The sequence below is a fragment of the Heloderma suspectum genome, chromosome 3 (genome assembly GCF_057233095.1).
Source record: "Heloderma suspectum isolate Gila_16-S chromosome 3, 16-S_ref, whole genome shotgun sequence".
NCBI lineage: Eukaryota > Metazoa > Chordata > Lepidosauria > Squamata > Helodermatidae > Heloderma > Heloderma suspectum.
The window spans coordinates 285965844-286037932 of NC_139460.1; the positions used below are offsets into that span (position 1 = coordinate 285965844).

The following is a 72089-nucleotide window of genomic DNA, read 5'->3' on the forward strand; positions in this document are numbered from 1 at the left end:
TTAATAGATAACATATTTATTGTTCAACGTGTCAACAATTGCTGGCAAGCTCTTTAACAACAACTGTCATTGCCCCTTCAAGGTGTTTGAAGTAAAAGTTCTACCTGCACCTACCCTCAGGGAATCTGATAAAGAAGTTAAGTGTGAGGTAAACCCTTTGTTGGGGGTTATTGTTTTAGTGCAGAGGACAAGCGAGCTTGGATTTTCAGATGGAGTAAGAACAGGATAAAATGGTACAGAGTGAGCCTTTCTTACCCAGTGTCCATCCCATGGACATGGATGAAAAGAAAAGTGGTCTGTAACAGAAGGTTTGTGCCTGCCCATTTACCTTCGTAAATGTCTGTTAGAAAAAAGGATAGGAGGCTGCGTTTACTCCATCTATTGTTTTTCTTTGCTCAGATGCTGTAAGTAGAAAGCCACTTCTCAATATTTAAATTTTGTTGTTGCTATTCTTACGTACTGAGTGGAAGTTTGACCTTTTCAATATTCCAATTAGCTTATTTCTTTGTTATTTAGCTGCCACCCAGTAATCACCATCTTGAGTCACACTTATGAGTGGGGGAAAAAACTATTTTGGTATATGGATTTGTCAAGCCCAGCTAAACTCTCAGAAACTTGATCTTCAACCAGGGTATTTGGGGGGAGAAGGCAGGGCTGGCCCTATCAGGGAGTGAGATGAAGCAGACAACTTCAGGCAGCAGAATTTAGGTGAGAGCAGGAATTGATGTTTGAATGGTACAGCAAGATTTTTGAAGTGGTTGTGCTATTTGGTGCTCCACCTAGCATGATGGTGGAGTGTGCTATTTGGTGCTCCATTTCAAGATGTAGAATATCTTGGGAGAAGGCACAGGCACATCTAAGGGACTAGTATGGACTTAAAGTAATTCTAAGTGGGAAAGTTAGTCTTCTAGAGGGTCTTACTCAACAGATCCCATCTGACCTGTAGTGGTGGTAGCAGGTAGAACAGCTTACAGTGTCATCTGTACATGTCTACTCAGAAGTAAGCTCTGCTGAGTTCAATTGGACTTACTCTCAGGTAAGTGCATTTAGGATTGCAGCCTTAGTATACTTTTTTTTCCAAGGGAAAAGGCAGGATTCTCCTCACTGACATCTAGTGACTTGGGACCTCAACCTGTCTGGAATGGGATGAATAGAAATCCCTCTCCGTCACATCCCCAGTGACAACTGTTGATCCCCTCTGCTTTGGCAATGGCATGAAAGTGCTACCTTGTAATGGCTGGATAATGGAGGGAACAATCCTATGGCCGCTAGACAGCAGCTAGATGGTCATAGGATATCGTGTGATCCAGGAACTGACCTCGGACCCCGCACTCTGAGATCAGTTCCCAGAGAACTAACCTCCCCCCACTTCCACGGACGCAGTGCAGAACAGCCCCATCCTCCGCCCTTGCAAGAGAAGTGTGGAGCGGCCAAAAAGGGGTGTGGCTGGGGACATTCTGGGGCAGGGAGGGCGGAAATGCCTGTACAACACATCCTATGTGTCATACAGCAGCCTCTTCCCCCGCTCAGCCCCCGCTCAGCCACAATCAGTTGTCTAGCTGAAAATGCAGGGCAGAAGAAGCGTGGAGGGAACGATCCCCTCCATTCTTCTCCTGCCCTGCTTTGGCTAGGTGGTCACCTCCAAGTTTGGAGGAGACCACCTATCTGGATAGGACTGCGCCCTAAACGACTGTTGCCATTAGAGCATTGCCAATTCCCCCCACCCCCCACCCCCCAAAGGGGTTGCTGTCTTAGTCCATTGCAACAAAAACAACAAAGAGTCTTGCAGTATCTTCAAGATTAACAAATGTATGATGGCAATAAGGTGCTTCTGTGGACCACAGTCCACTTCATCAGGTGCATGTAGTGTTATCCTGACTTCCAAGTGTATTTTAGGGCAAGTCAGACAAATCACATTCTGCCATTATAACGAGAAATTGGCGGCGGGGGGGGGGGGGAGAGGAGTAAATTCTATGGTTTATACTCAGAAAATGGCTGAGAGAATTGATGTCTGAAACCTATGCAGGAGAGGTCAGTTTGGGGATGATCTGTGTTGGCTGTGAGGTAGAAAGGGTAAGAAATTGTTTCTTTATAGGAATTAAAAATTTAACAAGTTACCTCCAGCGGTTTGACAGGTATTGTCAGGTATTTTTCCCCATAGATTTTGCTGGGATTAACTTTCAGCTGATTCTTCTGTTTGTACTGCATCTTTTGAGAAATTATTTGTTGTGTTAGGTCAGGGGGAAAGTCTTGTATGTGTTTTGCTGTATTAGTAGCATAGTTTGTAGTTTTTCTTAGAAATGCGATTTTCCAGGCCATTTTCCTTCCATATGTGCCTGGCCTTAAGATCATCCGTAGTGGCCCTTCTCCTTGAGCCCCTGCCAAAGGAAGTGAGGTGGGTGGCTACTAGGAGGAGGGCTTTTTCTGCTGCGGCACCCTGGCTGTGGAATGAGCTCCCTGGTAAGGTTCACCTGGCACCTACATTGTATTCCTTTTGGTGCCAGGTGAAGACCTTTTTTATTTTCCCAGGCATTTTAGCATTCTAGACTTTTAGCTTTGCTGTTTTAAATCTGTATTTTAAATTTCTGCACTGCTGCTAGGTTTTATTGTGGTTGTATTGTTATATTGTGGTTTTAATGTTCTATATATTTTATATTGTTTTATTGTGTGCTGTTTGGTTTTAATTTTTGTGAACCGCCCAGAGAGCTTCGGCTATTGGGCGGTATAGAAATGAAATACATAAATAAATACAATTTTATCCTATGGGAGCTCATAAGGTCTATTTTTGCGTGTGACCAGAGCGGCTCGTAATTTTCACAGGCAGAATAACAGTTCAGAACTCAGGGCTCCTGACTTTTTAAATTTTAAGTTGGCAACCCTAGTTGTCCATGTAGATTTTGAGCTTGCAGACGTAAATATCCTGTGTAGTTGTGTATGAAGTAACTCAAGGGCAGCCAGTACGTTTCTTTACGAATAATTATTCAGGTTACATTTCACAATATCCTGAACTTGAAAGCACAGATGACTGTGTGCGTGTGTAAGCATATTTCTTTCGGGGTGACTATTGCGACATTTTATACCTTATATGGTCAAGGCAAGGGAGAAATCCCCCAACGTGTGAAAGAGAGCACCGTCGGTCTCCCGTCGCTCTGGCCTACTTTTGACCCCAAGAGGCCACGCACTCCGGGTGGGCAGCCGCGAGCCGCACCGCCATCCTCAGCTAGAGGCAAGGGGGCAGCCTGCGTCGGCTTCCCCGGAGAGACCCACGATTGGAAGAAGAAGCGGGAGGAGGCGGGCGTTGGGTTCGCTCGCCTGTCGCCTGTCCCCCTCCCCCTCCCATACAAGACGCGAGTATTCGGGCGCCGCTACGGCAAGCGGGCGCCTTTTGCCGGCCGGCCTTTCCTGCCGCCTCCTCGCTCGCCCAGCAGGTGGCAGTGCGAGGGTCGGAATAGGCGGCCGGGCTCCGAGCCGACGCGAGCAGCGATTGGCTCCTGAGCGCGCTGACGTAGGAGTCGGTGTGGCGAGAGGCGGCGCGAGCGGCGCGGCTCAGTGCGTGTGACTGGCCCAGCCCCTCTTTCCTCGCCGCTGCTCTCCCGCCGGGCGCCCGAGGGATAGTTACTTAGCGGTTCCGAGGATCCGCTGCTGTTTCGGCAGGGGACCGCCGCCGCCCGGGAGTCAGCAGCAGCCCCCTCCTGCCCTCCGCTGCCTCTCGCTCTGTTGGCTATGGCCAAGGAGGAGAAGAAGCCCTTCCGCCAGTCTATGGCCGAGTGGCGGCAATTCATCTACAATCCGAACAGCGGCGAGTTCTTGGGGCGGACCGCCAAGAGCTGGGGTAAGGGCGAGCGGAGGGAGCTGGCGGCGCGGGGGGGGAGGGGGGGAGGGAGGGAAGGGGAGGGCGGCGCGGGCCGCCTTGCCCAGCCCGGGCTTGTGTCCCCGCCGCAGCCCCGGACGGACGGGGGCCACGAGGCGGGCGGCGGGCCGGGAGCTCTCACACGCGCCGCGTTCAGGTCTAAAAATAGACCGAGCGTGACAGCGGGAGGCGGGAGGCGACGAGGGCGGGAGGGAGGCGGCGGCGGCGGCATCTTCGACGCATCTCGGAGGTGGCTTTGCCGCGCCTCTCCTCCCTCGTCGCTCGTTCTCGGGGAGGGGGGAGGGGCGGCTGGCTGGGCAGAGTCCCGTGCGGGGACGGGCCCACTGTGAGAAGGGAAGGGGGGCTGTGTGTCCCCAGCTGACTCGCCGCCTCCCCCCCGCCTTCCATCGGGGGTTGCGGAGGGACCACCTACTGCCGCCAGCAGGCCCCTCCTTCCTGGCAAGCTACGTCACTGTGGACGAGGCAGGGTCCTGCTAGGGAGTCCCCCGCCCTCCCCGCCGTGCCGGGGCGCGGAGAGGGGAGGGTTCCCCCGCGGCTCCTCTGCGCCTGGGGCTCTTCCGTGCAGCGCTCTCGCGGGCAGGGAGCTCTTGCCAGGCGCTGCCCGGGCTGCGCGGCGCCTTTCCCTGGGCTGCCGGAAGGCTGCGCGGGTGGAGGAAAAGCCTTCAGAGGCCGAGGGGTGTCCGTTTTCTCTTCTCGTCGCCTTTGTCTTTTTCGCTAGTAGGTAACTCCGTCCACCGTAGATTAACTTCCGTGGGGGTTTGAGAGGCCGCCAAGCATGTGCCTTCATCCGTACTTTTCGAGCACGCACTCTTCTCCTTCCGTTAATTTTTGTTCCGTGGGTGATAATTTGAATCTTCCGGTCCATACAGATCTATGGCAGGGCTTGATGAATACCTTGAATACTTTCATCCAGATTAGTTGGGTTGCAAGTGGGCTTTTTTCTTCTTCTTACCAAATTTGCCCTTAAACCTTAAGGAAGTGTAAATTGGGGAAGTTTTCAGAAAACTGCCTTTAGAATCACGGCAGTGAATATACACTTGAGACGTATCATACCATAGTTGGTGAGTGTTTGGCTGTTGGCTGAAATGACCGTACTCTTGCTTATTTTGGGCACATGTTCTGACAAGGCAGAACCCAAAACGGAGTACACATGTGTATTCTTGCCATGACCATCCATCAGAGGGCTTGCTGTGATGTAAGTTTTTCTTCATTCACATGGAAATAAGATCCTCCTTGTTACTTTGCAAGTTGAAGACTAGAGAGGAAATTTCCACTCTTCCCTAGTGACCTATATCTTCAAGCAAGCACTCCAATCATTAGGGGTGCTTCCAGATGAGGCTTTTAATTGTGCAATCACAGTTCCTAATTCAATTTTATGGTAGTGGTGGGGTGTCCAGATGACTTCATTTTCAATTTGTAGACCTCCCATGTTTTTTCCCTTCCATCTTTTTTATTACTTAGAAAAAAATGTTAAGGAAGAAAAGTTGCACAATATAGGTCTTTTGATTGATAGTTGATAGTGATAGGAGCCCTCTGCCTGGAAGCACCGTAAGTTTCTTTAAAGTATGTGGGTTGAACAAATGGGAAGTGGTTAAATAGGAATACAGAGGAATATGTACATGCTGATACAGCGAACTGTGAAAAGTACTTTAAGAGCCTTCTAAATTCTTGAGAGAGAGATCACTTATAGTAAGTGTCTCTGGAAGTAATGTGGGTGATTTTTCCTGAGACTACAGAATGAAATGTTAATACCACAACAAATGTTTTAATGTTTTAATAATTTATTGTTACTTGGTTTTATAAAAGGATGTTATTTATTTTCAGGAATGAATTATATAAAAGTTATCGAAAGTACTGGCTAGTTCTTTAGTGGATGTTCTGGTGATAATAGGTGTATGATAGGTTGGCTGTACCTTGGCATTGACATCAGGAATAATTCCACGAGGCACTTTGAGGTGTGTGTGGGAGGGTGACATTCTTCATGCTTAATGTATATTTTGTGTGTAAGCAGGCAACATTTGAATGATTGGATCAATTTGAATAGTTTGATATACTACATACTGTACATGTTATATTTCTTGCATTTTTCTAAATGAGACTAAAGTACATTTTTGCCATATATGACTTGCCTTTGAATGGATGGATAAAATCCAATTGTGAATTGAAACCTTTTCTACTCTGGCAGTTAAATGGAATTATCTAAAGAGACCACTTTTTACAGGGAGCGGGGAGAGAAACAGAAGGGCCGGGAACAAAGCAAATATAAATAGTAGAAAAACAGTTTTGCCAGTATGAACTGAGACAGGTCTCTGCTCTCTGTCATTGCTGCCAGAGAAGAGAAAACTTCCATTAGCTCTGAGCTTATCTAGATGTACAAAGTCAACCCTTAATACATGATTTATTTATCTGAAACATTTTTACTTTTCCTGTTGATGTGTAAAAAGTTTACAAGCAGGATACAGTGCAGTTCTATACAACTCAGAAGTAAGCCTCATTGAGCTCAATAGGACTTACCTGGCAGTAAGTGTGTATGACTGTAGACTTCGAATTATAAGCAGTATACCATCACTTGCAAACTTGTAGTGCTGTACAGATGAGAAAATAGTCCTGAGATTCTGAACATGCAGGTTGTGGGTACTCTCAAGCTATATGAAAGCTCCTGTAGCCCATCTCCTCACCACAAAGCATTTGAAGGTACCACACAGCCTTCCTGTCCTCCCCCCTCCCCCCAAAGCCCCTCAGTTGCTATAGTTTTTCCTTGCCAGTTCTCTTGGCTATCCCGTTGTGGGTATTTTCATTATTGTGGGAGAGCAGGTAGCAGAGCGGAAATTGAATCAAAGTTTTGTATACCTCTTGTGATATGACGTGAAGAATCCAAATTAATCAGCTTCGTTCATTCCTCATCCATTTCCCATTCACTGCTGCTGATTTGGGCTCTGGGCAGAAGGAAAAGCACCAAAGATTCAACAACAAGAAAAAAGGGAAAGTTTTAAAGTGGTGCTCAAACAGTATGAATAATGTTGACCCTGAGGAAGGATGTAAGTTGAAATGCAGTGGGCGCCATAATTTCCTGTTCCCAAGCACCAATTTAAGCCCTCCGCTTTTTTTTACACTGAGTAGTCTCCTTTTACAGGATGCCCAAGCCAAATTCCAATTCTGCTCCTTCCTCTGTCCTTTCAACTGTAGCTTGCTTTGCTCTGACCATGCTGTAGCGTAGGGTGTGTCATCTGTTTGCTGAGCACGCTCTTAAAGCCATCCCCCTTGCGTGTGTGTAGCAGTGCTGAAGAAGGAATGCACAGTTAAGCCCCCCCCCCCCAATTAAACAAGAGATGTAGGTAATGCAGCAGGGAACAGATAGGTTGGTTATGGTTCACTTTCAAAACATTTAAAGGCTGTGGGCTGGGTTTGGATGTAATGTTAAGCCATAGTTCAGTGTGAGGAGAACAAGCCACAGTAAGTCTTGGGCTTTCATGCTCCCCACTCTCCTTCTGGTATGATCCTGAGGAGGAGTTCGGATCTTTCATTTCAGTTTTAGATTAACCATGGTTTGCCATTAACTGTGGTTAGACAAAATAAGCCATTTTAAAGTCTAGTTTACAAACCTAGCTTGTTTCAACTAACCATAGTTAAGGTTAATCACAGTTTAGGGTGTGGAAAAATAAGCTAACGTGCAATTAATTTCAAAGGGAAGTGCAATCCTTCAGTGTTGTAGCCATGTAAAGGGAGGGGAGAGCACACAAGCCGAAGGCTTCCTACTGCTCATTTTCATAATGCTAAACGATGATTTCATGCAGACTTCCCCAATCTGATGGCCTCCAGGTGTTTTGGGTTTCAACTCCCATGAGCTCTAGCTAGCATGGCCAATGGTCAAGAATGCTGGGAGGTGTGGTCCAAAACATCTGGAGGGCACCAAGTTGGGGAAAACTGGTTAGTGTTATGTCTGAACTGGGCCAGAGTAACTGCTACTCCTGAACTAGAGCTCAGTTGCTATAATTTTTTTAAAAAATACATTATTGTAGGTGTAGGGGGTGGAGGGATGTTACAACTTGTTGGTTAATGCCTACTCTGACATCACCACTATGTGTTCCTATGCAATCACATTCCAGATGTTTCCAAAGAGAAGTGGAAAGGGAGCCCTGCATTTCCCCCAGACAGCAAAATTCAGGGTAGATCAATTTTAAAAGTTAAACAATTCCAGTAACTTCAGTTAGTGTCCTAGAAGAGCCTACGTTGAAATATTACCTGAATTTGATGCAAATTAAAGCAAAATCCATACTTTGACCAAATCCATAGGAACATATTCTTTATGTAAAGATAACAGAGAAAATATTTTCCCTTTTTGGGTGAAGCAGTAGAAATAGGATGTAATAGCTGCACAATATATATTATGTGCTTAATACTGGGAGCCAGAAACTTTGCAAGTCATCACTAGCATTGTGATCAATGTCCTGTCTCCTTGAAACACCCACCAGTATCTCACCAGGATTATCTATTGAGCCCTTGTGGTTGGCATTTGAATACCTTTTTCATGCCTGCTAACTAAGCTCTGCGGTGAGTCACTTTTAAAGTTATGAATAACTCTACCAATCAGTGTTCAGGTGTGGACTTCCCTGAGGCCCAAGTGGTGGTGGTGGTGGTGGTGGGGGGGAGAGTCTGCACTGATAATGTAGACTCTTCTTTTAGGAGGAAAATGCAAAGGGTTGGAGCAACACTTATCTCCTGTAGGTGGCTGAGTTCTGTGTAGCACGTAAGGATTGAATTCTCAACTACACTGGGCTGGAGGAAAGCAAGATGCCTGTCTGGGGCATAAAGTGTGGGTGCATTGGGGGAAAGGAAGGGATGTGAGTGTGGATAATGGATGCATGCTTTGTGGGTTGGTCTTCGGCTGGAAGCCAGCGACATAAATGTTGGCAAGTACATTACCTGGAAATAATTCAAAGGAGGCTTGCCACCACCCCCTTAATTATTCATGAAGTATTGCTCTTAAATGCTTATCTTCCATCTTGTGGAAAAATGGTGATCTGCCCAATAGGTTCCTACCATTTGCTTCTGGAAATTTCTTTGTATTTACCGACTCTGTGGAAGTATTCTTGCTTGATGCCCTTGTGTTTATCTAAGCAGATCAAGTACTGCACTGTGAAGGCATGTGTGCTGTATGAGCAAAATGTTTTTTATTACCTCATAGCTAATATAACAGCCCAATCCTATATATATCCACAATCCTATATACATACAGTGGGGCTTATGTCCAGTTAAGTGTGTGTAGGAGTCCAGCCTTAAACTTTGTGGGTTTCCTTGTGATTTAAATTGGTGCTTTTAAACTCCTCAATTTATATCCACCCTTGTGGGTAGATATTGGAGAAAATGTTGTTTCCCTACAGCTGATACACTGGGGAAACACATTTCGATCTTCTATAACTTGGTAAAGGTTGCACATTCTCTGCACAATAAAACTCATTTAGAAGTTTGCTACTTGATGTTGGGTTTTATGACTCTTGGATCAAGTATGCTTGATTATAAAGGATGGTGTAGAAAAGGTGGCTTTCAGCTTAGCTTCCTTGACTATTGAGAGATAAGAGAAAACTGAGAGGTTATTGGCACCTAATTCTCCACCTGTTCTGGAATATTGAGCAGAGCATTGAGTGCCAGTCTTTCAAGAATCTTGTATGAATTTGGGAAATGTGTGGTATGTGGTCATTCCCTCCCCTTTTGCATTTTTTGCCTAGGAGATTATGCAGCAAAACAAGATTGTCATACCTAAAGGCTTTTTTTTGTCATTGTGCGAGGGAAATAATTTTAAATGTTTCTTCATTCTTTCTCCATTGTCTGAGTTGTGAGAGGAAAGTGAATGTCTTGATGATTCTTAAGTGGTGTTCTCAGCAAAACGTAAAACCACATTCAAGCTAACTCACAAAAGGGATGGTAAGTAAATTACCACTTACATCACAACAATGAGTGTGCAAGCAGAAGTCTTGTGTTACTAGACTCTAGAAGCCCTGGTTGTGTGTGGGTGGAGCAGGTGGTAGCCTCTCCATACTTCTACATATAAAGGAACAAAAGTAGAAATTGCATATGATTTATAAACAATTCTTATGCAAAGTTTAAAATAATGAACACTTCTTTACAGGCAGCATTCAACATTAGTGGAAATCTGACTTGGAATTAGTTATTAATCTACTTTCTTGTGGCAAGTAAAAAACACTGCTCAGGTCGCTTCCATATCTTCTGGGATAGCCATAGTGTTGCCTTGTGTTTATACAGGATTGTGCTATTGTGGTTGCATGTGAAGCAGTAAACTCATTTTTCATACTACCCTTAAAGCTCTAGTGGATTTTTAAAAGGAGGGTGGGAGGGAGCCCCCTGCACAGCCATGTATTCTAATTCCATTGTGCTAGGTTTATTGCCACTATTGGGCCCATGGAGGCACCTGTGATAGTTTCTGGGGGGGCAGAAGTAATGGTGCCAGCAGCATGGCAGAAGAAGGAGCAACATGTGGAGAAGGGGTTGGGTAATCAACTCCTGAACTAAGGAGTGCCTTCTCACACACAAACCTCCCTGTGTATCAAGGCCTTCCTCAGAGGCCTTTATCTTGGCCCCACTGCCATCAGAAGTAAGGTGGGTGGGGGTGACAGGAGTTTTTCCAGGCCTTTTAGAGTACCTGATTTTATATCTGTCTTCTCTTCCTGCCTTTGGTGCAGTTGCATCCCAATTTATCTGTGGGCAGGAAGATGTGACATAAACCTCTGTGGTATTTATTCCAACATCTGGGACCTAGATTCTTGGTAAACAAATCCTAAATTGGAACAAATGGCATATTGAAATACTAGTGAATGGATCATCAAGACAGGAAGGGGTAGGATGGAGAGTTGTGTTCTTTTCTGACCTACTCACTACACTAATTCCACAACCAGAAAAGCTTTTCTACCCCCATCTTCTCGCTCCACCCATTGTAAGGGCAACAGGCTCAGTGATGTTTACGAGGGCAAGGAAGTGAGAGTGGAGAGTCCTCCTTCTCATGTCTCCCATCCTCCTGTCTGTTACTGAGAACATTGCAATGTGTAGAACAAAGAGGTTTATTCACACCTGGTCCTGTTCCCTGTTTGTATGTACACACACAAGGTACATTTGGAAGCTGCTTTCTTTACCTTTGCTCATACCCCGCTTGTGGGGTGTATTAAGAGGGAATATTTGGAAATACATTTAGGGATGTATGAAAGGGACTTACCTGGTCCCGCAGCTTGCTTCGTGGTGGGGGGGAGGCGCTTCGGTCCTCCCCCCGAAGTTCAGGCCGGGGGGGGGAGGCGCCCCACCTCGCCCGGCTGAAATTCAGGCCGGGGAGAAGCACCCCGTCTCCCCGGCCGCGAAATACAAAGTGAACAAAAAAAAAATCACCTGTGATAGGCTACGTAACGATTTACGCAGCCTATCACGGCTAGATTTCCAAAGTCAGCCGTGATAGGCTACGTAAATCGTTACGTAGCCTATCACGGGTGACTTTGAAAAAAAAAAAAAGCGTGTACGCAAATGGCGGCGCCCCATGGGCGCCGCCATTTGCATTCCTTATTTGGTCCCGGGTAGTCTACGTAAAGATTTACGTAGACTGCTGCGAAAATAAGGGCAACGCTATTTGCGTTGCCCTTATTTTCGCCGTAGTCTACGTAAATCTTTACGTAGACTACCGGGACCAAATAAGGTACGCAAATGGCGGTGCCCATGGGGCGCCGCCATTTGCGTACACGCTTTTTTTTTTCATTTGCATACGCGCTTTTTTTTTTCCCCGAAGTCACCCGTGATAGGCTACGTAATGATTAACGTAGCCTATCACGGCTGACTTTGGAAATCTAGCCGTGATAGGCTATGTTAATCGTTACGTAGCCTATCACGGGTTTTGTTTTTTTTTTTACTTTATTTTGTAATGGCGGCGGCAGCAGCCAGTCGGAAGACCGGCCGCCGCCCCCGCTGAAACACCACCGAAACGCCGCCAGGACCTGCCGCCGGGGGGGGACATTCGCAGGAGGTAAGTCCCATCCCGGGGAGGGTGGCGGAGAATTTCACCAACAATTTCGGGGGGCCGAATGCGTTGGCATTCGGCCTCCCGGAGATTCGGGGAGAAATTCTCCGCCATCCCTAAATACATTACCCATTCTCTACTATTCTAGGATGTACCTTCAGAAGGGACAAGGAGAGACATTACCCTCTTCCCATGCGTTGGGGTCTGTCTGTGGTGGCTGGGGATGATGAGCAGCAGTGTTGTTCCCAAGTATAAAGCCTTTCTCTCTGTAGAAATGAGTTGCATCAAATTACCATGGCATGACAGAAGTGTGCTTGGAAAAGTATGTAAGGCCAAATACTAGCTGGGAAGAAAATGAAAGCTCAGTTTTAACCCACCTGAACATGCGCTCTGGCTGGGATTGGGGCTTTGGAGTGCACACTCATTTTCAAAACGGAGCCCTTCTCTCTTGTTTTCCTGTCTCACCTGGGGTTGCTGATCTGCCCTCTTGTTCTGGGTTGTTCGTTCTATCTGGGATCATATTTCCCGCCGAAGGAGAAAGTTTGCAAGGAACTTTCCTTGTAGATATGCAGGTTCTGACTGTGTCCAGGAGTGTTTGTTAATTAGATACATCTGAGTTGCAGTGTACACCTTCTGGGGGCAAGAATCTTGCCGTTGTTCATACCTTGGTAACCTCTTGGGCTGATTATTGCAATAAGTTCTTACTGAGGCTTCCTCTGAAAATGGGAAGTATAACATGTCTTTGGTATGGAGTTGGTCATAGAGAGCATAGCGGTTGCCAATTTGCTTCCAGACATAATTCATAGTGATGGCTTTGACATATAAAGCCAATTCTTAACTATGAACTTATTTTAAACATACAGATATATTCAACTCCCATTTATTGATACAGTTCTAGACAAGTAGTAAATGATGAAGTAAAAGAGAGCTGCTGTGGTGGATGTTTTACATCCTTTGAACAAGGTTCATAATACATAGATGGCCCTAAATTGTTCTATTGTTTTAAATTGTTGTACACTGCCTTAATGGCTTTTTAGCAGATAAGGTGGTATATAATTGTTAATACATGAATAAATATGTCTAATACTGAACTTGGTGGTCCTATGTCTATTAATAGAACAGTCAAACAGGGCCACCCCAGAAAAGCTGGGGCTTTCTGCATACCTGGCATGGTGGTGGGAAATGGGACCAGGTATTCAGTTCAGAAAACTATTAGTTTGTAAATTTGAAGAAAAAGATATATAACAAACAAAAATAGCCTGATAAGGCTGAGCATGCTCATTTCTAGGAGTCCACAATTACAGTTGCTATGGTAGCTGTGAATTTAATTCTGATGATGAGAAGATCAAGATCAATCTCTAGCAAGAAGCTGAGGTATTTTACCCTTAAAAATAAAACCTGCTAGACTTGCCTTTGCTACAGTGTGCCTAATTCTGCAACACCTCTGCTGTCCTCTGACTAAGCAAAAGCAGGCTGCACCATTTTAAAACACCTTTTATATATGCCCTTTTCTGCTGCTCTCTTCTATTAGAAGCCTCCCTTCCCCAACCCTGTTCATTTCCCCAGACTTGCCCTGAACAGCTGAACGCTCTCACCTCTTTTCCTGGAAGAGCACATGCTTTGCATGCGCAGTGTTAGAGCACATGCTTTGTATACAGAAAGTTCAGTCCCTGGCATCTCCAGGTAGGGCCAGAAAGGAATCCTGCCTGAAACTCTGGAGAGCCACTGACTCCACCTAAACAGTACTGGGCTTGGGGGACCGATGGTCTGACTTGGTATAAGGCAGCTTCCCATGTATGTTCCGAAATGCCAAGTTGTTCTTTGAGTTGGAAAATTGTAAGTTGGGTGTGGGAGGAGGATGGGTCTATGAAGAGCTGCTGGACAGGAGATGGTGGGGGAGGGATGGATTTGCGGGGGGGAGGAGAATGGTATTCATTGTGCTCGGTATACTTTCAAGGAAGGTGGGGGCAGTCTTGTTGTTTTTTTAAGTGCAGGGGCACTGACACCTGTGGGGATCCATCTGTCCTGTAAGCCCTTCATTCTGGGATGCAGGCGGTAGGGACTAGGCTGCACTTCTTTAGTGGAAAGAGAGAGGCAGTCTGCATGTGCTCAGTGGCACTTGGTATACTCCAGCTGGCTTTTAAAAATTACGATTGGCTACTAAGCACAGCTGCAGTTTGTGGACCTCTACTCATTGCCATTCAGGAGACACAGAATGTTGAGGACAGTTGAGCATCAATTGGTTCAGGGAAAAACCAAGGAAAATGGGAGAGGGGGGAGATTGGCTTGCTTCAGCCTCAAACAGTGTATACTGCTGTGAGGTGTGTGTTCCCAAAATTTAGCCCCTCCCCTCAGTTCATGAATTGGAAGATCTTAGGCTGCGATTCTGTGCATGTTTAGACAGAAAAAAGTCCTATAACTCCCAGCATGCCCCAGCCAGCATGGATGGCTGGGGCATGCTGGGAGTTGTAGGACTTTTTTTTGTCTAAACATGCATAGGGTTACCCCCTTAACGGTTCTTGCTCCTTGGAAGCTAAGAGTTGGGTGGCGGGTTAATTAGGATTGAAGAAAATGTGCTTTTTCCAGCCCTAATTAATTGCCCCTCCAAGGGAACTTTAAGCTGTGGAGGATCCTGGAATGACAGGTAAAGTTAAGGTCTGCGGATGTGCACCAAGAGGTTTTATTCTGATGGTACTTTTACACTGTAGTTTTAAGCTTTTATGTTTTATATTGTATTTTATGCTGTGTTTTGTGGTTTTAATTTTTGTGAACAGCCCAGAGAGCTTTGGCTACTGGGGGTTATAGAAATGTAATTAATAAAATAAATAAATGTGCATCCCTTGACCCTAATTTTGCCCCCTCAAACTTTCATATACAGGATAGGGAGAGGTCTCAAACTACCTGTTCTGATCTCTCCTGTTCTTTTTCCCCCCTTCTCTACATTTTCTATCCCCTCCCAATTCCTAGTTACCATCTTCCCTGGCATTATCCCTCTTCTCCACCATATGATTTAAGATCCCTGTTCTCTGGTTCCTTCCATCTTGCATTGAAATATGTCACCATCCCCACGTCTAAAAACAGCACCTTAAATCTGAGCATTGCTGAGAGATTGAGTGGTTATACTTTGGGTATGTTTGTAATGAGCTGCAGGTTCATACTGCTGCTTTGCCATGAATGTGCTGCATGGCCTTGAGCCAGTTACTGTTGGCATAAACATTTCAGAAAGGTGGCATGACAGTAAAATAAGAACAAAAGTGCATTTTAACCAAGAAGTGCCATAAATTATAGGAGTAATAAAGAATATGTATCAGTTGGATAAACGGATCTGGACAGGATCAACTAGCATATATGTGGAAGTCGTTTCATTACCCAGTATTTTTTTTTCTTTTCATGGAAGTACTAAACATCTTTGATGTTTGAGACTGGGGGCCTGAATGGCACCTTTCCTAAAGAAATACAAAATACAAACTTGTGTAGAGATGAAGATACCAAAGTGGTGCAATTTAGGGAGAACTCAAAGCTTCAAGGAAAACAAGCCTTATTTTTAAAAACTGTTTAATATTAAATGCTCTCAAACCAAACTAGGGTGCTTTGAATTTCCCACTTGCTGCAACACTAACTAAATGTCTTATTCAGACATATTCTTATGTCAATATACTGCCATCTGAAGGTGGAAGATTGTAAGAGAGAATGGGTATATACATATGTGAATGAAAGAGCCTGCACTCTTGGTCTAACAAGATGACTGAGCGTATGATGGGGATAGGGGGTGTTCATGTCGCCTTTCATTTCACCTTTGTTTAACACACTACTACCAAATTACATTCATTTATACTCTTTTCCTTTGCAGATGATAAAACAATGTGCCCTCCCCTCAGGAATTTTTGAGTCTCTGAAAGCAGCGGTCAGGGCCAGAAATAGGTTGTATCCTTCACTAACCCTCAACACCTTATCTGTGTTGTTGCCTGAATGTGATAATAGTCCTTCAAGGCTTCAAGAGAGACAGCCACATGGCATCTTATTTTTTCTTCATTGTTCCTTGTAGAATCCCTGATAACCTAAATAATTTGTTTTTTGTTTTTCAAAGTTTTATATATCACTTTTCAGGGACCTTTACCTTGAATATAACATATGCAATTGAAGTATGGAAGTGCCTTTTTGCAACTGTGTGAATTTGAGGCAGAGGGCTTCTATTAAACATGTGGTGCTAAAATGTGTAATAAAGTTTGTATATATTCATAATCTAGTAAACATGCATTAACTTGCAAATTCCAAAGTGTTGCAGGAGGAACACTGCGTGATCTTAGCAATTAAATAAGTACCACATAAAAGAGGGTTGTTAGAGATTCAGAGTAAAGTATAGCACATTGGTTACTCAAAATTAGTATGCTGTTTTAGGGCCAAATGAGGTCTGTGATCAGTTCTCCTGATATCTTCAAAGCTTAACTAGCAGCCATAACTGAGGTCCTGTGATGCTAAGTCTTTCTTTCTTGCTGCTTCTCTATTGAAACTGTTCCTCCCCCCACCTTTTATTAGCCTACCTGTGGGGAAAAGGGCAGGTACCTATAATTGTACCTGTCTCTTCTCTCCCCACCCCCCAGGAAGCTGTTAGTCGCTTAGGTGGAGGGAAGAGAACGGTTTGAACCAGCAAGGCAGCACAAGTGGAAAGAGCAAAACAAACCCTCCCCTGTGCTATAGTCCCAGTCCTCACACCTCCTTTAAAGTTTTTGAAAAAACGTTATACTTGGTCACAGATCTCCTGATTCATTTTTAGTTTGGCCTTTATTCAAGACTCTCATTTGAAATGTGTTGTCATGATAAGCTAAGATGACAGAGCCTGCTGCTTTAAGAATCTCCCCATTTAGCCCATTATACTAGCATCTCATGTCATACCAAGCAGAACAAACCCTGCATGTCTTTTTAAAAACCAGTTAGCCAGCTATACCATTTCCCAATGACAGAATGGGAACGTAGGAATCATATTCACAATTCCGATTTGGTAGGAAAGGAAGAGCGAACTCTCCTCAGCTAACACCTTTTAAAGTCTGTTTCCCTGAAAGGACAAATGGCTTCTGCCTGTCAATCAGCAACTGCGTGACTGTACAGCATACAGAATAAAGGTGGGGTGGTTGTCTGTAGCTGAGCTGCTGTGGTGACACGTGCTGGTTTTATATGTAAGTTGTAAACCTAGATTATAGTTAGCTTAGGCCACGGTGGCTTAGTGGTTAAGACGCTGAACTGCAGACTGGAAGGTCGGCAGGTCAGCAGTTCGAGACCCAAGTGCTGCGTGACGGAGTGAGCTCCCGTCTTCAGTCCCAGCTTCTGCCAACCTAGCAGTTCGAAAGCAAGAAATTGCAAGTAGATAAATAGGTACCGCCTCGGCGAGAAAGGTAACAGCGTTCCGTGCACCTCGGTGTTCAGTCATGCCGGCCCCATGACCACGGACGCGTCTTCGGACAGCGCTGGCTCTTCGGCTTAGAAACGGGGATGAGCACCACACCCTAGATTCGGACACGACTGGTTGGGGACACCTTTACCTTTACCTTTTTTGTAAACCTAGATTATAGTTAGCCAACCAACCCCTAGTAGATTGCTTACCTTCAGAACCCAGGCATTGATCTCCCACTTGCCTAGATGCTTGAGTTATGCGAAAGGAGACAAAGGGGGGAATGGGTTGAATCCTAATAGCAATACCTAGAGGCTCAGCTGGCCGTTGCTCCCACCCACCCACAGTAAAAATCCCAGAGGCAATGAGTTTATCTGTACCTCACTGACCAGGATATAATAGCATAGTGGTGACAGAATCTAAGAAAGGAGGAGATTGTGTGGCAGATGGCCCCACCTCACAAGTGTGGGCTTCTCTACATGAACCTACAGAAGCGGGCTGTCTGTGCGCTGCTCCACATGTCCAGCCACCCAACAAATGGGTTTGGCAGTACTTATAAGCATGCAGGTGAGTAACTCAATCCAGGATCCCTTGCAGCCCCTCCTCAAAGCTGAAGGGAAGCCTGAGTTCAGTCATTCTCCCTCCCTTCACCAGTAACATCCATTCCAAATCACATGGTCTTTAAATGCACTCTCAGCTGTGAGTGCTGAGTGCATATCCTCATGTCAGAGATCTTCGAATTGGACATATGTCTTCTGATCAAGCATGTGTGGAGTCTTGTTTCTGCACCTGTGTTTTTACTGGATGACGTTTATTGGAGTTTATTTATTTATTTATTTATTTAATATTTATTTATTCCTTTCTTCCTTTTGGCAGAAAGGAAAGAAACAACCTTTCTGCCAAAAAGTGTGCACTTAGAGTTGTGCACTAAGATTTCTTGTACAGGGAATAATCAGGTATGACAGACGAAGTGATGTTTTAGAATCTGTAAATTGGAATCCATGTTTTGTTTCATTATATAGGTAAACAGGTTATTAAATATTACCCTTTTCATATGTTCAGAACATGTGTATGGTAGGGGCAACAGACTCTGCTCCCACTGCATGCGTGCTCATAGGTACAGTGTAGATGTGCTAATAACTGCATGTACAGCTGGAGCTGGAATCTGCCACTGTGATGCATACTTAAATGGGTGCCGTATGTGTGGTTCCCCTCACTGATCCAGCCTTGTTAAGAATAGTGAAATTTGATCTATCAGGTGTTCAGGAGGAGGAGTAATAGAGAACAGGATTTGGTCTCTTGCCCTGCCTTTCCTGTTACTTTAAAGGGCTCTGTGCATACAGCCGGTGTCTTGAAGGCATATGCAAGTTCTTAGGTCTGAGTTTTGGTGTCTGTGATGGACGGGGTGGTGGTGGTTGTGTGTCTTTGTCAAAATACTAAAATTAGTACTCCCTTCAGTGATAAATGACATGACTGACATTAGGTATAGCACTTTAAATTATATAAAATTCAGGCCTGCTTTGTAATAATTTTAAATACACATCTTAAAAATGGTGTTTAAGAAATATATTTCAGATGTTTACTAAAGCATGTTTTGTATATGATCAGTGACCTTCTAAATCATAGAATCATAGAATAGTAGGGTTGGAAGGGGCCTACAAAATCATTGAGTCCAACCCCCTGCTCAGTGCAGGAATCCAATTAATCTGGATTGTTTGAATAAACAGCAGTTAGGATTAACTGCAGTTTAGGTTTCAGATCACATCCTGTGTTTTGGCTAATTTAAATGGAAGCCAATGCACCCTGATCTTGTAGCTGCTTGCTGTGTCTCATCATAACGCTAAACCATGGTTTAGAATTATGTGCGAACCAGCTGTTAGAAGGACTTGATATCTGATCCAGGTGTTATGCAGACAAAAATAAAGCAAACTTTATTTATGTTAACTTTTTCTTTACTTTTGTTTCCCAGTATAAGACTACTTGGTTGGCAGAGAGAGGCTGTTACCATGAGGCTTGTTTGGAATGGTTATGAGTGCTTTTTAACAGGAGTTAGTAAAGCCTTTCCCAAAGCTTTCTGTTTTACCAGAAAAGAGATAACACTGGAATCATTACTCTCCTTTTTTCTAGTCACGGGGTTGGGGGAGCTATGTAACGACCCTGGCTTGGGGTGGGTTGAGGGTGACAGAGAGAAAGATAATTGGTGGGGGGCTGAGTTGGATGGTTGGCAGAGAAAGAATAGGGGTTGATTCGGATGGCAGAGAGGGGGTGATAGAATTGTGGGGAGGGGGGCAAGTTGGGTAGCAGAGAGAGTGGGGCTAATTGGTCTCTGTGAAATGGGTGTTCTGTTGGAGCAGAACACTGGATTCAAAGGAGTGATTTTGTGTCTAGGGCTCAGACCTCACCTCTTCTTTGTACCTTCTTGGGAAGGTTACATGTGTTTGAGCCTCACTAGCCTTCTGTGAAATGGGAGTTTTGTTGCAATAACAAAGTTTGTGAATGGCCATGCCTGTCCATTTGTGATGGTGCCATGACATTTTTCCAAGTTTACAAATGTGCCTCCCAAAGTTGAGGGCCCCTGTTCTGATTGAATATACTGAATATGAGAAAGGGACAAGAGAACCATGCATACCCCTGAGAGTTGTGCTATAGCATGCTAAAGTGGGTGGGCACATGGGCTAATATGGCTTCATTTAGGTAACCCTTCATCTTATCCCTATTTTAAAAAGCCTCTCATTTTACCCACCCCACTTCATCCCATCGAGCCATGTCTTTCTCATTTTTATTTACTTGGTTACAAGCACTTGCTGATTATTTATCTGATACACTTTAACATCAGTATCCTCCCTTCTGCTTCATGCAACTCTACTGGGTAGTTTATTGTGCCAGCAGTAGCCATGGGGGTGAGCTTGGTTGTGTGTGTCATGGGGCAATGTGTTGGGGCCTGCCCTATTGGCATTGCTGCTGGTGGTCCAGCAGCAAGGCCATTGGTAAGTTGTAGAACCTCAGCCCTAGTGGGCTGTTATAGTAGAGAATCCACTGCTGCCTACCCATAGTGCAGGCATTCGAGTAGAAATCCAGGGGCAATGCCTGTCAGCTAACCATCATGAGAACAGACTGGTTGCGGTTGTCACAGCTTGTATCAGTGTGGGAGTGAGTTCTGACAGTATCACAGATAAATATGGTTTCCAGCAGTGGGAACTAAGGTTCCTTGTGTCTAGAGTCCTGAGGCGTTGTCCTTCCTATGTTGCAGAAGCAACCAAGGCTATGAATAAGGCTATGAATGCTCTCCATGCAAAGTGCCCGTTATCAAAGTTCCCCATCAGCAGATTTCCATTTGTGCTCTTCTATATACTCTCAATTTTCTAGATGTAGGGGAAGAATGGTGTAGCCCTGTGCTCTTGAGTCTGGATATGTGAATTGTGTTTCCTTTTGGGAGCTTGTGTACTCCTTGTGCTGTGTTTTGATGAACTCGGTTGCCAATCAGAATCCTATCCTCCTACATGGATAGGGGTGGGGTGGGGGGAGAGGGAAGGGATGGCACGTAGAGCAGTAGGAGTGTGTTTACTTACGTGAGTGTGTTAAAATTCTGGCATAATAATATGCTACCTATTTTTAGGTTTACTGTTAGATTAGTGCAGGCCATGGAAGCAACTCCTGAGGAACCCTAGGATCCAAACTACATTCCATTCCTCCTTTCCCTCCAAATCTGTTCATGTTTTCCCTTTGCTGTAGCATTGTACCATTGACATAAGGGCTCCACTAGTCCAGCATACTGCCAGAGCAACTATAATGCTATGCCAGAGTAACTGTAAAGGAATGTAAAGGGATTTAATTGTAATCCATCTGTGCCCAGCAGGCATACACCTTGGCTATAGGATCTCTTGGTAGTAAGGTTTGTACAATATTTAAAGGGCCTTGCTGTAGCAGGGCAAAAGTATTTCTCCTGTACATACTACAAAATGAGCATCTCTTGGCTTCTCTTCTAAATAATACAACTTCAACAGTTGAAATATCAAGGATGAGATTTGGAGAAACAATATTTTGTATCTGTTGTTGATTTCAGTGTAGTGGGTGTCAGACTTTTTGGCTTCCAAATAAAAACAGTTAAACTAGTAATCTCTTGTGGGTTTGTCAGAAAACATTTTGCTAACTTGAGCTTTTAATTTTTTTCCAGGCTTAATTTTGCTGTTTTATCTCGTATTCTATGGCTTCTTAGCTGCGCTCTTTACATTCACAATGTGGGTCATGCTTCAAACACTGAGTAGTGATATACCCAAGTATCGTGACCAGATTTCTAGCCCAGGTAAGTGTGTGTTCTTTTCATATAAAATGTGTTCTAGACTCAAACATCAATAGGAAGTTTTGCTATAAAAGGCTGTATTCTTACCTTAAATTGGCGTTATTTACTATTGTCGTCATTACACTCAGCTTCTAAATACCTTTGTGCTGGTTATTGCCACTTGTTTTAAAACTTCTGTATCTGACAAAATTGGGTGAGCTAAACTCAAAATTTAGGCTTCCCACAACTCTCAAAATAGCTAAAGAAATACAGCAAATTAATGAACAGGCATTTTCTTATAGCAGTGGATTGGTTCACAAATGTTTCTGATCCTCCAAACTGTGGTTAGAAATTGTAGGAATGAGCATTGTACTTGACGCTCCTTCCTTCCCTTCTGTGCTCAGAGTCAATTAGCTGTTTCCTGGTTTCCAGGTATATGTGAACCATAGATTGTGGAACATGATGTAATACTCAGGATTCTACAATTCTTGGCTGACATAGCCAGCCAAACCAAAAGCAGTGGTTGCAGATTCTCCTCCCAGCTCGTGTGATGGAGCTAAGCACCTTCATCCAACAGCTGAGAGCCTCCTCCACCGCTGCCCTACAACATTTCCGGTGGGAAAGACAGGTAGGGAGCATACAGGCTTCAGATGATACGGAGAAACTGTGAGCTCCTCTGCCAGTCAACAGCTGAAGAAGCCTCCCTCCATCTCTCTCCTGTGGGAATGAGAGGCAAGAAGCATGCCGGCTTCAACTGCTGCTAGGTGGCAGGACTTGGGAGCACTGCTGCCGAGAAGCCTTGGCCATCCATTTGTGCTCCAGAGTTTTGCCCTGCATGGTCAAGGCACTTCAGGTGCTTTGGTCACCTGGCTGTCAAACCACCCCTCCCTTCCTGCTTGTAGCTGGGGTCTCTGCAGGTAGCTACACAGCTGCCGAGACAGTCCGTGTCCATATCTGCAGCTTCAAAGTTGTGGGGAAGGCATGTTGCTTGTCACAGTCACCAGAGGGCAATGCCACACTCACTGTGGTGAGTGTAACTGTTGAAGCCTGGGCAAACTGGTTTGTGCTTACCCTTCAAATTGGGACTGGAAACTAACTTCAAGCTATGATTTCCCAAACATGTGCTGAAAGGAAAACAGAGTATAGTTACCATAGTACTGGAATGCTCATTTTACAAGTGATTTTTGCCGTTCTTCTCTGGTCTCTAAGCTCTACACAAGGTAAAGTACAGGAGCAAGCTTGGGCTTATGCCCCCATTCCAGCACATATTAAATATTTAATGTGGACTGAGATCTTCCTGTATACTGCTGTACAAGTATACAACACCCATGCAATCCTACTACTCACCCCCTCTTTTTGTAGTGGATGAATTGTGTGAGCATAGATTGCTTATGAAAATACAAAGTAGGCCTCTAATGCTGAATGCTTTACAGTCGAGCAGCCCTCTATATAGGTCATTTGGGTTTGGCTGCAGAGTGGTAGGCAGCAGTATTGCAACCGAAACTCTCCCCACAACCTGAGTTCGATCCCAGCGGAAGCTGGGTCTCGGGTAGCTGGCTCAGGTCGACTCAGCCTTCCATCCTTCCGAGGTTGGTAAAATGAGTACCCAGCTTGCTGGGGGAAAGGTAGTCACGACTGGGGAAGGCAATGGCAAACCACCCCGCTATAGTCTGCCATGAAAACGTCAGTGAAAGCAGCGTCCCTGTAGGGGTCAGTAATGACCCGGTGCTTGCACAGGAGGAACCTTTCCTTCCCTTTCCTTTCCTTTCCTTTCCTTTCCTTTCCTTTCCTTTCCTTACTTTGCCAGTGTAAAATTCTCAGGTGGCCAGTGTACAGCCCATCAGGCTTTCACCCCTTATGGAAGGACATGTAGCTTTATAAAAGAGGGATGTCAGGTGGTTCAGATAAATTTCATTTTAATTGAAGGGCCTTCTTTGCAGAGTATGATGTATTAGAGACATTTTGACAGACTTGCATATCTTTCAAGTTTCCAAAGATTCAAAAGTAACAACATCTGATCAACTGAATCACATTTGTCATAATTTTATAGCAGAACTAAAAACATTTACATTCCTAAGTTCCTATCAGAATTTCACTGACTTGAAGTGAAATCTTGATTATGAGAGTATAGGCCATGTCAGCAATAGATTAAGTCTTATTGTAACAAAATATGGCAAGATACTATTATATACAGATCCATATATGACAGAGCCAACATGCTAGAACAGGTATCAACCGCCATTAAAAACTGCACATCTGTTTCTAGGAGCAAACACCATTCTAATGTGTCTTGGTTTCCTAGGGTGATATAAAATGGCATCAGAGCACCAGGAGTGGTTAGGGAAAAATGCAGGACTTGTTACTTTTACACTATGTGGCATGGGGCAGCACAGAAGTAGGCTAGCTAATGGTAATATTGGGTTCTTCTTTGTGGTCTCTGTGCATCGCACATATGGGCTCTGCACTTGTGCAGAGACTCACTCAGGAAATATCCAAGCTGAGCAAAGTTTTGGCTGGAACCCCACCCCCACCGTCCATATTATATACCGTGCGTGTTCCTGCGTTCCCCTCAGTTCCTTTTCGACCACCTCAGGGTTACTTCTTAGGAAGCTTTTTGATGTTTAGTCAGTGCTGAGTTTTTTCAAAATCTTCTGTCTTTTCCTTCCTTTTTTCTATCTTGTCCTCGTCTACTTATACCGATTTTAAAAATAGGTGAAGGAGGAGGAGGATTATAATCGCTTCAGTGGCAACACGTCTTGTGGCTTATGGCCCCAAAGGCCCCATTTAGAAAATGTACTGCTTGTGGCAGTAAAGTGCCTTCTTTGGATGGTCACTCTCTATGCCTAATTTGTTTGGGTGAATCCCACAAAGTGGAATCTTGCCATCACTGCCAATCCTTATTAAAGCAGGCCCGCAAGAATTGGGTAGATCGACTACAAACGATCCTTTGGCAATGGGCCCTTCAAGCAGTAGACATGCTGAAGGCTCAAACACCTCGTGAGCAGCCTGCTGTTGCTCCTTCAACAAGTGCAAAGGGGATGGCCTCTATGGCTCAAACATCTCCCCCTCTGTCAACTACGGGGCCAGTTCGAGCAGACCCACCAACACCGGGTAGGACTCTAACCCTTTCTGTGGCCAGAAAGCTTTCTAAAAAGGCTAAATGCCCCAAACTGGCTGCAGATGCACCAGAAAAAAAAGAAGGTCTCTAAAGAGCAAGAGAAGGAGAGGGACATCCCACCTCTACCTCCTCTGCTTAACTCGCCTGTATGTAGGGATGGCAGAGAAATCCTCTGTGGACTCCAATGAGGCCAGATTCCAAAAAATCCGGCCTCCGCAATCCGCGGTGGAGTGGCTCCACTTACCTCTGGCTCCAGAGGATTTCAGGCGGAGCTCCCTTCTCCCTAGACCAGGCGATACGCTAATGGCAGCTGCCATTAGCCTATCGCTGGGAGAAATACAGACGTAAATAGCATATTGGACGCTACTTGCGGCCGTAAAGCCCTGACTTTTGACCTAATTTCAGCTGCTTAGGGCTGTATTTAAGTCAAACACAGTGCTTTACAGCCACAAGTGGCGTATAATATGCTATTTACATCTGGTAGGACATCGTCTTTATTTCTCGGCAGCATCGGGACTTGGAGTTTCAAATTATCAGGCCATGATGTCCAGATACCAATTGTTCCTTTGGGAAAAAATGGATTCGCTTAGCGCTTACCTCCCTGAGGACCAAAGGGAGTTAGCATGAATGTTCCACGCAGAGGCATCCAAGGTATCCACCAACAGATAACTGCGGCTTGTCACCAGGCCAGCTGCAGTGCGAAGGTGATGGTTGGTTCTGTTGCCTTAAGGCGACATACTTGGCTCCGTTCCATGTGTTTGATTCTGGATGCTTGGTCAAGAATAGAAGACCTACCCTTTGATGGGGAGGGATTATTTAATGTGAAAACTGACAAGCAGATGGATTCTGTACAGAAGCTGTTCATAAAATGGGGTATTGGCCAAGTGCAACAACAACAGCGGCACGCCTCATACTGCCCTTGTTGTGGGTACTGACAATACCAAACTTATGCCACTAAGCAATTTGGGGATCGAGCATCTAGATATTAACCTCACCAATAGCAAAGGAAAAACTACTGCTTTACTAAATATCAACAAACGTCATCTTTGACTCCAGACTTTTTCCTCTGCACATCTGTCCTTACAACCTACCTTTTGGGGATCTCCTGAAGAACTTTTATGCAGCTTGGACAAGGATAACATCAGACAAGTGGGAACTGACTATTGTTTGTCGAGGATACAGAATAGAATTCGACACCATTCTGCTGTTAGGTTAGGTTCGGTACGGACCACGGCATCTTTGAGAGCCCTACAAGAGGAAACAAAATCTCTTCTAATGAAAGGAGCTATTCAGCGCCTTCATCCAAGGCTCAGTGCGGAGGGCTTTTTTTCCAGGTATTTCACCATGTCCAAATGGCATTCTAGATCTTTGGGACCTGAACAAATTCTTCACTGCCAAGAGGTTCAGAATGACTACGCTAGCTACAATTTTACTGCTCCTTCGAAAGGGCTCCTGGTTCGCCCCAGATCTCAAGGACGTATACTTCCATGTAGCGATAGAAAAATAATACAGGAAATTCCTCCATTTCGCCATCGGCCCAGAAATCTTCCAGTTCAAGGTCCTTCCATTCTGTTTATCAACAGCCCCATGCGTGTTTATGAAGTGTACGGCCGTGGTTTGCGCTTACCTCCGTATCAAGGGCATAGAGATCTAACCATACCTTGATGATTGGCTTTTGGTGGATGTCTCCCAGGAAGCCCTATCTCGTGCTATTGTAGTCATTCTGAATCTCCTCCAGGCACTAGGACTCAGGATCAACAGGGAGAAATCTCACTTGACTCCCACACAAAGAGTACAGTTCATAGGAGCTATACTCAATTCCAGGACTGGCCAGGCATATCTTCCCTCAAGTCGCATGAAAGACTTGGTTGACTGTGCCACTTTGGTATTTCTCAAGTGCCACACCAGGGCACGCAACATTCAGTGTTCGCTGGGTCACATGGCAGTGACGGTGTCAGTTGTAGAATGGGCTCAACTGCAGATGAGGCCTTTACAAAATTGGTTCATTTGGACTTTGAATGCAACTGACAGTGCCTTTTTGGTCAGCCTTACAGTACCGGAGGATGTAGCTCTCACCCTGATGTGGTGGGTGAATCCCACACATCTGAGTCGGGGGATGCATTTTCTCCCCTGTCCTCTGTCCAGGGTTCTGATGACATATGGTTCCTTACTAGGTTGGGGAGCCCATTGCGGTCCTCTACAAACGGTCTATGGTCTCCCACAGAGATTACCTCCCACATAAATTTCCTGGAGTTAGTGGTGGTTTGGAAGGCCCTGTGTGCCTTTGAGCCATATCTTCTGCATCGACATATTCAAATTCAGAATACCATGGTTCTATGGTATCTAAACAAGCAAGGGGGAACACATTCCCCAAGTCTTCTTCATCTCACCATGAACATTTACAACTGGGTCGTTGCGAGAGACATTTGGCTGATGGCTCTCCATATCGCTGGAGCAGACAGTGTTCTAGAAGACTCTCTCAGTTGCCTTCATCAGTGCTACCACGAGTGGCAATTAGCCAGGACAATTCTGACAATGATCTTCAGGAAATGGGGTCGACCCAAGATAGGTCTTTTTGCAACTTCAGAGAACACAGTTTGCAAAAACTTTTGCTCCAGAGCGAGAGTGGGTCAGGGATCACTCGGCGATGCTTTCCTCCTAGAATGGAACTCTGTTCTACCTTTTTCCTCCTTTTCCCCTTCTCACAAGAGTAGTTTCGAAAATCAGGGAGGATACCATGGACTGCATCCTAATCATCCCATGGTGGCCGAGACAACCTTGGTTCAAAACACTGAGGGACTTGGCGAAGGGACATTATCTTCCGCTTCCACAAATAGAAAGCCTAATCTCTTGGGACTGAAGTTGGGTTTGTCATCCCAATCTCCACACTTTGAAGCTCACGACATGGAGGATTTGGTGTCCAACACCCACCCTTCATCGGTACCGACCAACGTACAGACAAAACTAGATGCGTCGAGAAAGCTGTCGACACGCCGTTCCTACTCCGCAAAATGGGCGGGTTTTACAAAGTTTGCGGCTGCAAACAACTTTGATCCTAACAACTGTTCACTTACAGATATTTTATGTTTTCTCTGACACTTATACAGCAGAGGCCTAAAATATTCTTCTATTAGAGTATGCACCTCAGCAATATCTGCACTGAGAGGTGACTTGCAGTGTTTTTTGATGTTCAGCCACCCTTTATACAAACAATTTTTACAGGGACTCAGGAACTTGGCTCCTCCTATGAGAGACTTCATTCCTCAGTGGGACATATCACTAATGCATAGTAGTCTAACATCAGTCCTGTTTGAACCTCTCGCTACTATAGATTTGAGACTCCTCTCTTGGAAGGTTGCCTTTCTGGTAGCGATTACAACCTTGAGAAGACCGAGTGAGCTCTCTGCTTTACATATAGACGCTCATTATAGCATTTTTCACAAGGAAAAGGTAACCCTCTGGCCGGACATAGCTTTTCCCCTGAAGGTGGGGTTGTACTCCCTCTAAAGGAACAAGTTCACAGCTTGGGAGTGCTCCTAGACCTAGATGTTCAGGCCTGATCAGACTGTGCTTTTGGTAGGGCTGTGCTGTCATCGATACTGCAGTGAGACACTGACCCACCTCTGGTAAGTCAGCTTGTTATTCACCCATATGGGTGATGCACAGAGCAGAAAGAAGAAAGGCAGGTTGCTTACTTGTAACTGTAGTTCTTCGAGTGGTCATCTGTGCATTCACACAACCCTCCCACCATCCCCACTTCAGTGTCAATGTTTTCTCTCAGTGTTTTCTCTTTAGGTGTCTCTTTCCTCAGACTTGAGACTTCCTTTTGTAGTCTTAAGGAACTGAGGGGAAGGCAGGAACCCGTACGGTATGTAATATGGATAGTGGGGATGGGGTTCCCACCAAAACTTTGCTCAGCTTGGAAGTTTCCCGAACGAGTCTCCACACAGGCGCAGAGCCCATATGTGTGAATGCACAGGTGACCACTTGGAGAGCAACCTGTCTATGTAGATTCAACCTGCATTAAAAGGTACATGTAAATATCTTTAGAATAACATAAGATAGTGGCTAATTCTTCACGCGGCCAGGGCTATAGTTTCAGCCTGGAAGGGTTTCTCCTGCCTGTCCATCCAATTTCTAACCTAGTGGTGGAGAATGTCCTCTCACTCCATCATGGATCAATGTCTTGGGCAGTGAAGGGGACCAAGATAGAATCAGAGGGCTCTTCCTTTGCATGAACGTTCCTCCCTCCTCCCCCCATTGCATGCTGCCTTATTTAACCCATTAACAATTCTTTAACCCATTTAAAAATTGGGAAGAAGAGGAGAGTACATATTCAAATGAGAGTGAGACAACTCTTTGTACTTGTATTGTCCTTCATCCATGTCATTCTGGCAATTAAAGAAACAAGGAGAGGAGTGTATAAGAGAAGCAAGATGAAGTGCAGACCCCTTATATTGTTTGCCTCCCCTCCACTGAGATGTACTAGAAGGGGAACCATTGGAAGACAATGAAGTCATAGAATATCATCAATGGGCTGTTGCTAAGCTATGATCTTACACGTCAGCAGTTTTAGACCACCTTTCCATTTGTATTTGGGCATTAACTCTTGCTGGGCTAAATGGAAATAGAATTACTGTTTCATAAAGGCTGCGTTTGGATGTCCCTTTAAGCCATAGTGGCTTAATAAATTACTCACAGTAGCTTATTTTTTAAATAATCCATAATGTCCTGCCACATGAGTGGGTTAATAAACTACTGTGAGTAGCTTATTTAGCTAGTGTGTGTAATCTGAGTCATCCCCCTGTCCTGCTGCAGTCCTCCCACCTGAGCAGTGGTGCTGTTTTGGTCATTGACAAAGGAGCAAAAATCCTGGATGACTCACAAAGGAGCAAAAATCCAAGATGCACCAAAAGGGCCTCCGGCCTCCCCTAGTCAGGGGGGACCCGATGCACCATCAAAACCTTGTGCAATTACTCATAAAGGAGTGAAACTCCCGTGTGCACTAAAAAGGGCGTGGTGGCTATAAAACTTTGGGGGTTTGCAGGATTGGGACCAAATTTCACACAGAGCCTCTCCTAGTCAGGCGGCACCTGATCCATCATCAAAACCCTGCACAATTACTCACAAAAGAGCGAAAATCCCAGGTGCACCAAAAAGGGGGTGGTGGCTATAAGACTTTTAGGGCTTGCAGGATCAGGACCAAACCTCATACAGAGCTGTAGCACTCTTTTGCTTATTCATTAAATGCTATAGCACTTTCTCCCTAAAGTGCTAAAGCAGAATTGTGCATTTCTTTCCATAGACATTACTGGCGTAGAGGCTTTAACGTGTCCCTACTACCGCGATTGCGAAAATGCACAAATCCGCAAAAGTGCAAAGGAATTAAAAAAAAAAAAAGGAACAGAGGCAACTGCGGAACAGGGAAAATGGGGGAATAGGGGGAAAGCATGCTCACTTTGTCCCCATCCCAGCAAACTGTCAGGGAGTTTCCATTACACAAAGAACTCCCGTGAAAAACAGAGCGATAGCAATGATCTGAACTGCTCTTGCTGTGTGACTCTGCGTGAGCAAAATAACTCATGGTGCTTGACAGATGACACAATAACCCACGGTAGGTTAAATAATCCCCACTGCAGACCGTGGGTTATCACAGTGTGTTACTTTGGCCAAATAAGCCATCATGGATTAAAAAATTCCCCACCGACAACACGATAACTCACAATGGGTTAAATAAGCCATTGTGGTTTATTTAACCTGTTGTGGGTTGTGTCATCTTGAACCCAGTCAAAATGTGTATTAGTTAATAAATAAAACACACCTTTTAAAATGGTGAAATTCTTTGTCCTACCTCTTGAAGACAGTTTACTATGGGCATAATCCTACGCATGTTTAGACAGAAAAAGGTCCTACAATTCCCAGCATGCTTTATCTGGTTAAATGTGCATAGGATTGTGTACGAATTGAATCACTGATAGGCTTGAAGTTGCCATGTTTCCCAAAAAACATTTCAAATGGTCAGTAATTCCATCCCTCTTAGTGGGGCCTGGTGGTGCTGGTGTCCTATAAGTGGAGCCAGTAGACAAGCTCTACTGGATTGAAGAGCCACACTTATTAGCAGAATGAAAACTGTTCCTTGAATGATTATTATCACTCCCGCATAAAAATGAGAAAGATATCTAAATATAGAAAGTGAAATGTAATTTGGAATCAATACAACTAGTTTTGCCTTCTAAATCATTTGGATGTTGATGATTAAGTAATCTAATAATTGCTTATGGATATTAATGTATTAATTATGTATTCATTAATTATGTATTAATTAATGTAATTAATTTTGTGTTGGTGATGGATGTGTTTAGTTCAGATGAATAAATCATCTCCAAATATTTTATGGTCTAATGTTAAGCTTTGGTTTTTTATAGGGCTTATGATTTCACCAAAGCCAGAATCTGCACTGGAATTCTCACTAAACAAAAATAACTCAGGATCTTATAGTCAGTATGTGGAAAACCTTCATAAATTTTTAGGAGGTAGGTATTCTAGTTTGTAAGTACTATGTAACAGTAAATACCAGCAGCTTCCTTCAATCTGTAGGAGGTGGAAGGTGTATTTCCCTGTAAATTATTTCAGTTTGAAAAAAGCTTGGCTGTGTTTTTTTTTTGCCAGGGTTAGGTTGCTTTGTTAATGTTTTGGGAGCTATTTCCAGTCTGAACAGCAAGTCTTTTATGAGCTAGTAAACATACCCTGTGCATTTAACCAAAACATGGTCAAAATTGTGTATACTCTGTGCTAAAAAAGAAATCAACTCTTGGCCAGGACAACCTCCATTATGCCCAAAGAATTCCAGCCAGGACAACCTCCACTCTGCACAAGGAATTTCTCCCTGAAACTCCTGGATCATTTCTAGCTTTTACGAAAGCAGCTTATGTTGGTGGTCAGGAATGCCTCTTATTGTTTACATAGGTATGTTGACTGTGACCCTCCTTTGGCAACGGAGATCTTGCCACCATTATTCACACCTTTTTATAAGCTCAAGGGTTGACCACTGCAATGCACTCAAGATGGGGTTATTCTTTAAAATAGTGCAGAAGCTTCAGCTGGTGGAGAATGCTGCTGCCTGTCTCCTAGATGTAGGAGGGGGGGACAAGAGCATATTCAGCACCAGGATTCCCTGGTGTCACACAAGGTAATATGCCATTAGTGGGTGAGAAAAAGCTTTTGGCACGTATATGACTAATATTAAAGAGTCTACTTTATTCTGGTGAGGGAGGCAGGGGCTTGTCCCTGATTTTGTGCTGCACTTTGGAGGTGCTCAGAAGCAGTGAAGAGTCTCTTGAGATGAAAAGGCCAACCCTGCTGGGACAGTATTGGGAACCTTAGGAGAAGAATGTGCAACTATTTAGTCAAACAGTGGGTGTCCATCTAATCCCAGCCATCATAGCATGGAAGAAACCTGTGGCATCATAACACACTTTGGAAGCTGTAGAGCTGTAGATTAATTGTGTTTTAGATTGTAAGTCATTGGGTAGGGCTCTCTGTCTTAAATATGTATGGTGTCTAGTACTGTTAGTTGTCTAAGGAGTGATATTATACGCTTTACGCCGCCTAATGTCAACAAGACTTCCCCCTGTCATCTTCTGTTCAGTTCCCTTCTTTCTGCAGATGGAGTGTAATGTGCATTTGCTATGTCAGCTACTGTTGAGAGAAGGCTACGAATTCATTACGCATCCAGAGTGGGGTTAAATCTTTTGTTATCTTTATTTATAAGACTGGTAATATCTTTTGTTCATGGCAGTTTTGGATGGAGTTTGGGAAATCACTAGGAACTGTCTGTATTTTATTTGCCTGTTCCTTCCTTAAGCCAACTGTAATCTAGATTATGTGTGCTTGTGTGCAAAATTCAGCCCCTTCTCTTATGATTAGGATCACAGTGTGCTGCCCTGGATGTAGGCTTTGTGGCCTCCATGCTTCCGCCACTTCATCCCCCCCCCCCCGATTGGCACTGCTGCTTACACACTGCAAAGGAGGAATGCCTGTTGGGGTCACTGGGAGGGAGAGGAGGCTAAAGCCTCTTCCTCCCTCCTCCCAATGACCCTGCAGCCATGTCCACCCCCAACCCCAGCGATTGATTGTGTGTTGTGCATACAGGGGAGGCCGTCTGCTTATGCCTAATGCACCCCTTGGGGCCAAAAAGGTTGGATACTCTTTATAATAAAGTTGGCATCTCTTAGCAGTAACATTTTAAACATCTGTGCAGCACATATCTTCTGATATGAAGTCATTGATTGTGGGGAACTAAGGAACTAATGACTTGTTTGAAAAGATCCCCTAAGGAGGCAAATCGGCAGTGTTTTTGTTGCCTTTGAAAAACACCCATGGAATAGAAATGTAATCACACTTACATGAGAGAGCACATGCAGACTCCTAGCTCCTTTTCCTTACAAGTGAAATTGTGAGAAGAAACATAGCACACCCAAAGTAAAATTTGGCAAGGGCACTGGTTATCTGGGAGCTGGATATGGAACTTCTTGTCCTTCTGTACAACAGAGAGGCAGAGAATTGGTTATGCTGCTGGAGTGGTTTTCTACACTGTATGTTTAGGAAACAGCAGGGCAGAGCAATTCACACTGCAGCTTTTAAATAGATACCTTGGATTGCTGTGGCAATGAATTAAATAGCTAAGGAAAGGTAGGCCAAGGTAAGTTGCACTTTGCCATTCATCTGCTCACCTGCAAGCAGAAGCAAATTCTCCAGAGTTGTAGATTGCACAATGGAATAACATGCATTTCACAAGAATGTTTATGTTTAACTGGTCTGAAGCTTGAGTCAAGCCTGAAATACACCTTCCTGAATCTCGTGTATATAGCACCAGTTCTACCAAACTGGTGCCCTTTGTGAACCCATCTGTAACTGACACCCGCCAAGAACTCTAAGCTGCAAAGAATTGCATATTTCTGATAAAACTGATTTTGTAGAGGTGAAATTATCTTTCTCATGTTTGTGTTTCCCACCAATTGTCCTTCTGCTTGGTTTTTTTTTTTTTAAGGCAGTGGACCATGTCTTTTAGCTTTGCTGTTTTAAATCTGTATTTTAAATGCCTGCACTGCTGCTAGGTTTTATTGTGGCTGTATTGTTATATTGTGGTTTTAATGTTCTATATATTTTAAATTGTTTTATTGTGTGCCGTTTGGTTAGTTTTTGTGAACCGTCCAGATTGCTTTGGCTATTGGGCAGTATAGAAATGAAAATAAATAAATAATTTTCATATGTTTGCTCAAAAGATGGTGGCTTCAAATAAACATGCAGAAGTAATGTGTAGATAAAAGAATTACACAAGACTGGTTTGCATTCTTTCGGGCATGTTCCAAAGCTGAATCTGATGGAGTATGTTTTCAAGATAGAATATTAAGCAAGTTTCTAGCCATTAGGGCTGCATGGGCAGTGCTTACTGAATCTTGGGTAGCTGTAGATTTCCAGTGGTCAGGTTTTTTGGTGGGTGGGGAGTGTGTCAGTGCCTCCAAATTCACTCACTTTGTCTAACACATACAGATTGTAAAATTCAGTTTGCCTTGGCACAACATTGTAATGTTTTAGCACAGAGTATATACAGCTCTCTATTCCTGTTCATTATAGTGGAATTTAAATGTGACTTTCTCTGGGTTGTGCATGAAGGGCTAGAAAGTTCCATATTTAATGTACTATGTCATTGTTTTTGGATGTGTGGATCGCAACCAACAAGTGGATTATCATGCAACCTCTAGTGGGTTGTGGCAATGCCACCACCATTTTGTTTTGTGATCAAAAGTCAAGATGAAAAGTTAATGCAGACAGCAGGCCTTCCACATCACCTTCCGTTAGCCTAGAGGAGGAGGAGGGGTGGAGTGACATGCACATAGGAGAAGAGACGCACTAGGGAGAAGCTGACTTGAGTGAGCTTTGGCTGGCCAAGGCTGTGGTAGCAGTGGCAGCAGCAGTACACTTTGCCTGCCAAGTGCTTGCCTGCCCCTCACCTGTGACAAATAGCAGGCTAGGCCAAGCAGCAGCACCAGTTGCAGCTGTGCACCTACCCTGTGCTTTTAAAATAGCCAAATTGGAAGGCAGGTGAGTGGGCTGGCTTGTGGGAGATGTGGAGACAAGTATAAGTTCACACATAACGGCTAACTATGGGTTATTAAACTCATAGTTAATTGTGGCTGTGCTGCAGCGAGTGTGCTGCGTCCTGTGTGCTCATTGCTTCCACTTTCTGAAACAACCCATGAATGTCCAGTTTCTGGCTGGTTGTTATGACATATGAACCTGGCCACAACCAGGTTCACACATCACAACAACCCAGAAATAGGGTGTTCCTGGGTTGCTTCGGGAAGCCTAAGTGGGCAAACGAGTGGGATGCTCACTTGTGCTTACAAACAACCCATAGTTTATTAACCATGAGTTATCTGATCATGTGAACTGGGTTGTTGTGTGTGTATGGTACTGGTGATAGGGCTGTCAGGGAAGATATGTGCAATCCTATGCATGACCTACTGAGTTCAGTGTGATTTACTCCCAGGTAACTGCATAGGATTGTAGCCTTAAAGAAGGATGATAAATCTCTATTTGAGTAAGTATTGCTCCAGTAATACTTGACTGAATTCATGAACTGTTGAGGTAATGATCTAGTGTTTTTGAGGTCTTAGCTTGATATGAAAATGTATTTTTTGAATTGTAATTTGTTTTTTTGGAGCTTAATTATATGAAATATAACTGCTATGTATTTTAGACTTTTGTTAAAAAATGTTTTTTAAAAGATAGGAAAGAAGAAGGGGCACTTACGGGTTTTGATGATTAAAGAAAATGAATTTGCTTTGGCCCTCTCTGTGGCAGGTCGTAGTATGTGTATGCTGTGCTGGCGCTTTAATTATACAGTGTACACTTGATTCCTTAGGTTAGCCAAGAACCTGTTTACACAAGACAGTACATGCTCCTGTACAACTCATGTTGGGTGGAATATTAGCACAATTTTATTCATATTTAGAAATAAGTTCCACTGTGTTTAGTGGGGCTTACTTTGATGTAAGTGTGCATAGAGTTGCGGCCTTAATTTTGCCGTATTGGGGTGAGAGGGGAGTGGATGACTGGAAAGTGCTAAGGTAGGGGCAAGGAAGTGGTGTGTGGGACTTCACAGAATTAACTCTAGAAATCTGACTGCGAGGTTATGCAAATGGCGAATGTTCATTCTAGCTGTGGACTGCTTCACATGCTTGAGCACCCTCATACTTTTTATTATTTTACATGTTACAGGCATGAGGAGGTGTGAGTAGACACAGAGGAAAGTCAGAGGGCAAGTAAAAGTGACAGAGAAGGTGAAAGTGAGAGGAGTTGACAGACAGAGGGTAAGACAGAAAAGTTAACAAAGGTGGCGGAGGTGATGACAGTATGACGGTGAGAGGACAGATGAATAGAAGGCAACAGAAGGTAAACAAGAAGCGAAAGAAAACTAGAGAAGAGGACAGAGGAGGCAAACTAAAATGAAAGGGGAGGAGAATGAATTTCAGTGAACACCAATGTTTTTTTGCTAAGAAATTGCAAACATGAACGTACTACTGATATGCTCTAAGTTTGACCAACATTATATTAAATATGGGCTTACTTGTACTGAAAAAATGTCTGCCAATACCACAATGGCCTCGTTTGCATGTCATGAGAACCCACAATTTATTTAAATTGTAGGTTATTGTGAATGAGCCCAGTCGCTCCTGTAGCAAGCAGGAGCAGCTAAATACCTTCTGGCCATGGTTTAGTTAGCGTTACATGTGAACATGAATCTCTGGCTTATCTCTCATGCAAGTCAGAGAAACAGCCCTACAACAAAGTATGGGTTCTTTCTCTAGTTTGTCGGGGCAGAGACAAGCCAGAGTTCCTGGTATGCATGTAATGCTAACCAAACCATGAACCAGAAGGTCCATGGGTTGTTTAGCTGCTCCTGCTTGCAGTTTTAACAAAATGGTGGGGTTTTGTGATTTGCAAACCTGGCAAATGTGTCTTATGTATTGAGATATTAGCAAACAAAAGTTTGGAACTATCAAAGCCAGGTACTTAGCAACACACCACTCCAGCTATAAAAACAAGCAATTAAAAAATTTGAGAAGAGCAAAAATCTGCTAAATTCTACAACTTCATTAAAAAGTGTGCTAAAAGCCTAAGTTCTGGTACGGTATTAGATTGCAATGGGGGGAAATTTACACAGAGACTTTTTTGTCAACTGCCGTTGATATGTGTACAGACATATTTGTTCCAGCAGTGGCCTCAAAGCTAAAATTATACCCTTTGTTATTTATTTTTATTTTTATTTATTTATTTCATTTCTATACCGCCCAATAGCCGAAGCTCTCTGGGCGGTTCACAAAAACTAAAACCAAACAACACACAATAAAACAATTTAAAATATATAGAACATTAAAACCACAATATAACAATACAACCACAATAAAACCTAGCAGCAGTACAGGAGTTTAAAATACAGATTTAAAACAGCAGAGATTAAAATTTAGAAAGCTAAAATGCCTGGGAAAATAAAAAGGTCTTCACCTGGCGCCAAAAGGAGTACAATGTAGGCGCCAGGCGAACCTCACTAGGGAGCTCATTCCAGAGCCGGGGTGCCACAACAGAAAAAGCCCTCCTCCTAGTAGCCACCCGCCTCACTTCCTTTGGCAGGGGCTCACGGAGAAGGGCCGCTGATGATGATCTTAAGGTCCGGGCAGGCACATATGGGAGGAGGCGATCCTTCAGGTAACCTGGCCCCAAGCCGTTAAGGGCTTTGAATGTTAACATCAGCACTTTGAATTGGGCCCGGAAATGGACTGGCAGCCAGTGCAGCTGGAAAAGTACTGGCGTAATATGAGCTCGCAGGCCAGTGCCCTATTTTGGACCAGCTAAAGTTTCCGGACCGTTTTCAAAGGCAGCCCCACGTATAACGCATTGCAGTAATCCAGACGAGAGGTTATCAGAGCGTGGATAACTAGCTAGGCTATCTCTGTCCAGATAAGGGCGTAGTTGGTATACCAGCCTAAGCTGATAAAAAGTGCTCCGTGCCACTGAGTTCACCTGTGCCTCAAGTGACAGTTCTGGATCCAAGAGCACCCCCAAACTACGAACCTGATCCTTTAGGGGGAGTGCAACCCCCTCCAGAACAGGTTGAATATCACCTAGCCGGGCAGACGAACCACCCACTAACAGTACCTCCGTCTTGTCTGGATTGAGTTTCAGTTTATTAGCCCTCATCCAGTCCATTACCGTGCCCAGGCACTGGTTCAGAACAGCCACTGCCTCACCTGGTTTTGATGAGAAAGAGAGGTAGAGCTGGGTGTCATCCGCATATTGATGGCACCTCAGCCCACACCTCCAGATAACCTCCCCCAGCGGTTTCATGTAGATGTTAAACAGCATGGGGGATAAAATAGAGCCCTGTGGAACCCCATGGCACAATTGCCATGGCACAGAGCAATAATCCCCCAGCACCACCTTCTGGAATCGGCCATCCAAGTAGGAGCGGAACCACTGTAGTGCAGTGCCTCCAACTCCCCACCCAGACAACCTATCCAGAAGGATACCATGGTCGATGGTATCGAAAGCCGCTGAGAGGTCCAGGAGAATCAACAGGGTCGCACTCCCCCTGTCCCTCTCCCGGCAGAGGTCATCCCACAGGGCGACCAAGGCAGTTTCCGTTCTAAAACCAGGCCTGAAGCCCGATTGAAATGGATCTAGATAATCCGTTTCATTCAAGAGTGCCTGGAGCTGTCCTACAACCACCCGCTCAAGCACCTTGCCCAGGAAGGGGATGTTGGCCACTGGCCTATAATTGTTAACATCCTCTGGGTCCAGGTTAGGCTTTTTCAGGAGTGGTCTAATTACTGCCTCTTTTAAAGCAGCAGGCACCACTCCCTCTCTCAAGGAGGATAGGCATCACAGTTGAAAAATTGATGACGTTTCTGACTATTTAAGACTACAGATGGTTCACCACATTAAAACAAATTAGGCATTTTGCAGTGTAGCTAGGTGAATGAACAAGTTATGTTATTGCATATAGAATAATAGAATAGTAGGGTTGGAAGGGGCCTACAAGGCCATCGAGTCCAACCCCCTGCTCAATGCAGGAATCCCAGTCAAAGCACCCCTGACAAATGGCTGTCCAGCCTCGTCTTGAAGGCCTCCAGTGTGGGAGAGCCCACCACCTCCCCAGGTAATTGGTTCCATTGTCGTATTGCTCTTACAGTCAGGAAGTTTTTCCTGATGTTCAGCCGGAATCTGGCTTCCTGTAACTTGAGCCCATTATTCCGTGTCCTGCGCTCTGGGATGATCAAGAAGAGATCCTGGCCTTCTTCTCTGTGACAACCTTTCAAGTACTTGAAGAGCGCTATCATATCTCCCCTCAGTCTTCTCTTCTCAAGGCTAAACATGCCCAGTTCTTTCAGTCTCTCTTCAGAGGGCTTTGTTTCCAGTCCCCTGATCATCTTGGTTGCCCTCCTCTGAACCCTTTCCAGTTTGTCTGCATCCTTCTTAAAGTGTGGTGCCCAGAACTGGACACAGTACTCCAGATGAGGCCTAACCAGTGCTGAGTAGGGGAGAACTAGTACGTGATGTGATTTGGAAGCTATACCTCTATTAATGCAGCCCAAAAGAGCATTTGCCTTTTTTGCAGCCACATCACATTGTTGGCTCATATTCAGCTTGTGACTGACAACAATTCCAAGTTCCTTCTCACTTGTAGTGTGGTTGAGCCACGTCTCCCCCATCTTGTAACTGTGCATTTGGTTTCTTTTTCCTAGGTGCAGAACTTGGCATTTATCCCTATTAAATGTCATTCTGTTGTTTTCTGCCCAGCACTCCAGTCTATCAAGATCACTTTGAATTTTGTTTCTGTCTTCCAAAGTATTAGCTATCCCGCCCAATTTTGTGTCATCTGCAAATTGGATCAGCATTCCCTGCACCTCCTCCTCCAAGTCATTAATAAAAATGTTGAAGAGCACTGGGCCCAGGACTGAGCCCTGCAGTACCCCACTCGTTACCTCTCCCCAGCTTGAGAAGGTCCCATTGATAAGTACTCTTTGAGTCCGATTCCGTAGCCAACTGTGGATCTACCAGATCGTTGTTTCATCTAGCCCACTTTGAGCTAGTTTGCTCATCAGGATATCATGGGGCACTTTGTCGAAAGCTTTGCTGAAGTCGAGGTATATGATGTCTACAGCATTCCCACGGTCTACAAGGGAGGTTACTTGATCAAAAAATGAGATCAGATTTGTCTGGCAGGACTTGTTTTTGACAAATCCACGTTGGCTTCGAGTAATCACGGCATTGTTGTCAAGGTGCTTCCAGATGGATTGCTTTATGATTTGCTCCAGAATTTTCCCAGGGATTGATGTCAGACTGACTGGTCTGTAGTTCCCAGGTTCCTCCTTTTTACCCTTTTTGAAGATAGGGACAATGTTAGCCCTCCTCCAGTCATCTGGCACTTCCCCCGTCCTCCATGATTTCTCAAAGAGAATAGACAGCGGTTCTGAGAGTTCTTCTGCCAGTTCCTTTATGACTCTAGGATGCAGTTCATCTGGCCCTGGAGATTTGAACTCATTCAAAGTAATTAGGTGTTCCTTGACCATATGCCTATCGATCTCAAGCGGCAATCCTGCCCCTTCAGCCTGTACTTCACCTTTGCCAGGGGGGTCATAGACCCTGTTTTGGGAGAAGACTGAGCCAAAGTAGGAATTGAGCACCTCTGCCTTTTCTTTGTCATCTGTTATTGTTTTGCCATCCTTATTTAATAGCTGAACCACCATTTCTTTCCTCTGCCTTTTAATATGCACGTAGCTGAAGAAAGCCTTTTTGTTGTTTTTAGCATCCCTTGCTAACCTCAGCTCATTCTCAGCTTTAGCCTTCCTGACACCATCCCTGCAATTCTGTGCTATCTGCCTGTACTCTCCCTTTGTTACTTGGCCTTCTTTCCACTTCCTATATGTGTCCTTTTTTGTTTTCAGGTCATCCCTAAGCATTTTGTGAAGCCACATTGGCTTCTTCTGTTATCTTCCACCTTCTTGTTGGAATTGTTTGTGATTGTGCCTTGAGAATTTCCTTTTTTAAAAGCTCCCACCCATCTTGGACTCCTTTTCTCGTTAGCGTCGCTTGCCATGGGACCTTACTGATCATTGTTCTGAGTTTATTAAAATCAGCTTTCCTAAAATCCAGGGTACGCGTTTGACTACACTCGGCTTTTGCTTCCCTTAGAACCAAGAACTCAAGTACAACATGGTCGCTTTCTCCCAGAGTTCCTGTAACTGCTACTTTATCCACTAAGTCATCTCTGTTGGTTAGGATCAAGTCAAGGATAGCCGATCCTCTAGTTCCTTCCTCTACTTTCTGTAGGAGGAAGTTATCCGCCACACAAATCAGGAATTTCTTGGAGGGGCCATGTTTTGCAGAATTTGTCTCCCAACAAATATCGGGGAAATTGAAGTCCCCCATTACTACTACATCATGCTTCCTTAAAACATTGGCTATTTGCTTTTCAAAAGTTTCATCCTTGTCTTCTCCTTGATTGGGTGGCCGGTAGTAGACTCCGACCACCAGGTTCCTTTTATTCTTTGCTCCATTTATTTCAACCCAGATGCTCTCGATGGGGCTACCAAGCTCCTCCTCCTGTATTTCTGTGCAGAGATATGTATTTTTCACATACAGTGCAACCCCACCTCCCTTTCTGTTCCTCCTGTTCTTTTTGAACAAGTTATATCCTTCAATTGCTGTATTCCAGTCATGAGAGTCATCCCACCAAGTCTCAGTTATACCTATCAGGTCATAATTTCCCTCTTGTATTAAGAGTTCAAGTTCGTTCTGTTTGTTTCCCATACTCTGGGCATTAGTATATAGACATCGAAGACCATGTGCTTCATAGTCTGGCTTTCTTCCTACATGTGTCTGAAGACCATTATTGGGCGCTATCAGAGCTGTTCTCTCCGTTGCAGTGCATGCGCCTACGTCCATTGTTACCCCCAACATTACATCTCCCTTCCCCGTAGGATTCAGTTTAAAGACCTCCTGATGAAGTTCTTCATGCTGTGGCCAAACACATTCTTCCCATCCTTTGTGAGGTGCAACCCGTCCCTAGCCAACAGCCCATCTTCCAGGAAGTATAGCCCGTGGTCCCAGAATCCAAATCTCTCTCATCGGCACCACCTTCGTAGCCAGTCATTCACCCGGAGTATTCTTCGTTCCCTTTCTATCCCTCTTCTAACTACTGGAAGGATGGATGAGAAAACTATCTGGGCCCCAAAGTTCTTGAGTTTCCTTCCCAAAGCTTCAAAGTCTGACATGATCTCTTCGTAGCTCCGCTTGGCGGTATCATTTGTTCCCACATGGATGAGAAGAAAGGGATACCTGTCAGTGGGCTTTATGAGTGCACGCAACCTTTCAGTCACGTCTCTAATCCGTCCTCCCGGGAGACAACATACCTGGCGAGTCCACGGGTCTTCGCGACATACTTGGGTCTCGATCCCACGCAGCAAGGAGTCTCCCACTACTACCACTCTTCTCTTCTTCTTCTTGTAGGCCTGGGTTTCATCGCCTCTGTTTGACTGACCTTCAGCCTCTTGCTCACTCTCATGCAGGTTCCCCTGTGATTCTTCCTCAGCAGGCTGTCCTCCAGTCTCATCCGCAAGTACCTGGAATCGGTTCCACAGCTCCACTGCTTCCACTGGTGCAGAGTGGCGTCTAGTTCTTCTTCTCCTAACTGTCACCCTTTTCCAAGGAGTATGCTCTACTCCATTTTTCTTCACCTCAGCATTTCCCACTGCCTCATCTTGCTGTTGCTCTTCAAGCTTCTGGTCTGCCCTTTGCTGCTGTAGTTCCCCCATTCTGTCCAAGAACTCTTCGTGTTCTCTTATTCCCCGGAGGGTCGACAGTCGCCGCTCCAGTCCACTTACTTTTTCTTCCAGCAGCGTGATCAACTTGCACTTGTTGCAGGTGTAGGCCATGTTGTTCTCAGGAAAGAAAACAAACATTGCACACACCTTGCAGGTCACCACCACTGGAGAGTCTTGTCCTTCCATAGCCTCTTTTCCCTTTTTGTGTCTAGCTTTGTGATTGTTCTAGACTAGCCTGTGCCTGCTCCTCTACTCAGTAGAGGTTAAAAGCAGAGTCCCACTGGTGTGAAAGTGTGTGTTACAAGACAAATAAATGGAAAAAAGTTAGTTTAAAAAAAAAATGTTAGGGGCCTCCCCCTTGACCTCCCCTGGCCAACTCCTGTTTGCTCCCCCTGTCCGCTCGCTCTGTTCGCTCGCTCTCTGGGAGCTTGCCTGCCTTTGTAGTCCCTGGACCAGCTGGAGCAGCTTGCTCTGCTCTGCTCTGCTCAGCTGGGAGGCAGGAAACAGACTGAAGCTTCCCGCTCAGTCAGCTGCTGGGAGTACTCAGGCCACACCCCTCCGATTCAGTTGGAGCTCTCAGAAGCACCTGGTGAGCTCACGGCCACTCAGAAGGATAAAGGGCAGCCTCCTGGGCTTCCTACAGCCCACTTACCTGTTAGCCATATGTGAGGTATGTGCTAGAAGAATAAATTGAAAAGATTATTCAGCAAAGAACTGCCAACAATTACTTCAGCAAATGTCATTTTGAAGGCTTTGGACAGTTTCATGCTAGAAAATGGATTGATTCAGCTTGTTGAAAGTTGCTCCATGTGCAAAATGGATTACGTGCTTCTTATATAGGGAAGTATTACCCGCCAAGCACATGGGTGAGTTATTAGCAAAATGTGTAAATTGTTAATCTCAAAATTAGTATTCTTAACTTGAGGTGTTCTGAGGCTCTCTGTCCAGAAATGGTTTTTGAATGAACACACACACGCCCCTCTTGTTCCACATGAAAGTGAGATGGCTATCAAGAGGAAAAGACTGTCTGAATTTCACCATAAAGTTCTTGAAAAGTAAATGATCCACTCACACTTCTTTGACAACTTACTCTGACTTTTGAAACTGCTTTTGCTTGAATCTGAGGAGATGTAATACAACATGTGGAACCGTTAGTTGAGCAGTTCATTGTCTGTTGCCCCAAAGGGTTGTGTGAGGGTGAGTGTAGAGAGGGTAGAATGGCCATTCAGTGTAGACATTTAATACGAGTTAGAGAGGGAATTCCTTGAACTCACTTGTGACACAAGCGTAATGCTGGAATTTCAGCAACAGACTTTACTGAAGTTTTAGATTTCAGTTTGTAAAGAATATTGCCACTTGGTATGATCTATTTTTGTAAGCATGGCTTCTTGGCAATGATGGCTCTTAAAACAAAAGCCAGAAACAGACTAATGGTTAGAAATGAATTTTCCTAACATATAATGAATCAAAGCAATCCAGGAAAGCTTACTGGAATCAAACATTGAAGAAAAAAGCCCAAGTGTCCTACTAAAAACGGTGAACTACCAGTCCAGTACTTGTAAATAACCAGAAACTTCATCGAGCAGTGTGGTGATAGTAAAGCATGTGTTACACAGTGCTTGGAAGGCAATACAAGTTTGAAGTGGCAAATTCAGCAGTAGATTTTAAAGTAGTCCTGGAGTTACTTAACACTACACAGCAGCAAGTAGCATCTGTTGCTATTTGGTGCCAGCTATCTTTTTGAGTTAGTCTTTTAGCAAAGATGGCCTTGAAATGACTAGGAGGTGAGCTTTCACTCCTTGGTTCCACCCCTGGATACATGGGCTTTTGGAACAGAGTTCCATGTTGCAGGTTGGGGTTCCAGTTCTTTGCAAGTTGAAGACGACTGCACTATGCTACAGAAGTGGTAACTAGTAACAGAAATAAATTGTCCCAGTCTTTTCCATCAAAGTTTTCCAGTAGTTTCCAGTTGTAAATACCATTCAACACATTTATTTCCCCCAGTTGTTTCAGTTCTTCACTTGCTAGTGGAGAAGGAATGCTTAGCAATACATACTGAAGAATGTGTATTACATAACTTATTTTAGAGTTTGAAGCCTTTGTGTATTTATTGAATGAATATGTAATGTGATGCACTTAATTGTTTTTCCTAGCATATAATGATTCACAGCAATCCAGAAACATTCAGTGTACACCAGGAAAGCTCTTTGACCAGAATTCTGTTAATAAGTCGACATGCCGATTTAGTCGCGATAAGCTGGGACCATGCTCTGGACTACAGGATGAAAATTTTGGTTATGACAAAGGAACACCATGTGTTGTTATAAAAATGAATAGAGTAAGTGCAATGACTTTCTTGTTTCTTAAGACTTCTAAATCTTCTTACTGGCAACGTTTTTCAAACCTTGCAATGGCTGGGCGGCATTTGTGATCAGTCAGCAGCTCTACGGCAAGCCTCTGTGCGTGCTCCCATGCAACAGAAATCCCACATTAGCAAGCTTCTCTGTTGATTTCTATGTTGGGTTGCCTCAGAGATACAGTGGGGAGCGTATGTAGAGCTACCTCCAAACTTGAAAGTGGTTAAATGTTCTTGCATGCTCATGTCAGAGGTTCTGGTTCAGGTTAACTATATTAAAGCTTTACTGTATGGAATGCATGTATTTTGCCCTGTTTGTCCCCATTTTAGTAGACCTAGCTACTTGGGAAATCATGTAATGTTTGTGCTGAAAACCAAAATACTAGCTGTGTATTTCTGTGCTAAATGCCAGTCCTACTACTGCTAAGAGCAAGGAGCCTCCCTGCATCCTACAAGAGATTATCTGTCAGTTGACCAAAACCAGTCTTCCTAAAGCAATGCAGCACAGTGTTAATGTGCCTTTCTGCAATGCAAGATGAGGTCTATGATTTGATTTCTTGAAAACTTGCTCTGCAGACTTACTTGTAGTTGAATATTTCATTTTTGGGCAGTTGACTGCATGTTATGTGACATGTTGCTTGCATATGCCATCTGGATTCAGCCATTAATGTTACATGCCTAATTTGAAGTAATGAACTGCTGCTGCTCAAAATGTCATGGGGAAGTGGAACACTTGTGAGTGCTGCTCTGACTGTAGTTTAAAACAGGATGATACTGAAACACCTAAACCTGCAGTGTGCTTGCTAATCATTTTTCTTCTTTACTGAGAACTCTTTTCTGTCCAACAAGCAGTCAGAGGTACCACAGCAAATTTGAAGTGCAAATTCGTTGCACATCTTATATAATACCATTATGACTCAGTTGGTTACCTTAACGAGGTTGCAGCACAGTTCAACTTAAACCTCTTGCCAAATCTTACTGGCAAAGATGCCAGGAAAGGGGGTAAGGGGCTTTGCACATGCATGCAACATGCCAAAGCTGCTTATTTTAAATAAGCGCAGTAGTAGACAATATGTATGGATTTGCTCATTGTGGTACCTACTAACAGGCCTACTGGAAATAAGCAGCTTTGGTCTGGCTGAAACTGCAAAGCTGTCCATTATCTTTCTCTCAAAACTGAACATATGTGCTCCTAAGCTGGGAACAGTAACTTTTGTGTAAAGTTAAAGTGAATCATAGAAATAGTTAAATTAGATAAAGAAAACATTTCTGGGCCTGCTCGAATATTTCACTGTAGAATAATGTATTCTAATCACCCAGAAAAATGACTTTTACAGAAATTCTCATCTGTGTTTCAGATAATTGGATTAAAGCCTACTGGAGACCCCCATATAGATTGTAAACCAAAGGTGAGCATTTTAAAATAAGAATGTGCATATACTGGTGTTCTTAAAAGGAAGGGGGAAAGTAAGTATAATATAAAGTAATAAAATTTGAGAATATTGTTAGTGCCTACCTCTGTTCAATTTTAAAAATTAGTTATTTCCTTTTTATCTTTAGATGAGTTCATCAGCTTTAAAAGTCTTCATTTATAGTCTTCATTTAGAATAGTTATTATGGTTTCTTTATGTTTACTTTTTTTCTTTTGTTCCATTTCATAACCAACATTTTATTTTTCTCTCCATGCTGCAAATGTGTGTTACACAATATATTTTTGATGGGTAAGAAAATGGGCACTGAAATAGAGTGTAAAATCTTAGTGTTTGCACCGTGAAATTGTTCAGTTGTAAGCACATTCCAGTATCTTCAAACATCTGTCTGTTCATTATATGTGTCATATATTGTTAAAATGCTTCCCTTCATGCACATCATCTTAACTTGTATATGTGCAAATTTAAGCAGAAAATAAAGGCAAGTGTACCAGTTTACCTGACTTGAAAGAACTTGGGTTTCAAGAGCATGTGCTTCCCTCCCATCCCTCAGTAACACATTCCCTATCCAGCCACACCTGGTTTCACCACTGAGCGAGTATTGCCAACCCGACTTAAAATAAAACCAGGTACATTCATTTTGAGAACCACATTAAAGCTGGGTTCTCAGAGTGAGTTTAGGTGTGAACCCACTTTCATTTTTATCTGTGTTATGAGAGTCACACAGTGCCAAAACTAGATAGAGGGAAGTGAGAGGAGGGTACATGTGATGTCATTATCTCATTCGAAAACCAGGGTTCAGCCAAGTCTGAACCAGGCTTTAGGGTTGTTTGTTATATGTTATACATATTTTTAAAATATGCAAAAAAGAGAGCATATATAAATATTGCTACAGATACATATGGCATTTTCCAAATGAAAATGTAATATATTTCTTGCTTGAATATTATATGTACAAATGTACATGCCCCTACATACACACTTTTTTCTTTCAGCATTGACAGTGACCTTGTTCGCACATAACGCTAACCCATGTTTTATTTAACTCATGGGTTGTTGAATTTTGAGTTGTTGTGATGTGCGAACCCAGACACACTAACAAACCATGGTTTGTTAACCATGAACAACCCAGGAACAGAAGCCAAGGTTTGTTGTTGGGTTGTGAACTCTGGGTTGTTTAAAACATGGGTTGTCATTACATGTGAATCCAGAACAAAGGGTTGTTTCACTGGGCTATAGAGGTAGCGGACAATAGTAGTAAAAAAAACAACCGGCTCTGTGTGCCAGTACTGTAGCACCACAAAGGTATTTAGGATACAGGGAGAAAGTGAGTGGAAGAGGAGGGAAACAAACAACATAGGGGATTTAGAAAACAAACGACGGTTTGTTCAGTCATCTGCCAGACAAGCTCTGGGTAGGGCATCAACCCATGGGTTAAATAAACCCATGGGTTAAATAAACCATGGGTTAGCATTTTGTGCGAACCAGGTCAGAATCTCCATAGCACTCCATCCTTTGAACCTTTCCTGTTCCACAGTTGCATTTTCCCCATATGTCAGAATAGCTTTCCTCTTTCCAAATGCCTATGTGTAATTGCTGTCATCTTGCACTTTTATATGATGCACCAGACTTTCTGAAGTTGCTTTTCTGAGGTTTGTTTGCTATTTTTCCAGTTCTTTGCTGTAAGCATATTGCTTGCAGTTAACAGATTTCTCACTAATTTTCTGTTTTTCTTTTGTACATACCTTCTTGTATCTCTTAGGAAAACTATCTGTGGCATAAACAGCTTAACTCAAGTTATTTCCTGAATAAGCTTCATCACATCCTTCTAGTAACTTTTTACTTTCTTGCAATATGTGTAGAAAGTTGGATATTTACATCTGACATCTCTAATGTGTGCTGTTAACAGTTTTGTACATCTTAATTCTCAAGGGTTTTAAATGATCTTTTGAAAGTTTCCTACATTGCATTTAGAATTTCCACTCGGTCTTGTTCTGCAAACTGCTGTCAGAATGTTGCTTGATAGTATTTTGTAATATTTGGAAATGCTGGACCATGCTTTAATGCTGTTGCAACATTCTCATGTGGATTCTTGTAGTTTCCTTACTCCATATAAAGTTACTGGATTAGACTGAGTTTTTGCTTTACATGTCGCAGCCACTAGAGAAAAAAACCAGAAATGTTAGCAGTACACCAATCTTAATAATCAGTGTTTATAGTATTATTTTTTTAATCATTCGTGTATATACCAAAGTTATCTAAAACTTTTTCTTTTCATTTAGCTCTCGCTACACTTGTAGATCTTCCAGACCCTATTTGATTTCCTAATGGTTCAGACTTATTAATTGAAACAGTACCCAACTATAACTCTGCCAGTGTTTTCACCAAAAGTTTTAATATGTTTTTTTAAAAAATACATAATCAGCACAGTGCTAGTTATACACTTAAAAAATACTTTAATCCCATGTATGTCCTTTCCCATTCTTATCACTGTTGCTGGGATTTTATACACAAATGCTCAAGGTGAAAGTGGGAAACTTTGTTGTAGCTCTGCAGTATGAAGGCTCTAGATAGGTGGCCATTAACTATTAGCTTAGCCAAGGCTGACCACTACATTAGATTTATTGAGGTTGACAACTGGGGCCCAAATCCAAATGTTTTATAGCTTCCTAGAAGAACAGGCATTGTATCCTGTCATATGCCTTTTTGGTTTTGAGAAAAAAGTATGGTAAGTTATCTTAGTATTTTTAGATGTGTTGGTGTGTTTGATTATTTTCCTTATGTTGTTGTCTGATCTTCAAAACTCCCAGTTGGCCCCCGTTTGTGTAATTTAACTAGTTTATTATTTAATTTTTCCAGCCTTAAGGGAATGGAGCCTTTGCTACACAAATCATGTTCCTTTTATTACTTAGTTTACTCAGTTTGACCTCTCAGTGTTCATGATCATGCAGGGCCCTACCTTTAGGGAAAAACCTTATTAATGTATTTACAGTTTGGGTAGTTGTCAGATGGTAAATTGTTCATAATTACTTCTAGTATGTAGTGTCTTGGGATTCAGGTGTAAATGTGAGAAGGGAGGGAAGCACTGTTCTAATGATGGTCCTTAGAAAAAGCCATGTATAGTTGCTAAGTACCCAAGGTACTGCTTCTACATTATCATCAGTCCTTAAAATAATCCTCTGTAGACAGGTCAGTATTATCCCCCATAGTACAGGGTGAAGCTAAGAATGCCTAGACTTTGACACCTAAAAGCAGAGTCTTCTTAGCTCATGCTCTTAATCACTACACTAGCAATAAACGCTAGATCTATGAAACCTTTGTACACTGTCAATCCAGTCCAGCAATCTGTTGTAGGTGTGCAAGATCACTGATGCCTGAAGACATGTTTGTTTCAGTCTGCCTTTGGTTTGGGTTGGGTTTAGTTATTGCTCTTGGTTATAATTTGATATATTCTGTGACTGGCTTAGGCTGACATGTTGTATTATACTCCTACTAATTACATTATATGGGTTTTTAATGTGGTTTATGGCACTCATATTTTTAATTTGTGGTTTGTAAGCTGCTTTCGGAGAACTTTTTAGTTCTGAAATGTGGCATAGAAATCCTTTAAAAAAAAATATGTTACACTTGCATAAATGAAAAGAGAACATTAACGAATCTTTTACTAAGAAAAATTATTTTACAAAATCTCAATTTTACTGGTTTTGATACTTGCAATTCTCATTAGTTGAATGTTGGTCCAGACAATACTTTGGGCCATTTGGGTTCATTTTATAGGAGGATTCTGTTTTGCTTGAGTTGAGAGCTAGCGGTTCTCTTCGGTATCAGATGGTGGAAGTTACTGTGGCTGAAGTCGGTGATCTCTTCGTATAAATTTTATGCCATAAAACCTGACACTGAATACTTTTCCGAGTGTGAAAAACCATCAAGAGCCATGCCATTGCTGGTCCTTAGTTATAGTATTGTAAGTTATGTTTAATATCCAAATACCCACTTCATTTGAAGTGCAACTTGCTTGCGCTGATGATAGTTCATTTTACCTGTAACCCAGTCCTCATTTTTCCCCTAATATCTCCTGTGAAAAATTATGGCCTGTCTTATAATTGATACTAACAACCCATGAATTCTTGTACAGGCATTACATGTTAAGTACCTTGTTAAACAGGCAGATGAGCGATGATAAAAGGAGAAATTCACTGACCTTGTGTTTTCTTATTATAGAATGAATATGTATTAAGGATTCAGTTGGGTGCCTAATTTATGCTAGGAAAGCCATTCAGTTATCATTCATCATACCTAACAGATAGAACTGCATGGATCAATTTCACCCACTTTGTGAATTCACCAGGAAAGGATCAGAGTGGCTGGGTGACCGGCCAGATGGGCGATTAAGAAATTTAATAAAATAAATAAATTGCTAGTTTGTTCTAAGAATAAATTCCTTTTATTTAAGAGAACAGCGCTCTTAAAAATCTGTTCATTGGCACACACATACATGCACATATGCACACACACAAACATGAGAATTCTTAGTGGGACTTGCAACAAAATGTTGCAATGTGGAGTGTTCCTATTGAGTGTTTCAGGCAGTCAACCAGGCCCTTTCCCATGATTTTCCATTCCCTCTCCCACCCAATTTTCCGTTATTTTCCTTAAAAGTGGGTCAACATACTGTGCCCACTGAGTTGCTCAGTCCTCATTGGGCCGTTTTGGAAAAAGCTTTTAAGATGTTTTTGTACTTCTGCTAACCTTGAGATTCCCCCAAGCCAGTTGATATCTCCGTCTTGAGTGTGGTTGGTGCCATTTTGGCTAAGGATTTACACTCTCCTCTGAACTTTTAAGAGAGAATGATGGTGCTTGCTTTAACTTCTGCACTGTGTAAGCAGTGGACGTATTCCATACAGTTTTGCATATTCTGCTTCCTTGCTTACGTAGTTCACATGCACCAACACTTCCCCCTGATATTTTCAGCCCCAGTCTTCTGCCATTGCAGAACTTATATGTATTTTTTAAAGAAAATTCACTGAATTACATAAGCTGTGTGTGTTTGTTTAACTTTGTTGAGGCTCTCTTAAAGTTATCATTTCAACACCTTAAGGGGTTGAAAGCACTTGATGTAAAGATTACCAAGATCATATATATGTCTGTAAGGTAGGGCATTTGTAGTCTTCCCATACTATCGCAGCTTTATTATTATCTTCATAGTTTGTCCAGTGGCCCAAGAATGCTAAGCACACACTGTGGCCCATTATTATCTCCATATTATCCCAAAGGCACAAGGCCTAAATCTGACACAGAGTGGATTACAACAACTCTGAATTGTAGTCCAGTATTGATATTACAGGCTGGGAAGCAGGCAGAAATGTAGAAGTCACTCAGGGAAGTGAACCGAGTCACAGATAGCTGAAGGAACAAAATAGATTATATAGCCAGAGAATCAAACTTCCCGACAATTTATTTTTACAGAGGGAATAGAGAAACGAGACGCATACACCTCTTTCTTTCGCACATGCAGCAGCACCCTTGTCATATGCACACAATGCAAGCAGCAGCAGCACCTCTTTCACATATAAATGCAATGCTTCCCTCCAGCTTCTGCTGTTGCAGCCTGGATTCAATTTGGCTACTGCTTGTCTTAGGAAACACCAGGACTTTATTCTGCCAAACAGAGGTGCCAAATCACTTATCTTTTCACTGCCCATTGATTAAAATGGAAATTCTGAAACCTCATAACTAAAGAAATACCCAAGTTTTTCACTGAGTGAAAGGGAAGCCTCTGCAACTTTCTTGGATTTTGTCCTCATCTAAAGTGCCAAAAGGAAAAAGTGAAGGTATGTTTTGGGTGGTCAAAAACAAGGCATCCCTGTACCTCATAGCAAAGCTTTTAAAGTTGATATAAGTCAGCCATTCTTTGCTGTATTTCTCTGAGACTCAGCCAGATTATATCCTTCACTAAGTAGATACATCCTGTGAGATTCCAAAATGTATGGACAATTTGTTTTAATTTTATAAACAGAATTTTCAGGCTTTATCCTTTAACTATGGAGCCATTACTGTGGTTCCATATAAAGATGCTGTAATTTAGAATTACACTTGAACATAGATTAATGGGTGATAGCTGGAGAAATGTAGTTCCTGCAAATTGACTGGTGTTTATTGCTCTTGGAAATTTGTAACTAAAGACATTATTTTAACTAATACTAATTTACAAAGTTAATGTTGAAAGTCATGTTGCCACAATACATTATTCACACGTACAGTTATTTGCATGTTATGGAAAAGTGGGTTTGGATGAATATATGCAATTGAAATATATCTAACAATGGGTGTTTTAAGTAAAGGACTAAAAGTTGCATCTGATCTCTTTTCTAACCTTGTTTTCAGCTGGGTAAATGACCTTAGGTTATTGTGGAGAGGTCTTTCACCCATGCATTGAAAAATATGGAATATCTACACTAATGGGCTTGAAGCTACTATGGGGTATGATTTAGGGCCATCAATATGGGTTTTAGAGAAATGCCCATGTTGATCTTTGGGTGAGTGTACTGGTTTAAGACCCTCCTCTTCTACTGCAGCTATCAGTTATGGATTGGGCTGCCTTTTTGTTAAGTTACATGTTTCTAGTTCCCTAAACAGGAGGTTGTGCACATGAAGATGTCTTCTCTCCCTTTCCCCATTGAACATACATCACAGTTATAATGGACAAGATGATGAACTATATACTTGGATTTCAGCCCACCCCCACCCCCCGGGCAGGCAGTCATAAGTGGCATGTGTGGGATGCAAGAGCATCTTGTTCGGATTTCCAGTTGGAAGAAGTGACTTTTCTTCCACAGCAAGCTCTTATGCAAGTGTGACTCAGTCCTGACAATTGTCCTGCAAATGAAAGCCTATTTTCCTCTCATGAATCTCCCTTATAGGATTGGTGGTTGCTGTTTTAAGCATGCCTAAAATGGGAAGTCAATAGAGGTAGGGATGTAGAACTTGAGACAGGATTAATATTAAAGGTTACTAGAGAATACTCCAGAAATTGGTATTACAAAATGCTATTACATTTTCTAAAATAATTGTATTTTCTAATTCATTTTGTATTATCTATCTTTCTTAAAGTTTAGTATTATCAAATTAAAGTGTGTCTTTTTATATAACCATGAATGACAGAACATGACATTTTTATATGATAAGCATAAGTCTTTACCACATACCAGTAAGTATTTTGGAAGGAATAATTGTTCTCCATTCTTGGGCCCCTATGCTAAATGCCTGTCTTTGCACTGTTTTGAAAATAAGCTGAAGTTTTACATATATCCCAATATAGGAAGAGGGCAAGGCTGCGATAAAGTATTTTCCTGATGGAGGAAAAATTGATTTGATGTATTTCCCATACTATGGAAAACGCTTACATGTGAGTATATCTTACTTGTATATGTGGTAAATTGCTGTTTTTACCTAATTTCAGGAAATAAAATAGGTTCACTAACTACTGAAATTCAGCTGGACTGCCCCTCAACTGCATATTGCTATGTTTTTGTTCACCAGTCACTTCAACTACGTTAAAAATCTGTTACTGACAGAATTTCTCTATACTTCTTTAAGGGAGCAATCCTATGGCTGCTAGACAGTGGCTAGATGGTCATAGGATATGCTGTTTTCCCGGAACCGACCTTGGACCCCACACTCCAAGGACAGTTCCTGGAAAACCGACCTCCCCCCACTTCTGCACTGCCTTGGAGGCATTGAGGAACAGCCCCATCCTTGGCGCTTGCCAGAGGAATGCGGAGGGGCCAGAAAGGGGCGTGTCTGGAGGCATTCCAGGGTGGGGAGAGCATAGCTGCTTGTACGACACATCCAGTGTGTCATACAGCAGCCTCCTTCCCCACTCCGTGCTGCTTTGGCTAGACAGCTGCAATTGGCTGTCTAGCAGGAAAAGCAGGGCAGGAGAAGCGCAGAGGGAACGATCCTCTCTGTGCATCTCCTGCCCTGCTTTGGATAGGCGGTCGCCTCCGAGTTCAGAGGCGGCCACCTATCTAGAAAGGATTGTGCCCTAAATGTGTTAAAGTCAGTAGTAGATGGCAGCTATCATTCAGTCATGATGGTTGCTAGCCAAGGAGTCACTGTTGACTTCACAAGAGGACTCTGATCCATCTCCTGTTAGGCCTCAGCATTTTGTGTTCAGATGTTAACATCAGGCATACCTGATGAGCTTGTAACAACCTAGTGTTCTGCGGCACAGTGGGATTATAAATGGGGTTTAGATCTTTGCATTCATGGAGTATGTGATTCAAAACAAATGAATTATCTTACCAAATTAAGCCTTCTAAATCAGTGGGGTTGCTGTGGACCCAGGCAGCTGTTTGATATGTATGTAAAGGTTTTTAGCAAACCTGAAACATTTCATCCCCTTCAACAATTACGGGGTAAGTTGTCCTGTGGTGTTGCATTTCTCCCCCTTTAATTTTTTGTAAAGTTAAATTTAACTTACTAAGTTATCAGGGGTCCGATACACCCCTACTAAACTGAATGGGAAAGTGAAAATAACAAACACATAATTGGGGTCCATTCTATCCCTAGCAACTTCTCAAAACAGGGTAGAGAAAATAAAATTGTCCTGCCTCATTCACAGAATTTTAGTGGGGGTCCAGATGTCATCTTCAACTTATAACCCTTATGTGTTTTCCCTAGAGATGTAAAATTTCAGAAAATCTTGAGGCCATGGAAAATGGTTTCTTTCCTCCCCCCCCCCCCAAGAAAACAACTGAAGTTTGGGGGGAAATTGAAAAAAAATCCCTATTTTTAAGCACTCTTTACAGATCTAAAGTCACTTTGTTGCCTTAGGACAGTCTTCCTCAACTTGGTACCCTCCAGATATTTTGGACTTCAGCTCTCATCAGCCTCAGGCAGCATGGCCAATGGTCAGGAATACTGGGCATTGTAGTCTAAAACATCTGGAGGGCACCAGGTTGGGGAAGGCTGCTTTAGGAACATAAAGCAGCCTTTCTGTTCCTAAAGTTATTTTATGTATAACTTGGTTTGCTCATAAAATTATCATTATATTAAAAAAACTTTAAAAAGTAAAGTCATTTAGTAAATTTGTAATTATTGTCTGAATAAACTATACTTTTAATGTACCAAATATGATAATTTTATGAGCAAACCAAGATATACATAATATATTTTAGGTTCCTATTTAATTTCGGACCAGAGGGAACATCAGCAAGTAATCCCTGAAACATCTGAATCATCCTACAAGCAGGAAGAACTGGAGGCAGAGGAAGACTATGGGGTGGAGCGTAGGGAAATCTGAACTGAAGGAAAAGCTATCGAGATTTTATTTAGCCAGGAGCTTAGGAATGGTAAGCAATCATATTTCATTAAAGAACCTTTAAGCAATTTCAGCTCTTATTTGAAGAGTAACATCTTATTCACTTTTGTAAATAATTTCCATTAATGAACATCTTATTTTCTGTTCATTTTGAAAAGTTGTCTGTAGTGGTGGTGTCAATCCCATGCCTGTGCCATAGGAACCTGGCCACTGAATTTCTTTTAAGTAGAGAGGGTTTGTTCTAGTGGCAGCAGTTAAAAAGTTTTATAGCTGAGGCAGCATTACCTAGTGGTGAGGTCTAATTGAGAAGTTTATTAAAACTGTAGCAGTGAGTTCTATAGACCCAAGCCTCAAAGTTAATTTTTTAAAAAGAAACAAAGGTGGGATAACCCACATGCTGTTCTGTTGCATCTGGTGACAGTAGCTGGATAACCTACAGTGTTTTTTTTTTCACGTGGGTTTTAGATTACAACTACATCAGTTGACCACAAACGCATCTAACCAGAACAAGCCCAGAAACACAGGACTGTATAGAACAAAACCCAAACTGTCAAGAATTGGACATTTACTTCCATTATTATGATATGGTGACTCTACTCAAGTTTCCAGTTTTTCAGAAAAAAACAAAAATGGTCCTCCGGGAAAAAATGGGGAAAACCATTTTTTTCCTGAATTTTTCCATTTTTTTTCCTAGGCCTTCAAATCTCTAGTTTTCCCACAGCTTCTTCTGTCATTTTTCTTTCTGAAAAAAAACACACCACCTGTCAAGGAAGAAAAGATGGACACAATGTCTTTTTCTTGGTAGTGCTAGAAGCCCACCAGGTGGAAGCACTGTAGTTTTTTTCTGTCAGTATTATTTTCTGTCCATTTCTGTGTACAGAAAACCCCTGTTATGAAACACTGCAGGGGTTCATTGGACCCCAGGAGAAAATTTTACCCTAAGGAGTTAATTCTGTTCTAGGTTTGCTTTGTCTTGACACAGGAGTTAGCACTCATAGTGCAAACTTGCCACACTGATTTCTTATTTGTAATGAGTTGAATTCAGACTTAGTCATCACGAACAAGTCCCATTGATTTCAATGGGTCTTCTCAAAGTATGACTAAATCTGGATGCAACCCAATTTTTTTTTTAATTTCAAAAGAGCCCTAATAGGTTATTGGGGTACATTAGACATCTTCCATTATTTACTATGAGCTGGTATTTCACCCAGGCATTTTGGGTTTGCTTTGCCTTTTCTTCTGACTTTCTCTCCAGGGCTTCCTGATAGCCCAGTGAGGATTGCTTAAACAGTGGGTTGGTAGGTTCTGTTTTTTCCCCAGTCACATGTCACAGGTTTGCTTGTTCTTTGTACATGCATTTTTATTTTTAAAAATTAACATTGGGGGTCCAGTGTGCCCCAGCGATTTTCATGTTAGATTACATTTTGGAATGTGGTACCAATAAAATCTATTTTTAAACATTAAACTGGAGTCATTTTGGAATAGAATCATACCTTTATTTCCTACTATGACTTTAAAAGGGCCTGTTGGACTGCAATAGCAGCCGTCAAAAATAAATGGTGAAGGGTTAAACCAGCTGAAATGGCATACCTTATATCACTTGGGCTGCAGTCCTATACACACGTACCTGGGAGTAAGCCCCATTAAACTCAATGGGGCTTCAGAGTAGACTTGCCTAGAATTGCAGTGTTAAATCATTTTTTTGTCAGCCACAGTTAATGGCTGTAATTTTATATGCACTTACTTGGGAGTAGGTCCGACTTAGTACAGTAGGTCTGAGTTCTGAATAAAAAAGCATAGATTGGGCTGGAGGTCCCACCAGTCCATTACCAGTGCTGCCTTGTCCTGGCACTTTCTAGTTCAAACAAGTATTAGGCATAATTAAGACATATTTGAGATGTTGTTCAAGTATCCTTAACTGAGCTTGGGCATGTTTTCAGTAGTGTTACTAAACCTGCCTTTGTGTTTTAAGTTGCTTCTCTCTGTTTCTCTTTAACCAGCCTGACTACTTACAGCCACTTGTGGCTGTTCAGCTAACATTTAACACGACTAGTACCAAAGAAGATGTAACAGTTGAATGCAAGATCATGGGATCAGACAATTTAAAAAATGAAGATGATCGCGACAAGTTTCTGGGACGTGTTTCCTTCAAATTTCAGATATTGGAATAGAAGTCATCAGTATCTTCACAAAGTAAACCTTGTGGTCTTTTTTGTATCAGCGGGACCTGCCATTCTGGGAGATGAGACCACCTTTGAGAAGCTTGGGGTGGAACATGGCATTCAGGGTAGCATAATAACGTGCTTCCAAATCATGTTTTAAATCCCTCACAAAGTTAATTGCCCGTCATGCTTTTGCCTGCCTTGTTGGACCAGTGTACAGACGTAGTCATTTTAGGGACCTGTAAATAGCTTCCAAACATGTAATCATGGTGGTCTTTGTCCTGTTCCAAAATGTGGGCTTTTCCCCCGAGTGAGCGTCTCAAATGTGTTGTGCTATGCTATGTAAATATTGTATTGGTTTAACACTGGTTTAACTATCATATCAATACCAACACAGAGAAGTAAGAGAATTTCAAACTACCCAACCCAACATAGTGACTTGTGTTTGTGCAGAGATGCCTTAAGCCCTGTACTGAGTGGGAGGTAGTGGGGGAGATTTAAGTGGATTTTAAGTGTTAGTATTGATTTTTGACATTATTTAAGTACTGAACTAGTCTGTTGTGCTTGTCATTGTGCAGGTATTGTGTATGTGTAATATTTGGTCTAGATTTGATATTTTCGTTGAGAAATTGACTGTTGTCGTATTGTTAATTGCTTGCTGTTATGTGGAGCACAGATAAAACCAATACAATGTCACTTTTAAAACTTTTTAGTTGAGAACTGTAAGTATGAAACAATTTCTTTACAATGTCTATGGTTTAGAAACCTGGTAACAACTGTACTACAAAGCTGCTTGAAAGACCAGACCTCACTATGTGGGAGTAGACTTACACTTTCCAATAATAAAAAAATCCCTGAATGGAGAAACTTCTATTAAAAATTTAAAGCTCAGTAAAGACTGTCTTGATTAAACATTCCTTTATTTAATTTATATAGTTCTCAGAGGAGTTTTGTTCTATGGAACTAGCATATGAAATTGTGTTTTACTGCCCATTAGGCACATGCATCCGCTTAACACACTTTGCATATCAAGGTATGGTTCAAAAATCTCTTCTCACTCTCAGCTACATTATTGATTTATTGCTTTTCTTCTTCCACACTTTTAACAACAACAAACAAGGCAGTTCACAATGCGTATTAATACATACTGCTAAACTTCATTGCATTCCAAGTTAACAACAACAACCCCATAACCAATTAAATGACCGCAGTAAGAACAAAGCCAAGAAATGAATCAAAAGTAATTCCAAGAAGGGCCTTCAGTTGCCTCAAGAAACATCCAGATTGGGCAAAGCCAGGTTTTCTTGCAGTTCTTTTGTAGAAGCCGGGCAGCTGCATTATGCTACGGTGGGCACTCCATTATGAATTGAATGGAGCATGGCTTAGTTCTTCCTATTCCAACACTCTTTCTGGATGAATATTCACTGGTCTCAATGTAAAATTTGTTGCCATTGCTTTCTCAAGAGGATGCTAGGCTTCCTTTGAACACAGAATACATCTGTGTGCAAAGATTGTCCTTTTGCTTCCTCCTACTGCCAAAAGAGGCAGAGTCCCTCCTCCTGCTAGGAGTGTATGCGTGTGATCCTCCGTATTACCATAGTTTCCATGATGATGTAATGGGTAGTGATGCATGGCATTGCCACAAAACCTGTGGGGAACCTGGGGCTGACCATGAAATTGCATATGATTGCAAAGTGGCAAGAGCCCCTTGAGCTCCAGTGTCATACTGCTGAGGTTTTTATGATAGGGATTAAGGATTCCAGTGCATGTGGGAGGGTGGAGCTTGTGCCTTTGTGCTGCAGCTGGAAGCTGTTTTCAGTTTCACTATTACCAGTGCTATCTACTCATGCTGATTGCAAGGAGACAGGCAGTGTGGGCAAGGGCGGAGATGGACCGGGATCCCCCTAATTCCATTATGAGGCATCATACATGTTTATGGACCTATGTAGAAGGGAGATACATTGTTGCCTGTCAAGACAGCAAAGCCAGCCAACTAGTTTTATTTGCCAGGCTTTCTATCTGGCTTCAGTCAGTGCAGTGCAAGTCACTGTTTGTCCTACAGCAGCTGTGGAATTGAACTGTTCAATCACCACAGTGTAAATGGTAAGGGAGTAGAGCTTGGTTGCTTCTCTTGAGCTATAATTTGATAGAAAAACGGGGCTTGATTTATAAGACCGTAAAGTTTGTGGCTTCACTTTCAGAAGATTGTGGCATCATTTTCAAATGTCTTTGGTCTGACTCAGGGCTGACCTTATCGTGAGGCAAGTTGAGCCTTGTGGATCAGGCAGGGGTATCTGTTGGAGGCATCAAGGGGTGCAGCAAGAGAATGGGAGGAGCACACAAGGCTAGGCAGTCCAGTGGATTTCTGCAAGGCCTCTGAGGCTGTGGTCCTAAAAAACTCATGAATTTCTGTCTTATCTTGAACGTATACTTAGTATTGCGCTGTGCAAAGTGTCGAGAGATGGGAGGTTGAGTCCTCTTGGGGCTGGAGTAGTGGCAATGGGAGAGCAATCTAAGGCACCAGGCAGCAGCAGCAGGTATGGGGCAGCAGGATAGGATAGGGTGCTGGGGCTGGAGGAACAGCACCAGTAAGGGGCTCTGGGGTCCAACACAAAACCTGGTGGGTGGGGTTTGGATCTTTAGGGGAGCTAGGTGGGGGATTTGCCTGCAGAGGGTCTGGCAGTAGTTTGGGGTAAGGGCCTGCAAACAGGAAGGGAAGAGGGTTGTGGGAGACTCACATGGGGCAGTAGTAGGGAGGATCCTGCTGAGGGGTTTGTGATTTGCAGTGGGCTTCTCTCGGGATTCGGGGGGGAGGCAGTGCAGAGAAGATCTAGATAGGGGCTGGTGTAGGGGAGAAGAGTGAATCATCAGTGCCTGTGGGTGGCAAGTGGGGTTGGGGGTAGTTGGGTTAGGCTGAAATATGGGACTTTAAAGGGGCGTTTACGTGGTGGGCAGTTGACCGTGAGTTAGTGAGTGCTAGTGTAGGGGGTTCTGGGCCTAGGAGGAAGCTCCAAGGAGTGGGGGCTGTCTGGTGCAGGAAAGAATTGTTGGGTGTGTATTTATTATATTTTTAATTCACCCAGTAACCAATGTTCTTCCTCCTACTGCTGATGGCATGGATAGCATAGGATGCTGGGTGTACACACTGGGAGAATGGAGGAAGTGGGAGGAGTTCTCCAGGTATCTAGAAGCAGTCAGGTGATGGGAGGAGGTCATGCGTGAATTTGGAAGTGAGTGGCAACAGTGGAGCAGGGAGATGGATGGCATTGGGCAATGCTTGGGAGATTTGAGTCAGTGTTTTGGATGGCCATGGCTGCTCTTGGGTGGTTTGATTTATAGGGTATGGCAGAGTAAGAGAGGAAGTACTTGAGCCCACACTTGAGACATGGATTACCCCGAACCACTCTGTTGGGTCCACAATCAGGATGGTGAAAAAATTAATTTTCCTTTCTGTTAATTCATATTTATGGTTCAAGTGGGGATACTAATGATTTTGGAATGTTTATAGACCAACATAGCTTCCTTTGCTTTTTGTGTAATTTTAAGCGACTGTGAATATGGAATTCAGTTCCATATGAATTTCAGTTTTGTGGTGTTGTGTGCAAACCTCTGAGTAACCCATGACTCTTCCTCAGGCTGGATGCCTGACCTGCTGCATAGAAGCATCTTATGTTTTTCTACTTTTTTGAGCATCTAACTCAGGAATGACTGGTAGATGCTTTTCTGAAAAAGGTTATATTTTTTTATATACCTGGGTAAGACACCATATCCAATAGGGGGAAGAGCCCAGTACAACTCGCCAGTTTACATCCAGCCATTCCAAATCTTGGGTTGGATCCAGATTTAGTCATACTTCCAGTAGACTCAGTGAAGTCAATGGGACTTCAGTTAGTCATGACCAACGTCCCATTAATTTCAATAGGTCTCACTTTAAGTATAACTAAATCAGGCTCTAATCAAATGGCAGGTTGGGTTTTTTTTTCTGTGGAAGCATCTTAGCTTTCAGGAGTTTAATCCACCTGTATTGTGGACATTATCTCCTAAGGAGAGAGTTTGCCCTACTATTAGGCTGACTGAGGTAGTCATATCAGTCTGCTGATTTTGGGTGTCATGAAAGGACAGCAACATGTTGGTTATTTAATTTATTATTATTGTGTTATTACTTCCAGGGAGGGGGAGAGGCACTTGTTGGACCTTGGGTACTATGCATCTTGGGGTGGGGTGGGTGGGGTGCCATTTGCTGCTCTGCTTCAGGCAGCAAAGTCTTGGCCTGGCCCTGGTATGTAGAAATAAATGCATTTGATCTTGGATAATTTCAGGCCTACTCATTTGTTTCAGGAATACCAGGCAATCAAACTGTGTATTGCTGCAAGTTTGCATCTCTTTGTTTTTTACTTCTCTGCTGAAGCAAAATACACAGAACAAACTGAAAACCAGACTTCTGATCCCAAGGTGGGAATCTCTCAGATTTAAAGAACTGCATCATCTACCTCAGGCAGACTGCACGCACTGATAACTGGAACCATGTTCCCCACTGCATATATTAGATGTTTGCATAAATCACATACTGAATAAAGGTGAATTTTGGCCTAGAGTAACTAGGGCACCTGGTTGGGGCAGCCTTCTGCAACCTGGTGCCCTCCAAATGTTTTGGACTTCATCTCCCATCAGCCCTAGCCAGCATGGCTAATGGTCATGAATTCTGGGAGTTGTAGTCCAAAATGGCTGGAGGCAATAAGGTTGAGGAATGCCAATCTATGAGTTGTTTCCAGTTGCATACCTCCGCTAGGGGGGCTCCGCTGACAAAAACACCTGAAATAATAGCCAAAACTGGGTTTGGACTGCCATGCTGTTTAACCAGTCACTGTGTGGTATCTGTTAGGTACTTTTTAATTAGAAATGCATCTTTTAAAGAAACAATTCCCAGAATTTTAGCCATGTTAGGCTTTGTTTTTGCTGCAGCAGTCCATGGATCTTTCAAAATAGCTTCTCTTTTCTTCTAATTTTTTAACCAACTAATGTGAGTAAGAAGCTATCTTGGAGAAAGGGAGCGTCCAGCTATTTCACACTGGAGATTCCTGTTACTGTTTCTTTGTTGCAGAAAACTTTCACCACAATAAATGTGTTTGTTCCAACAAAAAACAAGGCTTTGAAGTATCTTTCAATTGGGAGTAAGTGGCAGGTAAGTTGGGATCTACTGCTAGATAATTGGGAGTCAGAAACCCTTGCTGAACAATAGGACCAAGTAAAAAGCTTCCCCCCTCCCCAATTAGGTTACTGAAAAGGAACACTTGGGAGAACAGCATGGGCAGATTGATGAGTATGGTTCTTGTACCAATCACAACTTTATTTATTTATTTATTGCATTTATACCCCGCCTTTCTTCCTCTCGCAAGGAACCCAAGGCAGCTTGCATTATCCTCCTCCTCTCCATTTTATCCTGGCTGAGAGTCTGCGACTGGCCCAAAGTCACCCAGTGAGCTTTCATGGCCGAGTGGGGACTAGAACCCAGATCTCCGAGCTCCTAGTCCAACACTCTTGCCACTACACCACACTGGCTCTCAACTTTATGGGTAGAGCATATGCTGAGAGGCATCGGGTTACTTAATTCTTAATGTACTTCTGCCTGTGCCACTGTTTTGCACAAGGCATGGGTTGGTATTTCTTGTTAAAAAAAAAAAAAAAGTGCATTCCATAGTCCTGAATTTTGCCTGCTCCTGCCTTAAATAGAGCTGTCAGCAACTAGAACAAAAGTCAAGCTCCACGCCCCTGTGCCATACTCTTTTTAGTCTGGCATCCCTACTTGCTTTGAACGATTAGCATAGATAAGGTAACTGAACAAGTATTCACTAGTACCTGATTACTTGATCAGCTTCTCCTATCTTCACACCTTTTGAATTTGAGCTTAAAACAATAAAAATTCAAAGCCTGCCTAAACCTTGTTCTTATTGCCAATTCACACTTGTTGGAGAGAAGGGAAGGGATGGCTTACCAGAGCAGAAGGGAGCAATCCCTATGATGAGCACAGTTTTGGATTCCCATTACGCACTTTGACTTTGAATCCTGTGACTTATTAGAGATTGTTCAGTCGTTAAGTCGTGTCCGACGCTTCGTGACCCCATAGCACCATAGGACCATAGCACGCCAGGCCTTCCTGTCCTGCGCTGTCTCCCGAAGCGTGCTCAAGTTCATATTCATTGCATCGGTGATGCTTTCTAGCCATCTCATCCTCTGCCGTCCCCTTCTCCTTTTGCCTTCAGTCTTTCCCAGCGTCAGGGTCTTTTCCAGAGAGTTTTCTCTTCGCATTAGGTGGCCAAAATATTTGAGCTTCAGCTTCAGTATCTGTCCTTCCAATGAGCACTCAGGGTTGATTTCCTTTAGGATGGACTGATTTGACCTCCTTGCAGTCCAGGGGACTTGTAAGAGTCTTCTCCAGCACCACAGTTCGAAAGCATCGATTCTTCGGCGCTCAGCCTTCCTTATAGTCCAGCTCTCACAGCCATACATTACTACTGGGAAAACCATAGCTTTGATTATACGGACCTTTGTCGGCAAGGTGATGTCTCTGCTTCTTACTATGCTGTCTAGGTTTGCCATAGCTTTCCTCCCAAGGAGCAAGCATCTTTTAATTTCATGGCCACAGTCACTGTCTGTGGTGATCTTGGAGCCCAAGAAAATAAAATCTGTCACAGCTTCCATTTCTCCCCCTTCTATATGCCAGGCCAGATGCCATGATCTTCATTTTTTTTATTGTTGAGTTTCAAACCAGCTTTTGCACTCTCCACTTTCAACCTCAACAAGAGGCTCTTGAGATCCTCTTCGCTTTCTACCACTAGGGTGGTATTGTCTGCGTATCTGAGATTGTCGATAATTCTCCCGGCAATCTTAATTCCGACCTGTGATTCATCCAACCCGGCGTTTCTCATGATGTACTCTGCATATAAGTTAAATAAGCAGGGTGACACTATACAGCCTTGTCGTACTCCTTTCCCAATTTTGAACCACTCGGTTGTTCCATGTCCAGTTCTTACTGTTGCTTCTTGACCCTCGTACAGGTTTCTCAGGAGACAGGTAAGGTGGTCTGGTACTCCCATCACTTTAAGAATTTGCCACAGTTAGTTGTGATCCACACAATCAAAGGCTTTAGCATAGTCAATGAAGCAGAAATAGACGTTTTTCTGGAATTCTCTTGCTTTCTCCATGATGCAGCGAATGTTGGCGATTTGATCTCTAGTTCCTCTGCCTCTTCGAAACTCCGCTTGTACTTCCGGTAGTTCTCGGTTCACATACTGCTGAAGCCTAGCTTGTAGGATTTTGAGCATCACCTTGCTGGCATGTGAAATGAGCGCAACTGTACGGTAGTTTGAACACTCTTTGGTGTTGCCCTTCTTTGGAATTGGAATGTAAACTGACCTTTTCCAGTCTTGTAGCCACCGTTGAGTGTTCTAAATGTGTTGGCATATTGAGTGCAGCACTTTAACAGCATCATCTTTTAGGATTTTAAATAGCTCAGCTGGAATACTGTCATCTCCGCTAGCTTTGTTGTTAGTAATGCTTCCTAAGGCCCACTTGACTTCACTCTCGAGGATGTCCGGCTCAAGTTCAGTGACCGCACTATCATGGCTATCAGGGACATTAAGATCTTTCCTGTATAGTTCTCCTGTGTATTCTTGCCACCTCTTCTTAATCTCATCTGCTTCTGTTAGGTCCCTGCCTTCTTTGTCCTTTATCATGCCCGTCTTTGCACAAAACGTTCCCTTGAGATCTCCGATTTTCTTGAAAAGATCTCTAGTCTTTCCCATTCTGTTGTTTTCCTCGATTTCTTTGCATTGTTCATTTAAGAAGGCCTTCTTGTCTCTCCTTGCTATTCTCTGGAACTCTGCATTCAGTTGGATATATCTTCCCCTTTCTCCCTTGCTTTTCGCTTCCCTTGTTTCCTCGGCTACTTGTAAAGCCTCATCAGACAGCCACTTGGCTTTCTTGCATTTCTTTTTCTTTGGGATGGATTGAGTTGCTGCCTCTTGAACAATGTTACGGACCTCCGTCCATAGTTCTTCAGGCGCTCTGTCTATCATGTCTAATCCCTTAAATCTATTCCTCACTTCCACTGTATATTCAAAAGGGATATGTTTCAGGTCATACCTGAACGGTTTAGTGGTTTTCCCTACGTTCTTCAATTTAAGCCGAAATTTTGCAACAAGCAGCTCATGATCTGAGCCACAGTCAGCTTCAGGTCTTGTTTTGACTGACTGTATGGAGCTTCTCCATCTTTGGCTGCAAAGGACATAATCAATCTGATTTCGATATTGACCATCGGGTGATGTCCATGTGTAGAGTCGCCTCTTGTGCTGTTGGAAAAGAGTGTTTGCTATGATCAGCGTGTTCTCTTGGCAAAACTCTATGAGCCTTTGTCCTGCTTCATTTTGTACACCAAAGCCATGCTTGCCTGTTATCCCGGTTATTTCTTGACTTCCTACTTTAGCATTCCAATCCCCTGTGATGAAGAGGACATCTTTTTTTGGTGTTAGTTCTAGAAGGTGTTGTAGGTCTTCATAGAACCGATCGACCTCAGCTTCTTCTGCCTCAGTGGTTGGGGCATAGACTTGAATTACTGTGATGTTGAATGGTTTGCCTTGGATTCGTACTGAGATCATTCTATCATTTTTGAGATTGTACCCCAGTACTGCTTTTCCCACCCTTTTGTTGACTATGAGCGCTACTCCATTTCTTCTAAGGGATTCTTGCCCACAGTAGTAGATATGATGGTCACCTGAATTAAATTCACCCATGCTTGTCCATTTTAGTCCGCTGATTCCCAAGATGTCAATGTTCAATCTTGCCATCTCATGTTTGACCACCTCCAGCTTACCTTGATTCATTGATCTTACATTCCAGGTTCCTAAACAATATTGTTCTTTACAGCATCGGATTTTCTTTTCACCACCAGACACATCCACAGCTGAGTGTCCTTTCGGCTTTGGCCCAGCCGCTTCACTCTTTCTGGCGCTACACTGAAATACCCTCTGATCTTTCCCAGTAGTATATTGGACACCTTCCGACCTGAGGGGCTCATCTTCCGGCGTCATATCTTTTAGCCTTGTGATGCGTTCCATGGGGTTGTCTTGGCAAGAATACTGGAGTGGGTTGCCATTTCCTTCTCCAGTGGACCACATTTTGTCAGAACTCTCCGCCATGACCTGTCCGTCTTGGGTGGCCCTGCATGGCATAGCTTGTGGCTTCACTGAGTTACGCAAGCCCCTTCGCCACAACAAGGCAGTGATCCATGAAGGGGTATTGGAGATTACTCTGTAGCAATCTATATGTCCACATTCTTGACTTCTCCCACAAGTATTAACACACTGAATATTTACTCTCTTTGCTGCTATGCAGTAAGTGGGGTTGTACAAAATAAAAGGTCTATGCAGAAAGCCTGAACTGCTTCTTTGATTAGCCTTTCCTACCTTCAGCCTGGATAACTGGGGCTGTGATGAGACTTTGCCTCTTTGGAAATTTTGCTGATGAAAATATAAGGAGTCTGCTGTTCAGGCAAGCTCTGCAGAGAGCAAATTTGCTAGTTCTTTCCAAGGGGTGGCTTACAATAATTTCCATTAATTATTGGTTTATATGTGATCTTTCTTTTAAGCAATGTTTTTGACATGAGAGAAAGCAGCTGCAGCTTAATACAACTAAATTTGTAGAATACTGTGAGTAGCAGGGTAATCAAATCCAGGTTAAAAGTTAGCTAACGTGCTACTGCTTGAAATAGCTGTGGGCCTCTTCTATGCATGTGACAGATGTATTTTGACAAACAGAAATGCAATCACAGCTTGTTGTTCAGTCGTTCAGTCGTGTCCGACTCTTCGTGACCCCATGGACCATAGCACGCCAGGCCTTCCTGTCCTGTGCTCTCTCCCGGAGCGTGCTCAAGTTCATATTCATTGCATCTGTGATGCTATCTAGCCATCTCATCCTCTGCCGTCCCCTTCTCCTTTTGCCTTCAGTCTTCCCCAGCATCAGGGTCTTTTCCAGGGAGTTTTCTCTTCGCATTAGGTGGCCAAAATATTGGAGCTTCAGCTTCATTATCTGTCCTTCCAATGAGCACTCAGGGTTGATTTCCTTTAGGATGGACTGATTTGACCTCCTTGCAGTCCAGGGGACTCGTAAGAGTCTTCTCCAGCACCACAGTTCGAAAGCATCAATTCTTCGGCGCTCAGCCTTCCTTATAGTCCAGCTCTCACAGCCATACATTACTACTGGGAAAACCATAGCTTTGATTAGACGGACCTTTGTCGGCAAGGTGATGTCTCTGCTTCTTACTATGCTGTCTAGGTTGGCCATAGCTTTCCTCCCAAGGAGCGTCTTTTAATTTCATGGCTACAGTCACCGTCTGCGGTGATCTTGGAGCCCAAGAAAATAAAATCTGTCACTGCTTCCATTTCTTCCCCTTCTATATGCCAGGAAGTGATGGGGCCAGATGCCATGATCTTAGTTTTTTTAATGTTGAGTTTCAAACCAGCTTTTGCACTCTCCTCTTTCACCCTCAACAAGAGGCTCTTTAGATCCTCTTCGCTTTCTGCCATTAGGGTGGTATCGTCTGCATATCAGAGGTTGTTGATTTTCGACCTCTGATTCATCCAACCCGGCATTTCTCATGATATACTCTGCATATAAGTTAAATAAGCAGGGTGACAATATACAGCCTTGTCGTACTCCTTTCCCAATTTTGAACCACTCGGTTGTTCCATGTCTGGTTCTTACTGTTGCTTCTTGACCCTCGTACAGGTTTCTCAGGAGACAGGTAAGGTGGTCTGGTACTCCCATCACTTTAAGAATTTGCCACAGTTTGTTGTGATCCACACAATCAAAGGCTTTAGCGTAGTCAATGAAGCAGAAATAGACGTTTTTCTGGAATTCTCTTGCTTTCTCCATGATGCAGCGAATGTTGGCGATTTGATCTCTAGTTCCTCTGCCTCTTCTAAACCCAGCTTGTACTTCCGGTAGTTCTCGGTTCGCATACTGCTGAAGCCTAGCTTGTAGGATTTTGAGCATCACCTTGCTGGCATGTGAAATGAGCGCAATTGTGCGGTAGTTTGAACACTCTTTGGCGTTGCCCTTCTTTGGAATTGGAATGTAAACTGACCTTTTCCAGTCTTGTGGCCACTGTTGAGTGTTCCAGATTTGTTGGCATATTGAATGCAGCACTTTAACAGCATCATCTTTTAGGATTTTAAATAGCTCAGCTGGAATACTGTCATCTCCGCTAGCTTTGTTGTTACTAATGCTTCCTAAGGCCCACTTGACTTCACTCTCGAGGATGTCCGGCTCAAGTTCAGTGACCGCACTATCATGGCTATCAGGGACATTAAGATCTTTCCTGTATAGTTCTCCTGTGTATTCTTGCCACCTCTTCTTAATCTCATCTGCTTCTGTTAGGTCCCTGCCTTCTTTGTCCTTTATCATGCCCGTCTTTGCACAAAACGTTCCCTTGAGATCTCCAATTTTCTTGAAGAGATCTCTAGTCTTTCCCATTCTGTTGTTTTCCTCGATTTCTTTGCATTGTTCATTTAAGAAGGCCTTCTTGTCTCTCCTTGCTATTCTCTGGAACTCTGCATTCAGTTGGATATATCTTCCCCTTTCTCCCTTGCTTTTCGCTTCCCTTCTTTCCTCAGCTACTTGTAAAGCCTCATCAGACAGCCACTTTGCTTTCTTGCAGAACAAATTTTGAAGCCTCTCCAGGCTGTATGCCCTATTTGCTATCATAAGTTTTAGGGGCCCTTGCCTACCTTACTTGGGCAGGATACAGTTTGATTGGCTTTGCACTGTCCTATTTATAAGGGGATTTGCAATGTCTTTGAACTGTTTTACTCAAGTCACACAGAATAGTGCTTAAACAGCCCCTTTCCCCAACACTTCTCACATGGCCATGGGATGGGAAATCTCGTGTGGGGGGGGGGTGTGGAGAGAGAGAGATTAACAGATAATTTTGGCTTTTTAGTTCACGCAAACATGTTGCCTGCTTCTGTTACCTCTATTTGTATCCCTGGGCAGGAGGTTAACCCTTACTATGCCAATCTGGACCTTTATGAATTCAATAGGGATACAGGGATTACTTTAAAACAAGGGGATTACATGATGATTGATAAAAGCAGGTATGTAGCATGGCAGGGCTCTTGGGAGATGCAGGTGCTAAGGACTGCTTTTTATCAGTTGTACCTAGCTTATTAGATATAACTACTCTCGGAGCTGGCCACTATCATCCATGCTCTAGCAATGGCCAGGTTTGTCTACTGTAAGGCATTCTATATCAGGTTACTTTTTGAAGTCTAGTTGGAAGCTTAAGCTAGTGCTATTCATTTGCTAAGGGCCGCGGTGGCTTAGTGGTTAAGACGCTGAACTGCAGACTGGAAGGTTGGCAGGTCAGCAGTTCGAGACCCGAGTGCTGCGTGACAGAGTGCGCTCCTGTCTTCAGTCCCAGCTCCTGCCAACCTAGCAGTTCGAAAGCAAGAAATTGCAAGTAGATAAATAGGTACCGCCTCGGCGGGAAAGGTAACAGCGTTCCGTGCACCTCGGTGTTCAGTCATGCCGGCCACATGACCACGGAAGTGTCTTTGGCTCTTCGGCTTAGAAACGGGGATGAGCACCGCACCCTAGAGTCGGACACGATTGATTGGGGACACCTTTACCTTTTTACCTTTTATTCATTTGCTAGGAGCTAGCTACAGAAAATATCTTCTACCTCTCTGAACTCAATTGCACCAGCTATCTATGAGTTTCAGGGCCTAATTCAAGGTTTGTTTTATTTAAATCCTGCCTTTCTTTTAAAAAGCTCAAGGTGGTAACAACACAAATTAAAAACAAAGACCTGGTTATTTTTAAAGCCCTAATGATCAAGGCCTAGCATATCTTAATACATTCTCCTTTATGAACCTAGCCTCTCCTTAAGATCTGAAGAAACTGCGCTTGAGGTGTTGTCCATTTATGGAATGAAATCAACTAAGACAGCACGTGGCAGTATGTTACCCATTATTACAGCTACTTGTGAAACAACCTCCCCAGAGATCCCTGCTTCATACTCTCTGTGTGCACCTTTTGCCTGCTAGAATTACTTTTAGGGTGCAATCCTATGCACATTTAGAGTGAAAAAATTCCTACAATTGCCAGCACTGCCCAGACAGCCATGCAGGCTAGGGAATGCTGGGAGCTGTGGGACTTTTTTTTTTTGCTCTAAACATGCATAGGATTGCACCATTAAGTTTTCTATTGCTACCTGCAATCACTTCCTCACTATGTTTTATAATATTGTGTCATCCTTTTCTTCTACAAACTAATTATTCCATGTTTAGGTTCACTGTTATGTATTTCTAGCCTTGGACATTGGAAATTAAAACTTGGTCTGTTTATACTGTTCCCTGCTCTAAAATTTATTACCTAAGTCTCAACAGCAACCTCTTCTGCAACTTAAATCTTTCTCCTGTGAGTTACTAGATGACATGTACAATTTAGCACAAAAAATTATGTTAACAGAGAGGGGGCGGAGTGCTGTTGGAAAGAGCTACTATAACAATGCCTGAGCATAAGATATCACAATTAATGTTTTTGGTATTTTATGCCCCATGATTACAACCTTGTGCTAGGTTCCTTTTCTTCTCCACAAACAATGAAGCTGTATGTTGACCCAGTTTGCAGACCACGGTGGCAATTCCTGCGTTGTTTAATTGTGGGAGCTGCACACTCATCATTTCCACTTTTAATTAACAACCCAGGAACTAACAAACCACGGGCAATTGTTAACTCTTTTGCTGCAAGTGGCAAAAGAAACTTGGGTCCTAAGATTTATTGGTGGCACAACTAATGCAGGGGTGGGCAACTTGTGGCCCTCTAGATGTTTTGGCCTACAACTCCCATCAGCGCTAGCCAGCATAGCTAATGGTGGAGGATGACGAGAGTTATAGGGCAAAACATCTGGAGGTCCACAAGTTGCCCATCCTTGAGTTAATGGAATAGATCTAGTCTACAATACATGATATATGTAATCCTCAGGTTGAGAGGAAACCTTAGTCTCAATTCAGGCCTAAACAAATATATTGCTCAGTTCTAGTTCAGCATTTTATGCTAGAGTCTTCCTTTGAAGTTTGTTAAGTAATGACTTTTAGGTTAGCAGCAGAATGTCCTGAGAGACTGAATGTTCGTCAGTAGCTTCTGACTGTTACATTTTGTCAGATTTCAATCTCTGAGGTCACTCTGCTGCTGCCATGGGTTGCCATTC

At 43.2% G+C, this 72089-nt stretch overlaps 1 protein-coding gene across 1 annotated transcript; it reads left to right on the forward strand.

The window, feature by feature from the left end:
- Window positions 1–3551: 3551 nt before the first annotated feature.
- On the forward strand, window positions 3552–58754 carry ATP1B3 (ATPase Na+/K+ transporting subunit beta 3). Its single transcript, XM_084847179.1, has 7 exons — window positions 3552–3832; window positions 21443–21571; window positions 31091–31198; window positions 44707–44891; window positions 46268–46318; window positions 53658–53744; window positions 57662–58754. Exons 1-7 carry the CDS (start codon window positions 3724–3726, stop codon window positions 57830–57832), a joined length of 840 nt encoding a protein of 279 aa, XP_084703305.1. The 5' UTR covers window positions 3552–3723; the 3' UTR covers window positions 57833–58754.
- Window positions 58755–72089: the final 13335 nt, after the last annotated feature.

Coding starts and splice junctions, on each gene's coding strand:
- ATP1B3 (XM_084847179.1), top strand. CDS start 3,724: ATGGCCAAGGAGGAGAAGAAGCCCTTCCGCCAGTCTATGGCCGAGTGG. Junction 21,572..31,090: donor TGACCAGATTTCTAGCCCAG/GTAAGTGTGTGT, acceptor GGTTTTTTATAG/GGCTTATGATTTCACCAAAG. Junction 53,745..57,661: donor ACTATGGAAAACGCTTACAT/GTGAGTATATCT, acceptor CTCTTTAACCAG/CCTGACTACTTACAGCCACT.